This window comes from Phocoena phocoena, chromosome 7, assembly GCF_963924675.1.
Source record: "Phocoena phocoena chromosome 7, mPhoPho1.1, whole genome shotgun sequence".
Classification (NCBI taxonomy): Eukaryota; Metazoa; Chordata; class Mammalia; order Artiodactyla; family Phocoenidae; genus Phocoena; species Phocoena phocoena.
In genome coordinates this window covers 68,659,676-68,731,764 of record NC_089225.1, presented here as the reverse complement: position 1 = coordinate 68,731,764, position 72,089 = coordinate 68,659,676, and the positions used below count along the sequence as shown (strand labels likewise).

Below are 72,089 nucleotides of genomic sequence, written 5' to 3'. Positions count from 1 at the left end.
CTTTTGAGTCATTGGTTTTTAAATCTGCCTGAACCCATATGTAAATACATTAGTCTAAAAATACTAATTTTCAAGTGAAATCTCAGTAATAAAGATCACTTGATCACTTGTGGGTATAGTTAGGTGTTCACACTTTATATTGAGGATGTTATTAGCTCATTTCACAGGATTTTGCATACCTGGGATAAGTTCTCAGAGACAGCATAGAGTACCCAAAGGGATTTGAGTTAGGAGACATGTTTCTAGTCTCTCCTTTGCCTCAGACCTGTTGCGTGAATGTGATCACGACACTTCACTTCTTTGGTATTTTGTCCTCATCTATAAAGTAAATTTTTGTACCAAATTGATTTTATTTATATTGTGAAAAAGTGATATTTAATCATGCAATGCATACACTAAATAATAAACATGCAATGCATATACTTCCAAAAGTCATGTTGTATACTGTTTTTCTAATTCTGAAAAAGAGATCCCTTCTGGAGTCAGAAAGATCTCAAGTCTTATGTGATTGCTTATAGAATGAGCAATTTCTAGGTAGAAATTACATAACATTATTTAATATGGTCCATTTTTCCCTGAAGTATACTTTAATGCTCTTAATATAAGCAGAGAAACAAAATTGAATGTAAAAGAATGGTGAGGTTCATTCATTTTAATATCCTTCCTCTCGGATCTAGCATGATGGTGGGCACATAGTAAGGGATTATTCCATAAACATTGGTCTTTCAGTGATAATTTTGCTCTGTGGGAGAACATGTGCTTCACATAAACTTTAAAATACTGCTGATAAATATCTGCATAGCCAGTGACTATTTGAGGGAGTGAAATACATCAGGGTCCAGAGAAAGTTCTGGTTAAGAGTATATGTTTAGAAGTCAGAGTCACAGTCTGGAATCCTAGCTGTTCACTGCATTAGTGAGATGACTTTGAGTTTCCTTGTCTGGAAAAATAAAAGAGAGAGTGTAATAATTTGTTACTCTTAGAATTAAATATGGTAGCATGCTTACAGTGGCTTGGACAGTGCTTATCACACAGTAAACACTCAGTAAATGGTAGCTATTACTATTTAAATTATCCTGTAATTCTGATTTCAATTGTTGCAAATAACAACAAATTAAGACTTGATTTATAATGATTTATTTCCTACTATCTACTTTTGATCTTTTGCTAATAGATTTCTGAATGTTACCTCAAGGAATTTCTAACAATTTCTGCTCTCCCTTTATTAGTTAGTGGAACTAGGATGTGATGCTTAGTCCAAATACCCCTCCTTTTCCCCACTTCCTCCTTTTCCCCTACCAGCATCTATATGCTTGAAATAATATGCAGGGAACTTTGAATGTTGCTGAAGAAAGAAAGAGGGTGTTGTTTTGTTCTGTTTTATGGGACCTAACCTACGATGATGAGGACGTAAAACTCAGAGGGTGGCATGGCACCTATGCTTTACTGGGCATGAATTGGGTGGAGCTGCTAGGGAACTAAAGATGAAGGAAACGTTTTCATGAGAGTATTAGTAAAACTCTGGATAGATCCCAGGTGTCAACACAGCAGACGGTAATATTAAAGACCATTTTCTACCAGTTCTGCACAGAACACAACAGGTCTCTGGCCCCAAGAGTTGAAGGCTTTGAGAGCATCAGGAGATAGGGCCTTTGTGCTATCATTTTCAGGATGAAGCAGTAAGAAATATCAAGAGTAAAGTCACTTCCAGTGATTTCTAAGGACAGAGGGCATAGAATAAAGAGGTCAGAGTTCTAGACAAAGTAGGGTGTGTGTTGGCCCTACGAAAGAGACTGGCCTATGAAGCACTTCCTTAGAGATTTCAAGAGTTATGTGGGACTTTGCAGGGTGCTGGAGGTCACATGTTCTAAGGCGCAGACAAAATTAGAAATTTGGGGGTTATTGATGATACGACTTGGTATCCAGAGGCTTCTGCAGTCAAACAAGATTCCAGTCACAAGAATAATTATGGAAAAGTTTATTTAGATATAAATTAAGATAAATATTTAACTAGTATGGAGCCAAGAGTAGATTTCAAAGTGTCTGAATTTATGAAAATTGTAAGTGAACTACGGGATTACACAGCTGATTTAAGGTACCTTGGGCTTTTACATGAGTCACCTGGCAATAAGGAGGTATGTGATATTTCCTAGCAAAGTTATTTTCAGATGGGAAAAAATGAATATAGCTACTTCCACATGGGAGGTCCTGCTACTGATCTATGTAACCCTAAGGATTAATCTATTCATGGTTTAGATAGTTCTACCTAAGAAAGGTAACATGTAAATTCTTGTAAGTCAGCATTCACAGATACCCTCCCTCTAATGTGTTCAGAGGAAATTCTCAAATGGCTTTAAAACCCTTAATCCTTTCTCAAAACCCATGCAAAGCATTCAATATCCTGATTTCTTAAGTCTACTTAAAATAAACTTCTAGACATGTATTGTTACTGTATTTATGTGTAACTAATCTGAGAGTGGATACTAGAGATTGTCTTTCTTTCATCTTCCTTTCTGAACACTAGCCTTTCCCCACACCTCCACTCTCTTGTATCACTTATACGTATATTTCAAAATGCTTCTTTCTTTTTACTCAAGATACCACTCAAACATATGTACTCCTGAAATGTAAACTCACATTATCTCCTGCCAAGTTCAGATTCCAAATTAAGTTGCCTGAGGCCCTTAATGATTTGGTTTCCTCTAGCCAGTATTTGACAAGAATTCCTATCTGCTTTCAATGTATCCTTTTAATAGATTTAAACTTATTTTTTAGCCTGCCCTGAGTTTTATTTGTGGCTGTAGGCAAATAGGTGAAACTTGGCAAAGAATCATGCTCTACAATGATCTTCACCATAGGGACAGCTGCCTCTCCCTACTGGTCCAATTCTTTCCTTTTAAAAAATTTCAAAAGAAGAAATATAATTATGACCATTAGCCTATTTGAGCTGTACCTTCAACCAGTTTCATTGCAATGTCATTTTTATACTTTGAAAAAACAGTGGTTCATTAAAGAACAGATTTTTCCAAGATACGCATTACGAACAGTAAAATGCATTATAAATTCATGAAAGAAATTTCATCTCTTCCAGAATTAGTTCATTAAATGATTCTTTTAATCAGACTGGTTCTTGACACAAAAGACAGAAACTTTTCTCTCAAATTCATCTGGCAAAGATACAATCTTTTAAACACATGAAATATCAGCAGATTTAATTAACTTCAAGCACTATATGAAAATGATTTTTAATGCTCTTACTATGAAGGCTCTTTTAGAAATGTTAGTATCTATTTCATTTTATAGCTTTTAGAGTAATTTCTGTTAGGAATGTATATAGTTCAGTGTGAGAGTGGCAACTGAAGGTTCATCGATTATTAGGGCAAACAGAGGTTAAGTTGGCATATGAGCCAGTCTCTGCTTCCATAAAGATTAGCTTGTGGCTCCTGAACTAATAGTTATAAATCATAGCATTTTTTTAAACTGCTATGTTTAATGGCTTAATATTATGCTATTTATCTTCATAATGCTTTCAGGCAGATAGCATAGATCCTTTAGTGGTAGATTTATACCTCTAGTTAAAATAATCTAAGGAAGGCCTTTTTAATGCATTTTAATTTAACCTCACATACAGTAAATATTTTCTTTAAATAATAGCTCTTTAGCAAAGGAAAATATATTTCTTTGTTTTAATTTTGAATATATGAAATGGTATATTTATCAACAAGGAAGTGTTTAAAATTAGATAATTTTTAAAATACCTTTATGAAATTCTGGGAAATCTTTCTTCAGGTTTTATTTAGACTCTAGCTCTGAGAACTAACTCAACCCAACTGTATTAGTCTGTTAGGGCTACCCTAAAAAATCACAGACTGGGAGCCTTGAGAAAGAGAAATTAATTTTCTCACAGTTCTGGATGTTGGAAGTTCAATACCTTGGTGTTGACATGTTTGGTTTCTCTTGAGACTCCCTTATTGGCTTGCAGATGTCCACCTTCTCATTATGTCCACATATGACCTTTTCTCTGCATGTGAGCATCCGTGGTGTCTCTTTCTCTTTTCATAAGGACACCAGTCCTATCAGATTAGGGAGCCACACTTAGGACCTCATTTAACCTTAATAACTTCCTTAAAGGCCCCATCTCCAAATACAGTCACATTGGAGGTTATATCTTCAACAAAATAAGTTTGGAGGGGGGGGGGAAATTTTCTCCATAATGGCAAGAATTTCTAAGAAATTTTTCAAAGAAAATGGAGTTGAAATCGGTAAGAGTTATTGGAAACTTTTTAATTAATCCCAAGTAATAACTGGGTTTATTCCCTAAGTAAAAAACTAAGCATCCTGTTGACATAAAACGAATAGACTGCCAGTTATTTCTACAGCAAAAAAAAAAAAAGGGTTTATTCAGGATCAGCAGAGGACTGCAATTCAGGGTCTACAATCCTGGCAAGCCATATGCAAGTCACCCACAATAAATGGAGAGGAGACCTCTTTTATAGAGGGGAAAAGGAATTTGGGAAGGCTATAGTAAACAGAGTCCATGGCTTTTCACTGGCTGAGTTATGGCAGTCTCTCATTGGCTGAACTCTTGCAAGGAAAAAAGAGGAAGTCTTTCTTCTTCCTGTTGGGTTTTGCTATAGTTGTAGGGTGTGAGAACTTCTGCTTCTGTCCTCCTGACTCTATTTTAATTGAGGTTTCTCTTTATTGATTTCTACATTTCCCATTTTTGAGCACGATCTTTCTCTAAAATCGTTGTGGTCAAGAGTCAGTTTTTCCAGTTTCAGTGGCTTTTTGTCAGGAAGAACATTTCCTGGGTATAGTGTCCCTTGTTAAAGGGAAAATGCACAAATTGGAAACCTACTGAGGTCATATTCAAGTAAAAATGAGCGGTAGGAAGGAGAGCTCTCAGGTAATTTTTATTTAAGGTCCATATGCTATCAGGATCACAGTCATCTGAAGTGTTATGTCATAATCAAAGGTTTGGCAGATGAACTTGCAAAAGGCCTGGTCTGGATATCTTGGGAAAGCTATCTCATCAGATGTTGTTTCCTTCAATTCTTGGAAATCTTTACTTTCAGGTCACCAGATGATATGCCTGTAAGTCAGGGTTTGGTGCTTTCTTTAGGTGTGTCATGTGAATCCAAGAGTCTGTTCCTTAGAATTTGGCAGGACAAAGGTTGGTTAGCAGCACCTGATAGGGGTCTTTCCAGTGAGGTTGAAGAGAGCCTTCTGTAGGTATCTTTTCCAATAGATGTAATCTCCAGTTTGCGAGGTGTTATGCTTAAGGTCTTCATCTCCTGAAACACACTGTGAAAAGACTGCGCTACCAAAACATGATTATTTTTAATAGAAGCAGTTAGACCTCTGTAACATTGGAGTAGCTCTCCTTTTATAAGTTGTGGGTCAAAAGAGGCAGGAGCCAAATGCATTGGGTGTCCTGTGATTATCTCAAAGTGTGAAAGTCCTATGAGTTCCAAAAGAGTGGATCTAATCTTTAGAAAGACCAACAGCAATGCTTTTGGCCAAGGTATTTGGAGGGCCTCACAAACTTTGCCAATTGAGTCTTAATACTGCTATTAGTGCATTCAACTAAACCAGAAGATCGAGTGTGGTAAGTGCAGTGAAAGCGTAAAACCGGCCAAATAACACAGACTTGTTGAAGTACCTGAGCAGTAAAATGAGTTCTTGGATCATTATGAAATTTGAGAGTAGTCCCCCAGGTAGGGATAATCTTTTCCAAAAGGACTTTGCTACAGTAGTCTGTCTGCAAGGAAAGGCTTCAGTCCAGTGTAAAAACATGCAGACCCTGACTAAAACTTATTTATATTCATGAGACAGAGGACATTTTATGAAATCCATTTGACAGACCTCAAAGGATCCATTAGGAAGTTAAAAATGTTCAGGAGCAATACAAACAGGCTTCCCTGGGTTGTATTTTGGACAAGTGGGGCAAATGACATAAGCACTTTTTGTAGCCTTGTTAATGTTTCCCCACCCATATTGATTCATGAATGCTATCATTTTGTCAGTAAACCAATGGTTTAATGCATGTACAACAGTGAGGAGTGAGAATCTGAGAGTCTGCAGTAGGACTGGGTTGTTTTTTGGTCCAAACCAGAGCCTTCTCTTTTTGTCAAACCAACAATTATTGAATTTCCAATCTGGTTCCTCCTTTTCTGAGGCCAATTGTTGGGCTTCTCTAGCCAGTTTTCATAACTTATCATTTGGGGAAATATCCCTTTTGACCATGACAGAGGTTTGGCTGCTGTTGGTTCCTTTAAGGAAATGATTTCCCCTAGCTTCCAGACAGTCAAGTTTAGAATTCCCTGGAATCTTAGTAATAGCTAAAGTGGCAATAATTGCATTTAGTAATTCCTGAACATAAGGGTCATTTTTTGTTTTATTTTTTCTGGAAGTAAAGAAGTCACACTGCTTCCACAACATTCCAAAATCATGAGCTACTCTGAAAGCATATCTACTATCAGTATAAATATTGACAGTTTTGCCCTTGGCTAAAGTACAAGCCCATGTACGAACATATAATTCAGCCTGTTAGGCTGAAGTAGACATAGGTGAAATGCTGCCTCAACAGTATCAAAATGTGTTGCAGTAGCATAGCCAGCACAATATTTGCCATTGTCACCTTTTAAATAAGAACCAACAGTGAACCATGAGAAGTCAGTGTTTCCCAAAGGAATTTCCAGCAGATCATCCTGAAGAGTCAGGAGGTGAACTGTCCGCATTAAGCAGTTGTGAGGAACTTTGTCAGTGAGAGAGAGGAGAAGAGTAGCAAGGTTAAGATTACTACAACTTGAAAGAGTTATATGAGGAGTGGTTTTAAAAAAGGACTTCATAGGAGGTGAGGTGGCTGATTGAGAAATGTTAAGTGTGATGGGAATTCAGGAAAGCCTCTATAGCATGAGGTACAAAAATGGTTAGGGAGAAATCCCACAACAATTTTCTCAGTAATCTTAACCAAAAAGGCAGTGGCAGTAATAGCTCAAAGGCAAGAGGTGTATCCCAATGTCCCTGGGTCCAGTTGCTGGCTATAATATCCTATGGGTCAATGGTGGTCCCCATGTTTTTGGGTGACTACCCCAAGGACATTTGCTTCCTTTTCATATACAAAAAGAAAAAAAGGGAGTCTGATAATTGAGATGCCCAAGAGCAGGTGGGTTCATCAGACTCTCCTTTAAGGCCTTAGAGACTGTATTGTCCAGTTTTGCCCACAAAATTGGGTCAGGGCTGTTGTTGTTGAATGAAACATACAGAGGTTTTGTCATAACAGAGAAATTTGGAATCCAATTACGGCAATAACCAACTAGCCTGAAAAAACCTTGCAGTTGGTGCTTGGTTTTGTGCAAGTTCCCCATAAAAATGGAAAGGAGACCTCTTTTACAGAGAAGGAAAGGAAGTTGGGAGGACTATAGTAAACAGAGTCTATGGCTTTCCATTGGCTGAGTTGTGATAGACTCTTGTTGGCTGAGCTCTTGCCAAGAAAGAAGATGAAGTCTTCTTCCTGTTGGGCTCTACTATCATTGTAGGGCATGAGAGCTCCCCTTTCTGGCCTCCTGGCTCTATTTGAATTGAGATGTCTGTTTATTAATTTTTACAATTGATATCTTCTATATGCCAATAACTTCCCAATTTAAATTGTTATGTAAGAGCTTCTTACATATCACCCCTTCAGTAAGAACTTTTAGCCAAACATTTTATAAACCATTCATAATGATAAACCCTTTCATGGCTGGATATCAAACTGGTGTCAGAAACACTGTTAGTTTCCTGTTATAGACACTATTAGATGACACAATGGCTTATAAAAATGTTTCTCTGTTAGTAAGTATACTTTTCAAATGTATACTCTTCCTCAGATTCTTCAGAAGGATTTCTCTTTCTTTTGTGATTCAATATTTTTCAAGTATGCCCCTTTTTAAAAAAACTTATTTTATTTTGGTTGCTGATCGTGGCCTGAAGATAGACCTGCTCGCCGACAGACATCTTGAGAATTTCCCTTGGTTATGCTCACTGTTCTCTAGGCTTTCATCAAAACCCCTTTTCATGTCAGAAGTTTAAAGGCAAGCAGATAAGCATAATTTTAGCCAAAGTCCCAACATTTACAAAGCATTTATCTAGATTTTTCTAGAGTGGAATTGTCTCATATCCTATATCCTATCATCTGGAACTCTCACACTTTGACCAATAGAATGCATTAAAACCTCTTCACCAGGGCCCTTGCTACTTCTTCCTTCCCCATAGGGCTTGACTTATGGGATTAACCCTTAACCATAGAGATTATTGAGACAGCACCAGTGTCTACTCCTAACCAAATCAATTAATCAATCAACAAAAACAATGTATTTCTTGTTTTCTGGGAAATAAAATTCCTGATGAATGGGGGGTGGAAATGTACAAAAAGAATAGACACACATCTCTGGCCTTGTTTTGTTTTAAAACCAAAAACACCTACATTTACTAATTTCTTGGTGAGTACAGCTCACAATCCTCTGAGCTTCAGATAAGAGGTTAAATTTGGGATGGAGTGTGTGTCAATTTTTTGTCTGTTGGGTAGGCACTGGCTGTTTCTGAGTCCACCTCTACATTAATTGGAATGCCTCCACGGTCCTGGGAAAATCTGTCTTAAATGTCCATGTTTCTATGTGTTTTTCTTCAACCTCTGGGTATTCAGTGTGTAGCTGGTATAAAGATAGTAGATGGAATACGGTGCATAGGTTGCCATTTAGATCCTATTTTTAGCCAAGATTCACATGTGTAGACATTATTTATTCTATTATGATGAAGGAAAGATTGTGTTTTCAACATCCTACAGATCTAGCTGCTAATAATTATGACCTCTCAGAGCAAAGTAGATTTTAAATGAGTTCATTATGGCATGCTGCTGCCTACATTAATGTGTGAGCAGTGAGTTTAAAACGTGGTCATCTATTTATAACTTTACTATGTAAAGTTACTTTTACATTTAGGAATGAAATACTATTGACTAATATTGAGGAATTCAAACACCTCTTTGGCTAAGAATATGCTAATTGACCTCTTAGGCAACTACACTTATACAACTTTCCATACTTGCACCCTAATAAAACATGGTAGAAAAGAGAACTTTCTTCCCATAAATGAAATTTTTGCATAAATAAAATATTTGCTATGCTGATGTCCCTATTTAGATATTGTACTTCCCATTCCTCCTGCTGTGTGAAAATTAATGATAACCAATATTAAAATTGTATCATAATAATAATTCACATTGAGTGCTTACTAATGTGTCAGAAAATGTTAGCTCACTACATACTAACACATAAACCCTAAATAGGATATACTACAATTATTCACATTTTATGTAGATATCAAAATTAGAGGGATAAAATGATTTGCCTAGGTTATTTAGATACATAGTGACAGTTTATATCAACACTCAACGAAATACTGACTCAATCAGTGACTAACTCTATAAAAATAGTCTTTCTCACTTCTCCCAAGATGAAAATGTAAGCAAAGCAACTCTGGGTTGCCTTCTCTGGTATTTTATATCTATTGAGACATAAATCACAGTTTTTGCGTCAGCCCTGGTGCTGTCAACATACAAATTTTAGCTTGAATAGAGATTATTTTAAGGTCAGGCCAATAACAATTACTTCAGGGAGTTTTTCTACCAGAATTGTTGAAGAGAAGAATAATTTCCATTATTTTGCTGAAAATTTTACTGCCCCAAACCTACTTTTGTCCTTTTGGTATATGAATAACAAAGTCTTAAGTAATATAGTTCTATAACATTCTCTTGCTTTCCTCATATGGGGGGGAGATAAAATTTAATTAACTGATAAAAATATGATATAACAATTATGGTAGGGCAGCCATCAGATAGATAGCAATTACCTTAAAAGGTTTAAAATGTAACAGCTGACAATAATCACATATACAATGTCAGGGAAAACAGAATGAATGTTTGAATCTCTTTAAACTTCAAAATTCTGAGAGATAAATACTGTATCTTTTTGATATTCATGCTTTTCTCCATGTCTTTAAAAAAGATTTTTTTGCACTTGGTCCTTCCCCCATTTGGAATATTCTCTCTTTCTCATCCTCTCTGACAGATGATTAGATCACAATAATATCTCCTTTATTGGTCCAGAGAACAATCCTGACAATATTAAAGTTATCTCCTAAATCAAAACAAATAAGTTTGAAAAGCTGATCCAATGGAGGGGAAGGAAACAAAACAGACTTTAGTGTTGTAAACATTTTCCCAGGGATTTCAAGGCTATTATCCATCATTATTTGGTAAACAGAGTCAATTAAAGGCATTCACATGTAAAACATTCCTTTACAAAGGGCTCACAGTGACTGCTGCAGTCAAGGGAGAAAACTGGGGAGAAGGCGACAAAAAGGGAAGAAAGAAAAAGGCTTCAGACTTTTAACCAAGAGTAATTGTAAACATTTTACGTGTGCTGGAATAATTTATTTGTGCTTTCTTGAAAATGTAATTGCTACATAATTTTTAGGAAAAAGCAAGTTCTATATTTCCATAAAATGTTGTTTTAATTACAAACTATATAGAGCATGGAGGAAGAGAATAGAATAAAAATGTTAAAGAAAAAAAATAAAGAAAAAAATGTTAAAGAAAAAACTGCATTTATAAACCTTTTTCTTCTTGGTTGAGCTATTCTTTAGCTATCACTGGAGTATAATTATTTCAATCAACTATACAGTGACTAAATTACTTAATTTCTTTTACTAAAATTTCCTTGGTAGCATTTCTGAGATGGGAGGATTTGTATGCGAATTACAATAAAATTCAAGATCCATTCTGGATTATCACAAGGGCAAAAAAAAAAAAAAAAAAAAGCCAGCTACAGAAGGGAGTTTTTAAATTTTCATTTGTACAGAACAGAGACTCCAGGGAAAGGTTATATTGGATTCATTCATATATTTCATTTATAGGTGTTTGGGCTTCCATATCATCCTACCTTTTTAAAAGAAAGATATATAGCATGTAATATAATTTTATGAATATCACGTTAGGCATCTTTGAGTTTTATTTGTATCAACAGATTGCCTATTTCTTAATAATGTTTTAAATAAACTTTAAAATATACTGTCATGCTTCTTAAAAGTGTTGCCTTACTCATTTATTAAGGCATTGGGAGGAGGAAAAAAAAAGAAAAAAACTCACTAAAGCTAAAAAATGAAATCCAAAAATGTTTTCTAAATATTTAAATAGATATCAAAATAGCATTATTTTGCAAACTGTAATATTTGTTGCATGTAGATCTGAAACAAATTAGTGAGGAAAATTTTCTTTAGTTTAGCTTTCAATACTTAATGGATTTACATTAATATATGTCTTAGATAAAATAACAATGATATTTCCCCTCAGAACAGTAGAATTAAAGAACAAAAAAGGACCTTAAGAATCTAGTCCAATACCCTTATTTTACAGATTTAAAAACAAAACAAAACAAAACTGAGACTACCAAAGGTAAATGGTTTTGTTCAAATTATATAGAGCTTGTTTAGTGACAGAAGACAACATATAGAGGTGGAAATACTAGTAATCTTACCGCACTATGCACAAGAAGCTTTAGGTTACACTAGAGCCGGCCTTCACTCCTTTTCCGCTGTGATCCCCAGGTTTGGCTAAAATTAGAACGCTGGTTTTATTCACACTCAACCTGAAGCTATTCGAATTTTTTAGAATAGCAACATTTTACCTAAATATATGCTTAACGTTAAAGAAAACTTTAATATCAAGCAGCATATATTTATATCTCACTGTATCTCAGCCCTTACCTCATGCCAAAATATTTCTCATTCTTTTATTTCTAAATTTGTTTTTTTTTCTCTTAGAATATAATAGCACAAATTTCCAGGATTAACAGCAAAAATATACCACTGAAGTTTTGAATATGCACCATTTTAGAATTAAAAGAAGCAGTTCATTTGAAAATGTTCACAACTTGCCAATTTTAATCGCCATGATATTATCACCCACTAATTTGTAAAAATTTTCTTCAACCATCAGAGAGAAAACATTTTTTGGACTAGTTTAAGTGTATTTCTTTATTTGACAAATGGATGAGACAAACCATTTTTAACTAATCATACACTCTTCCTAAATACACATGAATTTTGCTGTGATCAGTCTTTGTAAATCATTAAAACGATTTTAATTATTATAACTATAGACATATTTTGTGATGAATATTTATTTCATTTGTTCATTCATTAAAAAAACTGGTAAACGTTACTACACACCAGGCAATGTCCTGGGGACCCAAAGGTTAGTAAGGCAGTACCCTCAAACGCCCTCAAATAGCACTCACATTTGGTGGGAGAAAGTAAAAAATCAGACTGAACTAAGTCTAGTGTGATAATGTGCTGTAAGAGGGTGCAGTCTTTCTGTGGTGGGAACATTAGGGACTTAAGGAGTTCAGAGAGGGTTTCCTGAGGATGAGAGAGCCAAAGATAAGTCCTGAAAAGACAGTAATTAGATCCTTCATAAAGCATCATTAGCCTTATAGGACAAACAGTTCTATTTTTTTCGAGAATTCTGCTCTTCTTATATCTGACTAAAAGATTTTCCAGTTAAGTAGTTAATGTGTGTATTTAATGATGTGGATTCCATCACTCCTTCCCTGTGTAGGAAATAAAATGGGAAACCCTGTCCTTCTGTCTTCCAGTTTTAGCTCTCTCTCTCTCTCTCTCTCTCTCCCTCTCTTATGTAAGAATACACACACACACACACACACACACACACACACACACGCACACAAAAGGACCAAACCACATCTTTTTCAAAACTTATTAGTTGCTTATTTTAAGTACCAACCACAGTGTTTTAAGCAATGATTACTTTAAGAGACCATAGATATACCCAAACAAACAGACTTATAATGTTAGGTTCCCCAATACGTCCTCTTTTTTTCCTCCTTTTTCTTATCAATTGTACCCACCATTATGCAGAGGTAGAATCCTCCTAAGATTTTCTTCACAATAAAGATATTTAACAGAAAACTTACATTGAATTGTGAATGGAGTATTCTAAACATCTTCATTAGTTAATGAATTTATTTCCAATTTTTTAAGTACATATAATTTTCATAAAATGGTAAGAGCTAACAAATAATTTTCATAAAAGGTAAGAGCTAAATCAAATAGTTACAAATAATTTTCATAAAACAATGAGCTAAATCAAAATATATGCAATTTTACAGAACAAGAAATTATTTTTGAGCTTCAAAATCTTTTTTTGAGATAAGGTATTGTTTTTATTGTTTCTTCGCCACGAACAAACATATCTTTTTCTCTCTTTTCTTTTTCTTACTTTGGCTGGGGATGGTGGTGATGTGGGCCAGAATTCAGTTTTAACCATAAGAATGAAGGGATAAAGCCCAGCTACTTACAGCCCCACATTCACACTATTTTATATTAAAAGGCAACATTATATCTTAAAACACAAAGAGTACTATTTAATTAAGAAATAATAAATTATTAATCTAATTAGTGTTATATATATGTCTGTATTAATTTTAATTGTTTTGGACAACAAAATAAGCTTACCTAAGAACTGCTGCAAGTTTTTTCTTTCTTTCTCCTTCAACTCTTTACGTTTTATATCTTTGCACTATTCTGCCTCCAGCTAAAAACTCCCTGTTTCCAGATAATATATCTGATGCCTTCAGTTTTACTGGGTTTTTTTCATCCAGGGATTAAGAAAATCAAAAACAATTGATAATGCAGATGTAGAAATCTTCATAGGGTATGTGTTTGTGACAAAGCATAAAAGATTTCACCTCCTTAATAATATTGTCCTGGGGATCTAAAGAAGAGACTGGAACACTGGTATTTATTACCTTCTTAGTAAAAAGGCCTGATGTCATGTATGTGTGTATATGTGTGTGTGTGTGTGTGTGTATATATATATATATGTATATGTATATATGTGAAATGGTACCTCCTAACAGAGCAAGGGTTAGCAGTGCTATGTATTGAGCGAAGTAGTGTTCATAAGAAAACAAGCAATTTTGGATTTAGAGTCCATTGTCACTCCCCTTTGAACACGGTAAATCCCAGGCCTTTGATGGCCAATAATCTCCTCTTTTACAGAAAGCTGAGAAGGTTGGCATTGTTAAATATTCACATATAATTTTAACCAAAATTGCAAGTCTTGTCACTGAGACCGATTAAAGCAAACCATGGCATTCTCGTCCGCTGCAGGGGAGAATAGAGACCACTACTTTCTGAGCACTTATCACTTCCCAGATAGCAACAGGTGATTATGTGGGTTATTACATTTAACCCCCATAGGTATATTTAAGATAGAAGTGCAATGCCCATCTGAGAACTACAGAAACCCAGGTAAATGTTGCAGGTTAGGTTTCTGCCTACATTCCCAGTTTGTAAATACTACAGCTGGTATCCAAAACCAGAGCCCATTGACGCAAAAACCTGTGCTCTTTGCCCTGCATCTTGCTTTCTACCGTTTTCCTGTCTTTTTTTTCCCCAATACAAGTCCCCTACTGTTATTTTTAAAAAGTTGTCGTTATCCGTTGCCAAAAGCAGCATACTGTTCAGATAAATGCACTGACTCCTGTCCCAGAAAGCCACATGTGAGTTTTCTAGCCATAGCCCCCATCAAAGTGGCCATGAGGCTGTGTTTATCTTTTATTTACTTTCCTCTTCTTCCCCCTCCTCTCCCTCCTTCTCCTCCTTCTCTTCCTTTTTTTTTTTTTTTTCTTTTCTGAGATTGCTATTTTGATTGCTGTTTGGAAAGACTTTTGATGGAGAAACACTTCTCTCTGCAAAGACAGACATGCATAACACTACAGCCTGAGTTGCAGTTTGATAAACTTGCCCCCAAAATACTTGGGGTTTGTTTTGAAGTGACCAAGACAGATTTCAGGATGTTGTGATTCTTTTCTTTTCCTCCAAAAGAAGAAAAAAAAAGAAAGATCAACTTACTGGGTACCTAGGGGACCATTTCATATGACTAATTTATTTTCTTTTAGGTTATTTTAACTCTTACAAAACATTTATTTTCTGTAGTAATTTTTTTCTCTTTATTTGGAGAAAAATCCTACTTCGGTGGACAGATTTTTCACTTGATTTAAAATGGTGACTTTTTTGGGTAAATTGCCTGTTCTGTTGTTTCTTCAGGGTATTTTGCATTTTCATGAAAATGCACTGTCTTAAGATTCAGTGAGAGGAGGGGCAGTCAGGTTAGGAAAATGTTTTACTGTTGTTGTTAAGGCCTATTATACCATGTCAAGAGTGACAGGGCATTTTTTTTCTTTAACACATCCTGGTCCAGTTAAGGCTGAGATTCAGAAAAAGTGCTTGCACAACAATTTAGCAGGAAAGAAAGCTATTTTAAAAGTCTTTTGGGAACATGTTTGTGAAACAGGAAAAAACATAAAATTGAGTTGATAATAGCACTCCATAAAGGTTAGACTCGCTGAAAGGGACTTGCCATCTTTTTTTCACAGGGAACGTGTTGTTCTTAAGCAGCAGTTCTCACTTAAGCATGGCTTAATTCAGCAAGGAGCTTCTTCCTGTGTAACTTCTTTTGCAATGGAATATCTATTTTTAAATTACAACCCAGATTTAGTCACAGGACTAAGTAATTAAAAATAAGCTGTGTTTGGTATGTGCAAAATTACAGCAGTTGTAGAGTACATCATGGGACTGGGTGCCTGGGAAATGTTTCAAGTCACATATCCAGGTTTCCCCGCATTGATTTCCTAAAGATTCTCAAGTTCCTTCAAGCCTGCACCTTTACCCTTACTCACACAAGCCTTGCTCTTTCATGAACCTATGCCTTCGTGTTTCTAGTTCCTAGTCTCTAGAAAGCTCTACTACTTATCCTCTATCAACACACAGTCTTCCTTTTGAAGGAAAGAATTCCTTAAATTCCACCAGTGTTTTTGAAATGTGCTCCAATTCAATTCCATGTACATCTCTTAGAGTACACTGTCTAATCCTTTCCCATTATAGACAGTGTTTCTGGAAAAAATGGCACCTTTTACTCTTCTATTATATTATGATGAGTGTGAACATTTTATTTCAAGGCCCTTCCTTACTAATTTCCAGAACTATCTAGACAAACACTCTCAGGCATTTTCTTCTTCATAATATCTCATCTGTACTCAGATATTTTCCCACACTTGTTTTCCTCTGTTGTAGACCCTATATTACTGACTGGAAGCCAGATACTCATATTAGAATTGGGGGAATTCATTTAGGTTAATTACACTCAACTGAATTCTAATATCTTCACAGTTTAACCTTTTTAATATCTCTGACTTTTAAATATTGCTTTCCATCCCCATCATTATTAATCTTAGTTCCAGCCTCCATGATTACAGTATTTTCTTGCCTCACTTACTTAGAAGTCACTGCAGTATTCTAATTCATCTCTGTACAACTGCCCTTGTCACCATCTCTGAACTAACCCTCATACTTTGTAAAATGAAAATCTTGACGTACTGTTCTACTACTTAATTCTCCTACAATTATTATTATTTTTTTTTTCTGCAGCTGGGTTAGCAAATATTTTGAATACTTGTCATTCCTTCTTAGGATGATGCCCATGGCAGACATCACTGATGCATCAGTGATGCTCACTGAGCCTAGACTCAACCTCATCACTGCTCAGTGCAGCAATACTGCCTGCCATCAACAGCAAATCAGAGTAGGCATAGAGATGAAAATCTATAGCCTAGAGCATTAAATCAAAACTCTTCAATATGACAGAAAATACCATCTTTAATTTGCATCCCTGTCTTTCAAGAAAGCCTTATCTCATAAGTACTTGCATCTTTTTAGCACCTGACACTTCCAAATTACTGATTTTTTGAAACTCCACATAAGTGTCATATTCTATATGTTTCTCTCTACATGCATGAGCGTGCACACACACACTTCTCCTATCTAAAATGCATCATTCTATCTGATCAGACACTACAAATATTTATTGACTATCTATAATACTTTATTATCTACATTTGTACATCTTTTTCCCCTACAAGATTTTTTACTATCTCTAAGGTAAAAAAATATAGCATTTCTGGATCCCCAGTATTTAACATAGCTTTTGATATATACTATATATTTCAAACAAATAAATTTTATATTCAAATGAATATACTAAAAAATATTAAGGTGGAATTATGTTTATTGGTTGTGAGAAAAAGAAATCTGTAAAGGAACAAATTTTAGTATTATCAACATTCTGTTTGATTCTTTATAAAAATAATGAAAAATAGAGTTAATTTTAAATAAAGTGTACATTTACTTGAGACACACATTCCTGCCCTCTTTCTTCTTTCCTTCCTTCTTTCCTTTCTCTCTATTCTTCTTTCACTTTTCTTTTACCTATTAATAACGTCATAAAAGGGAAATATTTGGGATATAAAATTTTTTTTTCGTTGTGCTAGGTTTTTGTTGCAGCACGTGGGCTTCTCTAGTTGTGGCATGGGGGCTTAGTTGCCCCATAGCATGTGGGATCTTAGTTCCCCGACCAGTAATGGAACCCGCATTTCCTGCATTGGAAGGCAGATTCTTAACCACTGGACCATCAGGGAAGTCCTGGGATATAGGATTTTTAACCAGGGTTTATTTCCAAGAATGAACCAAAGTTCAATAATTTCTCTTCTCTTTCTTGCTAATACTCCTGTGTGCTATTTCTTTGTTGTTATGGTTTGTAATCACACAATTAAAATATGCCTCAAATGAGATAAAAATATCTGCATTTTTGTATACAAATTGTCAGTTTCTACTCCTATCAGAAAATGAAACAATGCTATAGAAATGTAGAGAAAAGAAATTACTGTCAAGAGAAAAGAGATAAACAACTACAAATCCTATTTAATTTAGGGAAATTTTCTTAGATATCATTATACTTTTTGCTCAATTGTGTATAATGGTTATTTTAAGTAAACATATTTATTCTTCAAGGGAAATGTAAAATTTTTTTGTATGAGGTGAAAGCAAATTTCAATGCAAATGTACTTTTCCTTACAAATTAAAACAGTACTAAGCATGTAAAATAGAGTTGATTGGGTGTTGTTGAACATGAGATAATGCATCAAATTGAAGGGACAACTCAGTATACATCCATGTAAACTAGGCAGGTGTTTTGGTCAATGTATTTTGTTTTACAACATGAAAATTATTTGTCCCTTGACAAAGAAGAGAGAAATGAGACTAGATGTTCTCCTAAGTCTAGTGTAAATCTTCCCTTAGATATACACACCTTATTTTGCATTTACTTTTTAAGATATAAATCATATATAGTCCATCAATTTAAAGTGTATAATTCAATGGCTTTAGCATATTCACAGGGTTGTGCAACTATCACCACAATCTAATTTTGGAACATTTCATCACCCTAAAAAGGATCTCCGTACCCATTAGCAATTACTCCCCTTTACCACTCTCCCCCAGCCCAAAGCAACCACTAATACGGTCTCTGTTTTTATAGGTTTACCTGTTCTGGACATTTCATATAAAAGGAATCACATAATATGTGTCTTTTGTGGCTGGGTTCTTTTACTTAGCTTACTGTTGACAAGGTTTATCCATGTTGTAGTATGTATAAGTATTCCTTTCTTTTTATTGACAAAAAATGTATCATTTGGGGAATATATCACATTTTGTTTATCCATTCATCAGTTGATAGACATTTGAGTTGTTTCCACTTTTTGGCTATTAAAAATAATACTGCCATGAACATTCAAGTACAAATGGTTTTTTGGATATATGTTTTCATTTCTCTTAGGTAAATATCTAGAGTAGAATTGCTGAGTTATATGGTAACTCTATGTTTAATATTTTGAAAAACTGTTAAACCACTTTCCAAAGCAGCTGTACCATTTTACATTCCCACCAGCAATGTATAAAGGTTACAATTTCTTCACATCCTTTCCTACTTGTTATTGTCTTTCTTTTTCACTACAGCTATCCTGGTGGGTATGAACTCATAACTTATTGTGGTTTTGAATTGCATTTCCCTATGACTAGTGATGTTGAACATTTTTTTCATATGCTTATTAGTTATTCATATATCTCTGTGGAGAAATGTCTGTTCAGATATTTTGCCCATTTTTAATTGGATTGTCTTTTTATTATCTAATAGTAGTAATAGTTCTTTGTATATTCTGAATACAAGTCCTTTATCGAATACGTAATTTGCAAATATTTTCTCCCATTCTGTGAGTTGCCTCATCATTTTCTTGATGGTATCATGTGTAACACGAAAGTTTCTAATTTTGTTGTAGTCCAATTTATCTTTTTTTTTTGGTCACTTGTGCTTTTGGTATCATGTCAAAAAATATTGCCTAACCCAAGGTCACAAAAATTTATTCACTTGTTTTCATGTAAGAGTTGCATTTACTTTTTGAATTAGCTATAAATATCTTATTGCAGGCACATATTAGCTGTGGATTATCCAAGGGCATATATGGCTAAGGCTATTTCAAATTTAGAAAAAAACAATCACATCATAGATATATTGGGTGGAAAAAGTTAGTTTATGAACTCATATTGGCTGGGCTTGGAATATGCTTTGGAAATGAATAATGATGTCCTGCCTTGGTGAAAAAGAAAATAATTTGGAGATATTTAGATTACAAGGTGTAAGAGAGATTGAAGTTATCTTATTTTACAGGTCAGGAAACTGGGCGCTGGCAGTGTAACTATCTTAGGCTCGGTAAAGCTAGGCAGAATGCAAAATGGAACCTTCTTAGTAATCTTTCCACTACACTAGCATTTCTCAAATTGTTAGTTAGAAACGTGTTGGTTGCAAGAGACAAAACTCCAAATCAATCCTGTTTAGGCATAAAATGTAACCTGATGGTTTTTCCCTGATAACATTAAAAGAAATGTCCCAGGGAGAATTTTGACGGTACAGATTGGATCACATTTTCATGCCTAAATCAACCTAAATCAGAGGATCGTGCTACTCTGACCAGTTTTCAGTCACTCCCTACCTCAGTAGAGCAGCCTCACTTGAACCAGAGGGAATAGATTTTCCAGTGGAAAGAGAGGTTCATTTTTTCAGGGAAAAAAAGAAAGTGTGCCAGACCAACAGTATCAACAGAGTTCCCGTGGTTCCGAAATGCTGAGATATGCTAGTAGGTGGTGTTTAAAAAAATTTTTTTTGAGAAAGATTGAAAACAAATAACAAAAATACCATAACTTTTATGATGGACTATTATGTTAATTCAAATTAAAACTCCAGCAGAATTATATACTTTCTGATTTTATTGTCTGAGGAAGAAAACATGTTTTCGCATAGAACTTGATTCCTGACTTTGTGGAAGGGAAATAGGTATAAAGCTCGTAGTCCAAAGAGCTGGAAAGATGTATTTTGTTTCTATGCTCTTGGGCAAGCAATTCTTTCCATATTAGATCTCCTGGAGGGAGATTGTTCCATCAAGTACAAAGCAATTTTTTTCAGGTTCCCACCTACCTTTTACTAATTAGGCTGATATTTGGCCACTTGCCTCTTTCAAATAAAAAGAAGGTGACCAAAATCACCGGAAATGGCTAATTATGTCCACAATGGGAAAATTATTCCCATGAGTAAGTACTTCAGAGTGTAAAATGAAGTCCTAAATTTAATCACAATATTATCTCTCTTTAATGGTTATTCAACTATTCACCCTGGAATGTTCATTAGATAAGCAAGTAAGCATAGAGTCAATGTTTTTCTTTTTGGTTCCAATACAATGTTAGTAAAGGCTGTTACAGTCAACCTAAAATTAAAGTCAAATTTGAGAGGTTTTATATCTTGTTTTTAATTGGATTAGCACGTTATATTCTTTACAGTGTGACTGATTACAATGTGTACAATTTGCTAGAGTTTTAGTTTATATAAGCTCAGTATTAGGAAATATGCAGTTATTTATTAACTAGATGGACATTATATTTGGAAGATACTTGTTATCATTCACTTAACTCAATATTTTCATAACTGATTTAAATGACAATAGAAACAATCATACTATTTCTACAGAAGATAAAAAGTCAAGATGCTTATGATGATCACCTTGAAATACAGGATTAATTTTCACCTATAATGCTATTGAAATTGTAACAAATAACTTAAAACATGTATGAACTTACTTATATTATTAAAAATTTTAATGTGATATAATAATAATAACTAACATTTACTGTGTTTTAAAATGTTTAGGTACATTATCTCATTTTATTTTCACAATAGCCTTTTGGTTTACAAACTATTTTGCAAATGAGAAAACTATTCTTACTGAAGTTGTTTAACTTCAACTTAAAGTTAAACAGGCTGAGTTGGGTTTTAAAATCAGGAAATCTTACTCATATTAGTAATCAGTACAACTACTGCCTCTACTTGTAACTGACCTCACACATTGTCCCTCAATTATGCTAATTATAAATATCAGTTGGATGTTACTTTATTTCAATAAATTTGGAAAAAGGAAACCTGTATCATTAGCAATGGGACAATATTTACAATATATGTTTTCTTAGCATTTGGAATTTAATGGTTATTATTAAACTAAGGTGTCATTTCAAAAATAAAATACTTTCTGGAGGTTTTTATGAGGGTTTTTATTGCCTTTTTAAATATTAGATGTGTTTTTATACTAAGTCACTCATAGGATTTTGATAAATTAAATGTAATAATCTTTCTTACTCTTTCATTAATTAACTTGTTGGGTATATTGTTGCATCATTTCTTAACATGTCCTGTAATTTTTGGCACTGTATGATTTTTAAATTTTTACCTAAGTCATTTTCTGTTAAATGAAAAAGAGATAAAAACCAATGTAGCTAAATTTCAGAAATTGTTGGTTTCCAGTATTAGGAGCATTAAGGCTATTCCAATGATGATGGTAATAAGTTTAGCTTGGCCTAGATGAACTGATCAGATTCCATTCTGAGAAGTCTGGCAAGGGGGCTTATGAGGAAGTATGTTTGCTTTTCTAATTTCAATTTTCTGCAGTGCAGAAGAGAGAACTAGCCCTTTTTTTTTTTTTTTTTTTTACAAATGGCCTTTCAAAAGTAAGAATGGCTCTTAAAAAGAGGCAGTATATGAAGAGGTGAAATCAAGATGCGATTTTTTTTTTGGCCTAGATACATTTTCCCTGAATTCCCATGTAACAAAAGAAAGAACATCTAGCCAAATGGTCCACTTTCCACTGTCTTAGATTCAAACTCAAACTCCTTTTAATTGGTAGTAGGAGACCTAGAGAAAGTCTTCCTGAGCCAGAAAAAAGTTTCAGGAAAGACTTGGTTTCAAGGATACTTGGGATTTGGGTTACTTTCAACAAAACTGTTCCTATACTAACCATTTTTTTCTTTTTATATAAATTTTGAACCTTTATTCAATATTTAAATTTATCTTATCCTACTCTTTTGTTTTACAAATGAGACACCTGAGAAGGTATGTAACCTGTTCAAGCTCAGTGAAAGTGTACTGACTGAGGCCCAGCACTAGCTTCCTGTCTTAAATGTTGTGAAATCATACTTTTTTAGAACCTCATGAATGACTCTTATGGACTGTGTTTAAAAGTATTGAACGAATCCTCTAAAATCAGTGTAAGATTACCACTATCTAACTTGATAAATATTTTCATTGAGAGCAGAAATCTTAATTTGTGTTCACTTCTGTCTCCGTGCACAACTAAGTGAAAGTAGTTGCTCAAGAAATAGGGTAGATGACTAATTGAATTTCTAGAAGTACTTCTTAATCTAAACTTCATTTTAAAGTGCTTGCAAGTGAGACAATACATGTGCTTTTGATTTTGGTACCTTAGCAGAATGGCAAGTCTGAGTTGTCAAGCCATTTACTAATATAAGTTAAAAAAAAAAAATCAAATGTCACAACATTTCTAAGGAAAGGAATTAAAAGAAGAAATTGTGCCAGAAAAAAATTATAAATGTGTCTTATGAATAAAAATAAAATGCAATGCAATGAATGAATGGCCAGTTAAATAAAACAACTGAATAAGCAAAATAGAAATGTATTCTGCACTTTTTAAACCTTAATTATCCAAATAAATGACTCAGTCCTCTGAGTCAGGATGGTGTAGGACAAAGGGGCCCAGATTTAGGGTCAGAGAATCTGAGTTCTTAGCTTTGTGTCAGCCCTAAGCTTCTATGTGACCTTGGCCAAATCACTAAAATATGTATGCTGGTTCATTCAGTTGAGATTAGCATTGTGACAACTGATTGAAATAATATAGTAATAATGATAATAGCAAGAGCTAATGCTTACTGTGTATTTATTATTAGACAAATTCTTTATATCTATTACCCAATTTAACACACTGACAAGATGAGTTATGATAAAAATTCTAGGCAACATTGATTCAGCCACTATTTGTACACCCACTTTCAGGTCAGGAAATAGATTTAGTGAGTTTAAGTGTTGCAAGAGCTTAAGTTTGAAAATATGGCTCTCTGACTCCAGCATACCTCTTCTAACAAGGATGCAGTAGCAAACAAGAAGCTAAAGATCAAGTTGAGTACCCATTTCCTAGTTAGGTAAACCATGCAGAAAAAAAGTTGAATCAATTTTCTCAAAATCACACAGCAATTTAGGAGCAGCTAGAAAGAAATTCTGCTAGCTAACGTGATTGCCTTGCAGTACAATGAATACATAGACAGTCCCCAACTTACAATGGTTTGACTTTATGATAACGTGAAAGCAATACACATTCAGTAGAAACCCTACTTTGAATTTTGATCTTTTCCCAGGCAAGCAATATGTGGTATGACATTCTCTTGTGATGCTGGGCAGTGGCAGCAGCTGCAGCTCCCAGTCAGCCACAAGATCATGAAGGTAAAAAACTGATACACTTAACCATTCTGTACTCATAAAACCTTCTGTTTTTCACTTTCAGAATAGTATTCAATATGTTACATGAAATATTCAACACTTTATTATAAAATAGTATTTGTGTTAGGTGATTTTGCCCAACTGTAGGCTAATGTAAGTGATCTGAGTATGTTTAAAGTAGGTTAGGTTAAGCTATGGTGTTCAGTAGGTTAGGTATATTAAATGCATTTTTGACTTATGATATTTTCAATTTATGATTTATCAGGAGAAAACCCTATCATAAATTGAAAAAGATCTGTATTCTAGAGTTAGGAGGAATGACTGACCAGTTGGGAAGAAGAAAATTACCACTTAGTTTTGATGGGAAAATTAATTTTTGATCAGGTAAGTATTTGTACCTAGTTTTTTCTCACAGCTGTAAAAAATTGTCACAGATTTAGTGGCTTAAAACAACACACCATTATTATCTCACAGTTCTATAGGTCAGAAGTCCTATGGGCTTGGCTGGTTTCTCTATTCCAAGTCTCACAAGGCCAAAGTCAAGGTGTTGGCAGAGCTGTGTTTTCTTCTGAAGATCCTGGAGAGAATCTGCTTTTGGACTCATTCAGATTGTTGGCAAAATTCAGTTCCTTGAGGATGTACAGTTGAGTCCCCATTTGCTTGCTGGCTGTTAGCTTGAGGGCCACCTTTATCTCCTAGAGGACTATTTCTGGTCCTTGTACATGAGCTCCTGCATGGCACAGCCAGTAATGGTGCATCAACTCCTTATGTTGCCATATCTCTTCTGCTTCCTTTCTTCTGCTGCATCACTCTGACCTTCCTCTTCTACTTTGAAGGGCTGGGTTTAGGCCTACCAGGATAATTCATGATAATCTAGGATAATCTTCCTATTTTAAAGTCCATAACCTTAAAATTGCAGATTCTGGGGATTAGGTATGGAAATCTTTGGAGGCTCATTATTCTGCCTACCACAGTATTCTTCTGTCTATCCCACTGGTTCTCAAATTTAGCTGTATATTCCTGTATCACCTAGGAAATTTGATAAAATGCTTATACCTGGGCCACAGTCAAGATGAATTGAATCTAAATTTCTTGGACTACAATCCAGGCAATGACTTTTTTAAGGTATCAGAAAATTTTAATATGTTTGAGAGGGTTGAGAACATCCCAGAATACAAGCTTTCTTCAACTTGACTAAATTCATTTTGTAAGTAACCTACTCAAAACATACTTTATATACCCTCTTTATGCCCCCACTTTGCTAGGGTTTGGAGTCACAGAGATTAATATGATGGATGTCCTATTCTTCCTGTGCTCACAATCTAGAGGCACAAACGGTACAAAGGAATAATTACAACAGTACATGAAATGTTTTAAAATAGGATATTTGAATAACTTGCTCTGGAAGTTCTCAGATATTAATTATGCCTGAGAACACTGAAGAATATTTTGCTTGATTTATACTTAGTAGTACTTTTAAAATAGTCTGGCTAGTACCTAGGGACAGAGGAATATAAGTGTGTCCAGGTTTCAACATGGCCAAATGATGATGATGTATTTATATTGTGCTTCCCAAAATTTAACAGGCTATGAATTTCCTCAGGTGCTTGCAAAAAGTGCAGATTCCAAAGTTCTGAAGGATCTGATGCAGAGGTTCTCTTGTGGGCCCTAGACATTCTCACGTGTTCAGCAAGTTCTGGTGGTGATTCTGATACAGGTGATCCATTAACCCACACTCTGTGGAATTCTGTTTTATGTTACAACAGTAATTTAGTAACTGTTCATTAAATAATGAAAACCCCAAGCCATATTATAAAAAAGGACTTACAGTTTGATTTTCTTACATCAGTAACAGATCTTCAGGAAAGAGAAGTCTATTTATATTTTAATTTTCTTACTGCTTCATGGATTGAAAGTGTTAGGAACATTCCAGGTCAGGATGGGGGTGGGGAATTAAAACTTTATACTGGAATTTCTTTCTCAAAGACTCTAGTGGAAGTAAAGACAGTAATTTGCAAGAGTCATTCTAGCACAAAGACTTATGTTTTGCCAAAAAATAAGCAGTGAGGAGAGAATAACAGGTAACCAGGTCTTGTACTTGGATACTTGTTTTAGTGGCACAATCTGTTCCACATAGTATAAAATGACAGAAAGAAGTTTCCATTTGTCATAGACATGTAGAATATTGGGATTGAAAAGTGCTTTTTCCTTGTTTTGACTCAGGAGAAATGTAGCTTGTTTAATATGCCATAAAGGAAGGCATGTACCTAGATAGGAAACAGCCTCACTTTGCTCACACAAAGGTTCAGGGTACTTAACGGCAAATTAGATACGTGTGGGAAATGCTTCTGTTAGCCAGCTTTATAGTGACTGGATAAATAAAAGGAGGAGAGAATATGGCTTAAGGCCTCTGAAAATCCAAGATATTTTGGAAATGAAGGAGTGGAAAACAAAAGTTGGGTTTTTTTTCTTAATCTTGGAGTGAACATACACTTTTAATATTAGGGTTAGGTCACTCAACTAAAAATAAGAATTATTATTAAGAAAAATAAATTAATGGAAAGTGTGTATATGTATAATAAAAATCTGAGAAAATAAGAAGCGGGTTTGAAAGGCACTGGATTTATGCTTTTATGTTCTGGTAAATTAGTATTGATTAAGTCACACTAATCTATTATGTTTATGTAGAATAAAACATGTTTTTACACTGAAGTAAGCCAAGAAGATTGGTTAAACTTTGTGGACTTGGAAATGTAGAACTGTTTAAAAAAATGTAGAACTGTCTTGGGCTGCAGATCTACTGAAATTTTAAGAAATGAACCCAGAATGATGCTACATAAAGCCTTGAGTGGCTAGGAAGCTATATTTCAAAAGTTATTTGAGGTCTCAAGTCAAAGTTCTTTCTGTGATGAAATCAATCATTTTAATTTTATTTTGGTGATTCTTTGGTCAAGAAGCTTGTAAAGAAAGTTATTTTGTTTCTAGTAGTAGAACCAAATCTTCCACTTTAATTTTGAGGTGTGATAATGAAATGGTATTTATAGGATCCATGAGGCTAGAAGAAAGAGAAAATGCCAGTAACTACTACTAGTACCACTGTGATTACAGATTCACTTAAGAGTTTAAATTAGAGCTTTCTCAGTTTTGAAGAAGTGCTTTTCCCATGAAACAAACCTAAGCTCACTTGGAAATATCCACTACCAGATTTAGTCATTTAACTTGACCTCCTTTAATTATGTACTTGATCTCTCCTCCAAATTGAATGGGAGCTACTATGTATTTCACCAGGCAACATGCAACTCAGTTGTCAGTAAATGGTTTAACTAGATCTGAGAAATTTACAATGATTTACTTAACAGCTTAGGTCAATTGATATCAAGTGAACTTCAGCAAAGATAAATTTGGAATAAGCTAAACATAGAAGAGAGAACCACTTGCTGAATGAACATATGAGAGGCTGTATACAAAGAACCAATAAGCTAAACCTAGGAGTACAAGTAAACATACTTCTCCTGGTAATAATCATGCCATTATACCTCAATATGAGGCTCAATCTAAACTGACCTTCATACATATCTGCAATGGCATTATCTATATGCCCAGTCATGATCCCTCCATTATTGGCCTAGGGAGCTCTTGGTGAAAGAGGTGATTCTTCCACAACTACCACTCGCCATATGTGTCTGCTGGTAGGGAAATTTAATGAGTCCTTTGTAGAGTAGATGCCTCAAGCGAATTGGATCACCACATGAAATGGACATTGCTAGATCTAATGAAGAGTACAGGTGTCCACCACGTTTTTGAAAGACTGCCACCCAAACTTGCTGCTGCATCCTTGATAAAATCAGAGATCATGAACCTGCCCCCTTGGTTAGGAGTGCTACAAGTTTACACAGTGCAGAATACAATCTTGTCCCTAGTAGCCCATTTTCCAGATCACTAGGGAATAGGGTAAAGAGAGAAAGCTGTAAAAGTGGAATTACTTGCACTGATCAATATTTTGTGAGTTGAATAAAGTCCTCTTAATTATTGGTGCCAGGATGATCTATTGCATGCTAAGAGATATTTGACTAGATACTTTTTGGAATTCTGACTTTGAAACCCATTAGATAAGCAACAAAAATAACTGCTATTGTTACATGAACTGTTTTTCAAATATGTTGGGTATAGGAAAACTTCAAACATGTTTTTTAAGGCACTTTTTCCTTCAATTTTTGAGCCCATGTACACATGGAAGGTAATTTAGTCTTGACTCATGTAAATCATCAAAGCATTGCTTCATAAAAACCTATCTGATTTCCAAATAAAACAATATCAATATTTCTTTACATTCCTGTTCATAAATCTGTGTGTTTTATATGTATTTAATACAGAAAAATGTGGACGACTAATGTTTTAAATTTGGCTTAAGCTTTATGAGTTCCAAAGACAGTACAGTAAACTACTGCTTATTCAATATCCAAACGACCACAGGACTCAAAACCTGAATAAAGGACTTTATTCTGTAGGAAAGTAAACATGCTGATATAAGAACTTTTTTCCCCAATTTTCAGTGTCAGTATAGATTCAAACACTACTTAAAGTCTTCTAATAGAAGAAATGACAGTTCACTAATAGTTATGATTAGTATTCCTGATTGTAAGCTTAAAATCCTAAAGTACTTTATTGTTTCATTTGTTTATTTATTTATTCATTGATTTATACAGCAAATGTAAATTAACTGCCAGAGACAAAGGATACAAAGATCAATCAGATATGGTTTCTGCCTGTGAGACACCACACAAGCTAGGGAAATAGATATAAGTAACTAAGATTAACACATTCCAATAAATATTAGATAAAATTATTCAAAGGAAGTTTAAAATACAGTTTAATTTAAAAGTCCTTTTATCATACTCTAGTTCTTTGAAATTTACTTAAGTAAAAGATTCAGCTGATTGCTAGTGTTTTGACCATCCTGGATAAATGAAAATTGACATTAAGTTTTTCCATATAATGGAAAACAACAAATATTTGTGACAAAACTCAAATATATTGTAAGCAAAACAGATTTTTAAAAATTGGAATAGCTTAATAAAAATATCATTTTTCTAGTGGCATTTTCTTTGAAATTTTAAATTTATTATGGAAATGATTTTGGCTCATTGAAATAATATTAAATCATTATATCAATATTTCAGGTCATGACCCTGGATTTAAGAAATTTTTCAAGACAGTTTTGAGTATAATCCAAGAGAAAATGTGATTTGAGTCTGGAGACAATTGTGAATGTAAGTATTGGAAAATTAGATTTTTCTCATTGTTCCATGCAATAAAAACTAAAATACCAACTCATTAATTTTTGAATTGCAAAAACTTTGATTCATTGTTTTCTCTCTATTACAACATGATTTTTTTACATCTAAAATTAATGGAATTCTTCCTATGTTTTTTTTTTGGGGTTGTAGTTTTTAAAGATCAGCTAATAATAAAAGCCCAGTGTAGCTGATTGAAGAGAAAACATTATTTGGAAGATTGCTACAATAAAAAGAAAAGTTTCTTCTAGGTAAGTCATTGATGAGGGCAAGCAATGGCATAGATTCTGTGTGCTAGTTAATGGCATGCTCTCATTGCATGTGATAATGCAAATGCTAAGTAAAATGAAGAAAAGTTTTTTATAATTCTTATTCTAACATTTGCCCTATAAAAAAAATCATGACATGTTTCCTAACAAAATCAAATCTAAGTTCATAGTCCACTGGCAAATATCTATTGATTAGATTTTTATCTCCTTTGAAAAATATTTTTTACTCATTCAGTTAAATAAATACTATATTTTATGACTAAACCATGGTCATTTATATTTCATAAAAATACTGCCAGAGTATGTTGATCATGGAACTTAGAGGGAGTAAGCATTATACACGTTACTCCTGCAATGTTTGTCTCTTAGAATTAAGAAGTTAGCAGAGAACTGTATCTATCATTAGAAATACTCAACAGAAATACTTTTATTTGGTATTTCCCATCTCCTGTAAACTTATTTTAATAATATAGATGACTTAGGGAATCTTTTATTTTTGATTAAAAAATTGAATGCTGAAGTGAAGAATAATTTCTATTAAATCATAAGGCCATTTTTATGACTTACGGATGTTAACTCTCAAGAAATTGGCCCAAATACAAATTTTTCCCTTAAACTGTTGAAGAGTCATAAAATTAAAAATAATATTAATACTTATCGGAAATAAAGGTAAGCTTTATAGTAAAATATGCTATCAAAATTTGTGCTTTTATGTTCTCGTGAAACTCTTTACTTTGTACTTTTTATCCCAACTTTGGTAAAGGTAAAGAAAGTGAGATGTTTTCTAATTACTTAAAAATATATCTGTAAGAGGCTTTCCTGCTTGTAAGGCTAATTAAGTTAAATTAAAATGTATTTAATTAAGCTCTTTAGTCATGATGCTCTTAACATTTGTAATATGTAAGACTATTAATCCAATCCTTAAAGCAAAACTATTGTGCAGTTTTAACATTTTTTCCATTGAGAGCCATCTATGTTTATTTCATAAATATTGCTAAATTATATTTCTTTTATTTTCTATTGCAGTTTGATTTATATTATATAACATATTTCATCTTGGCTTTAATGATGGAGAAAAAGAGTGTCCTGTATTTTCTGTTTCTCTTGCCTTTTCTTATGGTAAGCATAAATTTCTCTAATGTATCTCCCTATCTATGATTATTTGTTTTAACTTCCAACATACCCATAATTGATAAAGGCTAATAACACAAAAATACATGTAGTTATTGGATGCATAAATTAAGTACATTTTTATATGTAATCAACACAGCAATCATTTGTTTCCCTTCAGTGTACCTTTTTAGGCTTTTAGTCCTGTAGCAGGCACAACAGTATGATAGTGCAGTGTGGGTGGAGGGATGATGAACACAAATGTGCGGACGCCAGAGAAAAGCCATTACCAGAGTTTGAAAGAAAAATGGAATGGCTCTATAGTACAGTCGTACGTAATAGATGAAATATTTTCAATCAGACCTCTGATTCTGAGTTAGATCTGTTAAAAAAGCAATTCCAACCTGTTGATTTTTCTCCCATTCTGCCAACTGATTGACCTGTACTGATTGAAAAGCACTTTGGAATCATGCACTATGTTTTAAATTAATTTCCTTACCTATTCACTCAAATAAGTATTAAGTGCCCATTTTCTGACAGGCACGGATGCTAAGTTTGAGGCAGATGTGTATGTGAGTATGTGCACTCCTGCATGCCTCTGCATGTATATGCAGGGGACGTGGGGCTGGAGGTGGAGGGTAGACTAAGGATGACTAAAAAGCAATTGCTGTACTCGAGGGGTCATAGGTCATAGACATTTAATTTTATTTTTATTTACAGAAATTTTTGTTCCTATTTTTCCCTGTTTCACATTAAAACAGTGACTATACTCTTATTATATGTTGAGAAACTCAGAGACATAATCTCACCTAATTCTGTGCCAGCAAATAATTTTCTTGTAGTGTTTCCAAGTAAACCCCACAAAGATTCAAACAAAGAAACTCAAGAAAAATATAGAAAACCTAAATGGGAAAAAAGCACAACTACTCTCCTGTCATCCTTTGTATTTAAAAACATTCTCAAGTCTAGGAGCAGTCCAAATTCTGCACTTCTTAGATGTTATCTTAAGTAAACAGACTGAAATTCAAGAAACAGGATTCCTGTCTCTTCAGCTCCCACCCTCCATTGAGCATGCCAATGAGCTGCAAAGGCCAAAGTTGGTTCCCTGTAGGTAGTTCTGTAACAGATTACCAATCTGATTATTGTAATTTAAGGAATTGTGACCGTTTCTCTTGAATTCATTCAGACAATGTGCAAACTTGAGTTTTTAAGGAAGAATAAAAATGATATTGATTTTATGCAATTCTATAAACTGAGAACAGGAGGAAAGAATTTTTTCTTGATGTTATAAATTTCCATTTATTACTTGTGCAGCACAAGAGCTGCATAAATCTTTATTAAGAGATTAAAACCAACCAAAGAATAAAAAAGTTAATATTAAATGGTGGTGAGGTGATGGTGAAACTTGAGTGGTGGTGCCACATACTGAGGGACTTTTACTATTTATTTTAAATTTAAATTAAATTCAACTTCCTGCTAGAGAATAGAAAATCAAAAATAAGGAAACAAAATAGGAATAGAAAGATAACTGTTTATGGAAAATAATTAATAGGAATTATGCAAAAGCAAAGAAGAAATAAGGTTGAAGAGAGGTTTATACAGGCTTCATGCTACAAAACAGGAAAAAAAGTCATGTAGAAATTAAAGTATAAGTGAAGCTTAAAATAAAGCTACTAAAGTGGAAGAATATATACCTTGCCTAAAACCTTTATTGATGTGCATACAATAAAAATTCTGTTTACCAACATCATAAATGAACTTGTCATTATTTTGATTATCCAAATGTAATTATAAAAATGGCAACAATTTTAAGCATTTACCATGTGCCAGATACTTCCCCTCTGTTATCTTGATACTATTTTATCCCATTTTACAATAAGAAAGCAGAAGTTTTGGTAGTGGTAGAGGGGGTGGTTAAATATCTTGTCTACACTCCCAGGTCAAAAAATAGAGGTGAATTTTGAATACAGCTGTCTGCATTCCAGATACATGGCCTGGAGCTGGCTCCCACAGTCTTCTGAGAGGGAACTGTGGACTATGCTGCTCACTGGGGCCATTGGCAACTCTTGGTGGTGGTTTGAAATTGGACATAGTAGGGATATTTACACCACGGAAACTGGTAAACACTACAAATCAGGAATTTCCCCCCAGAGCCTGATGACCCTGCAGTACATCACTGCACTTACTGTTTTTCAATGTGACAGACTGCTTCTCACAGACATTCTCACAATTCTGAAGTTTTATTTTCTTTAATCCCTTAGATTCTTGTCATAGCAGAATCAGAAGAGAACCCTGGTGACTTAATTCAGTTGGGTGTTACTAGAAATAAAATCATGACGGCTCAATATGAATGTTACCAAAAAATTATGCAAGACCCTGTTCAACAAACAGAAGGTAAACATGACTAATTTTAAATGCATTTAACATATTTTTGAAAGAAAACTACCTCATTACATTATTACGGGTCCCTTAGGTCCATTCTTAAAAATGGGTTAATTGCTAGTTTTTCTGGTATATGTGCAGTTTTAATTATTTACTTATGAAGAACATTTCACGATGCAATTATCTTGCCTGTTTTAAAAAATTCTAATAAAAATGTGACAGGGATATTTTTAGTAACATTTTTTATGGTATAAAGATATTTAAAATATCAAATAAGTATGTGTCTTGGATTAAATCAGTGACAGTTGATCTTCAGTTTATGTGATTTGTACGTCTTTTTTTGCAAAAGCTCCTTGATAATAGCTTAATAAAATGACAACTAATTTTTTTTTTTGCACATAACATACTTTGTGTGATACATTTGGTAGCAAAGCTAATGAAATCCAAGAGCTTCTGTTTCCATTAAGATATTTTTAAGGTATTTTTGAAACATTTATTGAGGGCCTACTAATTGCCGTATATATGCTTCAATTCTGAGAAGGACAAGTAGAGTTGCCAAATTTAGCAAAAGCAAAAACAAGTCCTGTATTTTACCTGGCAACCCTAAAGGCAGAGTTATGTTCAAAACGTAAAATGCAACACTCATAGTGAAACAAAGCAAAATGTGAAGATTTTAGATATTTTTAAATCTTTAAACCATCAGTGGAAACAAAGAATTTAACTTTGGGGGAAAATATTTGATAGTATAAAATACAATGTTTGTTATATACATGAAATGTTAAAAGTAGGTTATTATTAGTATTTGTAACTGTCAAAATGAACTTGCTTGTGAGAAAGAGAAAAAAAGCAATTTTTCCACATTGGTCAACTCTTGAAACCTTAATCTAACTGAACAATACAATTTGTTCATCTTCGGAGAAGTAGTTAGATATATCTGCCCAAATATTTTTATTACAATATATATCCAGTTAAAACATGTCTTTAAAATATGCCAGACAATGACAAACTATCTGATATTAGCTCAATAGGGATTGAATTATCAAGTAATTAAAATTTGTATACAAATTCTTTGTTAACTGATCTGGCTTCTCACTTTATTCCATTAAAATCTAAGTGTTGGGCTTCTCTGGTGGCGCAGTGGTTGAGAGTCCGCCTGCCGATGCAGGGGACACAGGTTCGTGCCCCGGTCCAGGAAGATCCCACAGGCCGCGGAGCGGCTAGGTCTGTGAGCCATGCTCGCTGGGCCTGCGCGTCTGGAGCCTGTGCTCCGCAACAGGAGAGGCCACAACAGTGAGAGGCCCGCGTACCGCAAAAAACCCCCCAAAAAACTAAGTGTTATTGGTTTAAAATTATTGAATTAACACCTTCCAAATCATCTAGATATGTGTGAAAGCTAGCTTCAAATCTAATTGTTTAACAATAGGAATACATTTATGAGGGTTTTATAATAAAATAATTTTGTGATAAAATAAGTTCAAGATCACTGCATAATAATCTTCCTCTTGGAGAGTCATAATACACTTTGTAATTTTAAATACTCTAGAAAATCTTGTTATAAAGAAATGTTTATTTTAACTTTGTGTTCTCCAAATCTATTTGATTACATAATTTTTTAATGGAATACCTACTCATGTCTCACTCAAATGCCATACAACACAGTTGGAAAAATTCTAGACCTGGCAATCTATCATGCAGCCAGTGTTGCGGAATCTTTTGGAGCAGTATAAGGACTTGTTTGTGAGGCTTTCTAAAATGGTATCAGGAAATTTTTCTCTGATAGGCCACAAAATGCACTTTATTTAGTAATATGTGGATGCAAGCTATTTATATGAGTTTGAAAATCTCAGGAGGGAAAACAGACTATCTGAGGCTTTTTTTTTTTTAACTAGAATTATTTAGATTTTCAGGCCACTAGAACTTTTTCTACTTCCGTGAAGCCTAGATTGATTCTGAGATTGCTGTACAAATCTGTTAATAATAATAAACATCTCATGCAACATTCAAGTTTCTATCTATGTGTGCTTACCTAACAAGGCAGAAAATTACTCTCTTTGATTACAGACTTATAACTTTGGAACATTTTGGTCATTTTATTTCTCTATGTCTTTAAAAAACTTTACACTTTTTCATGTAAGAGGTTCTTTGTCTTAATGTTGGTAAGAAAAGAATGAGAGATTAAACGCTCTACTTCATTTGAAAAGAAAAGGAAGGAAAGTAAGAGCTAGAATTTGGTGGAGGGACCTAAATAAGTATGTGTCAGGGTTAATGTCGTGAAACAGGAAATATTGGAATGTTCGTCTGTTCACTTCAGAAAATACTACAACTTGCCCTAAGAATACAGTTTCTAAAATAAAACATATTTTCAATTTCCCATAGCTTTTGAATTTCAAGCATAGGGACACTAATTAACCACTACTTTATGGTTAAGAAAACCAGCAAAGACCATGTGATTTATTAAATAAATAGCTACATTTGAGAATTAGAATTAAAGCTAAACCTCATAATTTTTTAGAAATTTCTAAATTTAATTTAACAGTTATTCTAATCATTACTTTGTGAATAATCCAAGTAATTGTTATAAAGATTTTATATGATGTCTTCATTTTCAGTAGACAGTCTTTATTCCATGTCAGTGTGAGTCTACCATTATTTATGTCTTTCTATATAACTAGAGAGAGTTAGTAAGCCCTAATTTCTACTCTCCCCTTAAGGCATTTATTGCAACAGAACCTGGGATGGATGGCTGTGCTGGAATGATGTTGCTGCCGGAACAGAATCAATGCAGCACTGCCCAGATTACTTTCAGGACTTTGATCCTTCAGGTAAAAGCAGAAATTCATATACAAATATCCTTGACATCTATTTAATAAACCCTAGGTTAACTAAATTACTGTTTCCTTTTTAATTTTAAAGAAAAAGTTACAAAAATCTGTGATCAAGATGGAAACTGGTTTAGACATCCAGCAAGCAACAGAACATGGACAAATTATACCCAATGTAATGTTAACACCCATGAGAAAGTGAAGGTAAGTAATAATTATAAATTCAGATTTAATTTACACTATTTTAAAAGTTAGTTGCTGATACAATATTGGAGAAAATTTAGCTAGTGTTCATTCCATTGTAAAGCCTTTTCATCATAAAAACAATGAACAAAAATATCTTCGTAGAAATAATTATTGATTTGGTCATTACACCGAGGAAGCAATCCTGCTAGGTAATTCAGTGTCTCAGTATTGAAGTTCAGAATTTTCCAAATTAAACATACTTTAAAAATGTAAGAAAAAAGAAAATTTTCAACTGTGGTGGAATTCCTAGAATTACGGTCAGGAATTGTGCTCAAGTAAACAAAATAAGCCCAGCGGGGTTTACACCGTTCCCTCAGCAGAAGGCTTTCATTCTGACTGGCTATTAGGTCACCCTCACTGGCATTCCCACTTTTAACATCATACATTAAAGTCAAGGTTAGTCACAGTTTGTCTCAACAATAAAGCTTCGATACAAAGTGCCTGCATATATTTGCACGTGTGTGTATATTGAAGCAGTTTGTCACAGTGATTAAAGCTGAGTTCTGATTTCTGACTTCCTGTTTCTGCTCCTTACCAGCTGTGACCTTGGGCAAGCTGTAACCTCTCTCTGCCTCAGTCCCCTCCTGTGTAAAGTGAGGATACTAAACCCATCCACAAGGTTTTCATAAGAATTGACTTAATACAAGGAAAATATTTAGAAAACTAACAAGCCTATAGTAAGCATTTGATAACTGCCAGCTATCGTAATTATAAATCATGTATTCTTTGCTTACTCAAAGAAGGGTTTGAAGAGAATTATAAAAATACACAATAAAATGGTAAGTTACAATAGAATAAAGACAAAAATCAGAGAAAAAGTCAAAGCCAAGATAAAAAGTTTATTTGTACAGATCAGAGGCGCCTGTAAATTACTGTTCTGAGACTTGTTTTGGAGGCTCAAATTTGTCAAACGAAAAAAAAAAACGCAGTTAGGAAAGAAAGCCTTATCTGGCATTTAAGTCTAAAGAAACAAACAAAAATCATTGATTTAAGGTGCACAAACTGATAGAGTGAAAATTGTCAATGCCCTCCAAAATGATAAATGTTGGTTTTCATATATTATACAACGTAAATCAAGAAATTTATTTCTTCATATGTTTAATATGTGACTCCTAATTTCTTAAATAAAAAGAGCAATTTATAAATTTTGATATCACCTGATAAATTTTCATAGATATTCTTCATTCCAGATGTATTCTAATACTCATTGGCTTGAAAACTAAATGGTAAGGCTATCAGATCACATGTTTTTAAAAATATAAGTTATTTTATTGATTTTGAGCTTATACACATGTAGAATTATAGTATTGATATGAGCCTTAATTTTTTTTTTATCCATACAAATTACAGACTGCACTGAATTTGTTTTATCTGACTATAATTGGACATGGATTATCTATTGCATCACTGCTTATCTCACTTGGTATATTCTTTTATTTCAAGTAAGTACATGTAAAATTTTTTTTTAACTTACTGATTATCTTTGGTGAATGCAGTATCATGTGCATGTTTATTCATGTGCTGATAAAATTTATGAAATATAGATGATTTATAATGTTTAAAATAAATTGAATGTTTAAAATAATTAGAAGTATGTTGACTTTATCTTGACTTTATAAAATGTAGAGAATCAGGAGATTGATAAAATATCTGAAGCCTAACTTTACAAAATGAGTATGCATATAAGAATGAAGTCATGCAGTAAAAAGGGAGCCATAATGAATATGTAAACCTATCCTTATTTGCTTTGGAAACTGCCAAATATTATAGGCCTTCCTAATTAAATTTTCAACTTCTTGGTCAATTTTAGTATCAGTATACATGGTACATTATAAGAACTGGAATTTTGTGCAAAAAATAGCAATGACATTTCATATATATTATTAAAAATAATAATTTCAATATATTATGGTTAGGTTAATTTTTCTGGTTTGGGGGCGTCATTTTTAAAATAGTTTTTAAATTATATTTTGAAATTTACTTGAAGTTTATTCTTTTTTAGGGTGGAGGGAGAGTCAGCTCCAATTTCTTTTTTTTTAATTGAAATATAGTTGATTTACCGTGTTTTAGGTATAAAGCAAAGTGATTCAGTTATGTGTGTATATATATATATATATATATATACACATATATATATATTCTTTTTCAGATTCTTGTCCATTATAGGTTATTATGAAATATTGAATACAGTTCCCTGTGCTATACAGTAGGACCTTGCTGTTTGTCTATTTCATATATATAATAGTGTTATCTGTTAATCCCAAATTCCCAATTTATCTGCCTTCCTCCAATTTCTTGATTCAACCTATCAACTGTGATTTTTTTTAATTGACAGGAAACTAAATTCTAAAACTGCATAATTATCTTATGCATTAACATGGTCTTCATGATTTTGATCACCACCAGTAATTAAAGAATTCAGTGTAAAGAGAAAGTAGCTATATTTTATTGTATCTTCATCACCAGTGTCACTGCCATTGTCTCTCTCTTCCTCTCCTTCCTCCTCTTCTTCTTCCCTCTTCCCTCCTCCTCCCTCTCCCCCGCCCCTCCTCCTTCTCCTTCTTCAACAATTATCTTGGAACATTAGCAGCTTCAGAACCAACTAAAGTAGTAGCTGCACATCAAAATAATCCAAATCCAGAAATTATTAGACACCTAGATGTTAGGCTCATTTGTAACTGGAGCACCAGCTTTTAGCCCACAGTTCATCAAATATTCAAAGTACATGAAATAATATATGAACCAACCAATGATTATTTTTCATGGGATCAAAATCATGTGATCTAGAGATTGCATCATAATTGCTGTTTTTGGAAACTTGCACTTTCTTAAGAATCTTCAATACCAGTTACTTTGGGGAATTTTTAAAAACCTTTTTGTTTTATATTGGATACAGTCACTTAACAATGTTGTGATAATTTCAGATGCACAGCAAAGCAACTCAGCCATGCATATACATGTATCCATTCTCCCCCAAACTCCCCTCCCGTTCAGGCTGCCACATAACATTGAGCAGAGTTCCCTGTGCTATACAGTAGGTCCTTGTTGGTTATCCATTTTAAATATAGCAATCTGTACATGTAGGTCCCATACTCCCTAACTATTACTTTGGGGAATTTAAATGGCACTTTTGATTTATAACATTATCGAGGCACCATTAGAAACCGACTAAAAATATTCCACTCTGAATAAAGCTAATTCAACATTTGAGTACATTTTAAAATGTGACTTTTTTTTTTACTAAATTGTGTTAAAACATGCATCAAAATAAGTTGAAGAGACTTTTTATCCTAAAATATGGAAAATACTTCTTAAAGAATAAAATTTACTATACTATATTTTGTAACAAATTGCCAAAATGTTCTTGCTCAAAACAAACTGTCAATTCTCAGTCACTGCCTTTATAATTAGTTATGTAATATCAGTTGCTTATATACAGTTTAATAAAACTTCGTGTCTTTACTCTTCAATATACTCTTAGGTTATGTAAGATTTTTGAAATGAATATTTTGGAGTACGAAAAACTTCATTATGACTGTCTAATAGATCGAAAACTGGAAAATAAACCATTTCCCAAAGTGACAATTTTTAAATAAAGTCCTCGGGTCTACAGTGATAAATTATTTATGCTAATTGACAGTGAAATAATGTTACTGATGATAACAAGCTTATTGGTAAAATATGGCACTAAAACTCAGTTAATATTTTATTTAGTACATTTAAAAACACAAAATAAAATTAAAATTTCAAAATCTCACTTAGTATAAATTTAAGAAAGATATAGTTCTTTTTTCTTCTTTATTGCTGAAAACAAAATCTTTACAATTTAAAAATGAACGTATCTAAATTTGAAAAAATGACTCTCTTGGATCTTAGAACTAAATGATACAAGTAATTCCCTAAAATCTATGCAGTACTCTAGAACTCAGATTCTGAGTTCATTAAAATTACATTTTACCACACATACAAACACAGAGAAGATTAATTTAAATGTAACTAATATCAGCTAAGATTCTTTTTCTAACATGGAGACTTTTATGACCATGACTAAGTATAAAGTAGATCAGCCTCTACCCTAAAGGCATACAATAGAAATCATAAGAGTTATTTAAGACCATCTTAAAAAGCTTCTTGGAGAAAAGGTTATGTTTTAATATTTCTAACCTCAGTAAAAAGAATGCAACCATTAATTAAAAACAAACTAGTCTTGAGAACTGCACTTAAATTTGCAATATTTTTAAAAATTGAGAACAATTTAATTTTTTAAAATAAATTTTTAAATAAAGAAATATATACACCTATAATTCTAATACACTATTGGGCAATTTCATTTATTTTTCCAGTTTTATTTCATACTCATTTGTATTTACTCAGTTTTATTTGTAATGTACAAATTATTTTAACTATTTTTACAACTCAGCATTATATAATTCTTTCCCTGTCACTAAGTTTTTAAAACAACCATTTAATTGGCTAATTGGCTATTTAATTGGCTAACTAATATTGCATTTAGTTAGTTGACAAAAGCTTACTAAATCATTCTTCTATTTTTGAAAATTAACATTGCTTCCAGCTTTTCCTATTAATAAAATACACTGCAATAGACATTTTCAGCCATAACTCTCCCCATATTTTACACTATATTTTTAGGCTACATTCCCAGACTTGTGATTTCTTGGTGAAAGGGTATTTATCTTTTTATGGCTCTGGAGATATATCATCTCAGAAGTATTTCAAAATCAACATGTTCAAAACAAATTCATACTATCTACCTTCTCTTAACCCAAAGTAGTTTTTCTTCCAGAGTGACCCATCTTTACAAATAACACCACCAGCAATCTAGTTGCATAAGCCATAGACTTAGGAGCAATCTTTGATACCATCTCAGTTTTCCTATCATTCTCTCCTCATACTATGTGGATAAAACCTCCTAACAGCCCTCCAATCTATCCATTTTGTTTCATCTCTCCTGCCACCACCACCAACCTAGTCTTATCTAGCCTCAGTAAGTCCACTTTCACCATCTTCATTCAATGCTAAACATCGCAGCCAGAATATTTTCAAAGATTTATATTAAATATAGATCTGATTTTGTCATCCCTTACTTTAAAAATTTTAGACTTCCTATTATAATTTATATAAAATCAAAGTCATTAATGTATCCTATAATTGAATATTCTGTATAGTCTCTTCCCTGCTCCTCTAGTCTAGTTAAATGTAGTCATCTTTCAGATCTAAACCTTAGCATCATTTCCTCAGTGAAATCTCTGTGATTTTTTTATTGTAGTATTTCTGAAACTGCAACTAGTTTGTGCTGAATGTGGAATAAATTTTTAATTACCATTTAGGAGCCCACCATCTCTTCAGATTTAATACTAATACAGCTGAGACCCTTCAGATTAAATGATCTATTTTTATTTTGCATGTAATAAGCCAAAATATTTAGACACATTAAATTTCTGAAGAACACAAAGTTAAATATAGCAATTATATTGCATGCCAAAATCAGTATTTAAAAAGACGACAAAGGGTGTCCTAGAATTCCAAGTCCTATGGCCCCAATCAAGTTTGAAATTTAAGGATATAAATAAAGTTCTAAACTAACTCCATAAAACCAAATGTAAAATTAACAGTTTCTTTATGAAAAAGCCATGATTTAACCGAGCAAATGCTTGCTGTGTACTAATGAGGCAATAGTGGGACTGCCAAGGGAAAACAATATTGCAAGCCAGACTATACATAAATGCAAAGTATCCAGTTTCAAAGCTCTAATTAGACCAGTCATTTACTCTGTCTACTATGGACTGACTTTGTAAGAGGAAAAGAGGATGTCATAGAACTGACTTATCAGGACAATGAAGAAATTAAAGAAAATAATATCTGCTGATCAGGGAGTGAAGGTACCAAAAATGTTAAGCCAAACAACAAAATAAACAGGGAACAGCAGATGACTTCAATAATCTGAAAGACTAAAATGGGAATAGAGTTTGTATAATAACACAGAGAGAAAAAATAGTTGGCTCAGTTAAAAACAATAAAAAACGCTAACAGGCAAACAAAATAGACTGAACCATCTGTTGACCAACTGACCTTTCTGTCACCCAAGATTTTCAGATATTAGGTGTCAACCTAGCAGGAATTTTGAAATAGGTGATTTCTATACTGGGTTCATAGCTGCACCTAATAATCTGTAATGCTACTTTCAAGCCCAAGTCTATAATTTAGGAAAGAAGATTAGAATGAAAGAGTTAATTTTTTTAAAACAAAATATATAATTTCAATATCAGCAAAGTTAGCATTTGTGAAAGTATTTTGCAGGCTGAAAGCAATCTACACAGGTAAACTACGTTTATTATTGATTAGGAATTGAAAGAAAATCTGGTTCAATATTTTTATATCTGCATTTACATATATTATATTTTAAAGAGCAAATGCTATTCAACCAGTACAAGTAATTTTAAACTGAAGGGTTAAAATTTTAAACTTCAGAATTAATTTATTTTCTCTGTAGAAAAACACTTTTCAAAAAACTGAAATTGTGTATATACATGCTAAGTACTTTAGCTTTAAAGATATAATCTGCAGACCCATTTCTCATTTTAAAAAGAGACGCTAAAAATTTCATGTTGCCCCAAACATCGTCTTCATGTTCAACATATTGATAGACCTTTTTTTTTCAGAAAAACAGGTTTTATTTTTTTTAAATCAAGAATACTATATGCAATATATATATAAAATGTATATATATATATTAATTACTAAAAATTTCAATGCTTTAGAAAAAAGATTTCTGACATGCTACATAGGCAAAACCTCATTAAAACAAATAAATATCTTGCCAATATATGGAAATTGGTTCTTGGCCTCTACATAAAAGAAAAATTAAGGTTTTTACCTAGTTGCATTGTTTATTTTTAGAGTTTATTCTGAAACTACAATTAACTATTCATTTTCTATAGTGAACTATAAAAAAGCTTTAATGGTGAGTTAGCATGATAGATATACACTTGATTTCAGGCACAAGTTAATTTTAATGGATAGTGTAATACAGTAATTAAAAACATGGGATATATGCAAATCTTGCCATCACCACTTACTAATAGTATGGACTTATCCTGATTTCTGTTTTTCAGTTAGCCTGTTTCTTTATAATGAGTCCTAACGTTTAAAATACTGGGCAGAGAAGACACACACAGTACCTGGCATGCAGCAAACTTTCAATATACAGTAAAAGGTACTAATTTTGTCTTTAGACAATATCAATCATGTAGGCACATAGACTACACTTACTTAGTCATCTAACATTATCCCTATATAAATAGTAATACAGGGCTTCCCTGGTGGCGCAGTGGTTGAGAGTCCGCCTGCCAATGCAGGGGACACGGGTTCGTGCCCCGGTCCGGGAAGATCCCACATGCCGCGGAGCGGCTGGGCCGGTGAGCCATGGCCGCTGGGCCTGCGCATCCGGAGCCTGTGCTCCACAACGGGAGAGGCCACAACAGTGAGAGGCCCGCGAACCGTAAAAAAAAAAAAAAAATAGTAATACAAAATAAGCAATAACAACAACAAAAGCCCCCAAAATTGCTGTGGAGCTACAAAGAGCTATGGGAAGACAGAGGAAAGAAAGACTCATTTTGACTCATAGAATTGGAAGATTCTTGAGGTGATAATCTCACTGAAATGAGTGTTGAATAAAGAGGGTAGAATTTCAACAGATAGAAACTGTAAGCCATGAAAACTGAAGAGATTATCTAGTTCAACACCTAATTTTACTTATATTCTAAGTAGTTAACTAAGTTATCTAGGGTTCCTCTCCATCTATGTACTTTCTGTTTGGCTTAGTAATTTTATTTGACTTTAGTTATCTTTTAAAAATGGAGAATTTGACCAGAAAGAAGCAAAGCTTCAAATTAATTTTTCTTTTTTATTATACATTCTCAGGCTTTACGAGAAACCTGGGTCAAGTTAGGCCCAGGTATACTATTCTAAACACTTTTTTATGTGTTAGACAGCCTTCACTACAGGTGAGTAGTTAAGAGTATGTTCTCTAAACAGGCACATCTCTTAGATTCCACCTTCGTCAGCTACTTGCTGCATAGTATCGAGCAGCTTCTTTCATTCTCTAATCCTCAATTTCACATCTTTAAAATGCAGATTCTATTAGTATCTATATCATAGCTGAGATGATATATATGCATTGTTAAGTGGAGAGTCTCGTTTGGAAAACACTATTATTGGCATAGTTGTCACTCTTGCTCTTTCTTACTAGCCCATTAAAAGATTTTATATAAATATTTAGCCCTGACTGGCATATTTTAACAGTGGGCTCTTTTAAAACATAATTAACAGTGGGCTCTTTTAAAACATAATTAAAGAACACAGTTTCTAGTTTTATGTGTACCACATTTTTAAAGAAATTGTTATAACGTTCACATTATAAGAAAAATAAGTATACAATGAATGAAAAATTTTATAAACCAAAGTAGTAGTATAATTATATCAGGAAAAAATTGAGGTTAAGTAAATTAGTCAAAGATAATAAAACTTTTTTAATGCCCACAAGATACCACATAGCTTACTCAGTACTTGAATTTGTAGTCTTTGATTTTAAGGCACTTTTAATATATACTCCCAGAACTATCTACTAAAATAGGAAAAGCCACTATCAACCCAAAACAACTATCCGCTAAAACAGGAAATAATGGAAAGAACAGCACAAATTTAGCTCCATGAGAGCAGGAATCATCACTGCTTTGTTTCTTTACACATTCCAGGGCTTAGCACATAACCTTGTGCATAGTAGGCACTTAATACATTTTTAAGGAATGAAGACATGAACTGACTTGGAAACTTATTTCTAGGACAGACTTTCCCATGACTTATCTGTGACCTTGGACAAGTCCCTTGAGTTTGTCTGGCCTTGGCTGTCTCCATCAACAAAGAAAGACATTAGAGTAAGACTCTTTACAATTCTAACCAGTAGAAGCAACTGTGTAAAATAACATAGGATACCCTGCAGCTAGATCCGAAGAAGACCAAGGCCATCTCAGAAAATGCTTAACTGAATGGTTAATGAAGCACGTTCGTATAGTCAGGAGCAATAGAAATCTTAGCTTTCTTCCAACTAACCTGGAATCAATTCCTAGGAGAGCTGATGTTTCACATAAAATCATTGTGTGTACAAAAATCTATCAATATCTCCTTTCTGCTTCTGAACCCAGTTTCTCATACTGCAGTCATTCTTGCTTAGTCTAGGGTAGAGGCAACTATTTTTTTTCATATGTTAATTGAGTGAGGGTCACTGATCCATCCTAATAAAAACCAAGAGCATACAAAAAGTTGATTTAGGGTACTGTTTGTTATTTTTTATTTAGAGAGAGAAAAGAAAAGTCTACTACTCATCCATGCTTTAAATTAGAAGAAGAGAACACGAAACACTACTTACCAGATCTACTTCAGTTTTATATTAGAGCCAATTAAGGAAAGAGAGTGGGAGATAAAAAGAAAGGGAACAGAAAGGGAGGGGAAGAGAGAGAGACAGAAATTTGGGATTTGCCAAGCCCTAAGAGGCAATGACTCTTACTCATAATGATTCTTGGAAAAACAAAGCAGAACCCTTTAGATAAAAAAAATAAATAAGCTTTACCAGAATTAATTATAAATTATATTTTAATTACTGCTTAAAATCTGAGAGCATAGCAAATCTTGCTCTTACTTTCAACCCAGACAAAAGGCTCCATATTCTTGCACATAAAAGAGCACACGTAACTTGCATGGGGAAGAAGGTAGTTCTTTTTTTTTAAACCATCTTAATTTTGCTGACATTTCAGACAGTGATTCTAAATAATTTTAAAGCCAAGTTGCATATTTACAACTATATAGAAGATGATATTTCTCGGTAGTCCTGAATAAAATTCAGCAAAAAATCTATTTCTCAACTTAATAAAATGATCCTTTAATGCTTATATTTCTGCTTTTCAGGACAAGTGACACAAATTCTCACCTTTCTTTTTTTAAAATCATATTTGAAAATATTCAATCAATATTGTGAACCTTTCTCTCATTTCCAGTTTCTTCATATATCTCTTGAATTAGAACAAGTATGGCTTTCTTCTTTAAGCTATAACTATTCTCCTGAAAACTGTTCATGAGTCAATCTTTAAATTGGTTTCAAATAAAGCTAACTATTTAAAGAAATCCTACATTGAAACAGAGAATAGAGAGTCTTATCTACAAATCATGTTCTGATGTCCCTGTATTTGCAAATCAGAGCTATCACTTAAATAAGTTGTTTAAAACCTGGCAAATCTGCACTGTCAGAAGTCTGACAATGGCTGAGTTCAGAAATAGTCATGTAGCGATCCTTGAATAACATACCTCTGAGTGCCTACCCAGGACCACCTTTGCTTTCTCCACTCTTGTAAGAGTGTATTCATTGTAAGTCTGTTGTGCACTACAGTTCTGAGATACATTCTATTCTATTGTATGTATTCTAGACTTCGTTCAGCTTAACACTGGATATTGTTAGTTATAGTTTTTCATATAATGTTTTATTAGGGCATACTCACTGAGTCTACTTCCAAATTAATGAATTTAATCAATGTACTGAAACATCCTTTCCTCTCAAATGAACGTGATGAGAGCTGAAAGCATACCTATTCAGGAATGTGAGTCTTGGTTGGAAAGCTTTTTAAATATGTCCACTGTAATTATATAATAAAAGCATTGCATTTCCACATTAGAGTATCAGATTTAAATCAGGACAAACTGGTACAAGAAGTAATGGGTTTACTCTAAGAAAATCCAGTTCCTCTATAATGTAATTGCTAGTACCGGTTTATGGAGAAGAGTCCCAAGTATGGAAATATAACTGAATTAAAGAATTTGGACTTATTTTAAAGAGTAAATTTATTATTTAAACTATAACTAAATGTTAAAGATTACATATTTATGTTGATTTTTCTAATAAATATGCAACTTCTTTATAAGTGTATTTATAACGTATATTTAAGTAAGTACTATTTAAGCATAACTGAATTTTCATGGGAACAAAATGACAAATTATTTTAAGAATGCTAATGATCCGCTGCTTGGTGTAAAAACTATACAGTTATTAGAATGGATTAAAATTTTGTAATTTGAAATAGATAACACAAATAATATAACATCTTTCTTCCCCAAATCATAATATGTTTTGCAACCTGGTTTCCTACTCTTGCAGACATTGTATATTTTCCTAGACCATACCCACTGATATGACTATATATGAGGAGAAAGCAAAGCAAAGTAAACCCTCCCAACTGTAGCATCTTTTTAGTAGTTAGGAAAAACGAAACCCAAGAATAACTGGATATTACATTGCTAACATTTGCTGATGGAACATTAAGATGTAACATAAGAGTAAGAGCTGCAGAATCAAAAAGTCATTTAGTCAGTTATGTTCTTTGAATTTAATTTTCCTCATTAGGTATGGAAAAAAAAAACAGTGTAGAGTTTTGCCTTATGCTTTATTCACATTGTCTGTCCTTCTTGCCCCTCAAAAACCTTAAGCTTTAACTTTTAAAAAAAATGTTCGACACAGGATGCTGTCTCTGCTTGAAATGCTTTCCTTCCCTATCTTCTCCTGTTTCAGTTCTATCTGGAGTATTCCCCTCACTCTTGCCACAGTCTTTGCCTATCTCCTAATTCTATTTTAACTTCTAAAAAGCATATAACACTATGTAGAATTACTTTATGTAATATATGTGTCTATTTACCCTCCACTGTCTCATGAGTAACATGAGATCAGGATCTTGCTCTGTGTTGTTCACAACTGTTTCCCCAGTATCTAGAAACAGTGAACAATATATTATTATGCATCAAAAATAGTTATAAGTGACTAAATGAATATTAAAGGAGACAAAAGCCTTATTATTGATACTTTATTAAAAACTTAAACATTCAAATTCAAAAGATCACTTAATAGGATTGTGACCTGGAGCAGCTTACCTCAATTTTATTAAAGGATAATGATATTTCAAGGGGTTGTTAAATGAGATAATGAATGTGGAGTACTTATCTCTGCACCTGGGATATTGTAAAGCCTCAATATCATGGTGTATGCTATTATTATGAATTTTATCTCTAAAAGGGTTGTTTTTCGGTGAATCACAGGCATTCAGAAAGCCAGACTATTCTTCTCTAGTTTTCTGCCCATTAGGAGACCAAGAAGCACACTTGCACTGGGGCAATTCACACATGAGAGCAAACCATTTGGCCACATAAAATGAGCAGGTCTCTTCCTTATGCAGCCTGTATTTATATGTAATATTAAATGAGCAACTTTGAAAGGCATGGGCAGTGGAGGAGAGAGCATGATAGAGGAAGGGCAACCATTTCCTCTCTAGCAGGACTTGACTGAGCACCTTGGTTGAAACACTCTTGGACTCTTTCTAATCTGGCTGAATGGATCACCAGCAGCCTCCAAAAGAGAGCTAATGCTAGAGGTTATGTCTACTTTGTGTCACATAACCAGGTGATTCCATCAACTCAAAGTTCCATTGCCAGTAGACAAAAGATAGCCATACTGCTTATTCTTTTAATACATTTATTGCTTTCTGCCTGTTGTTTTTGGCAGTGTTCCTATTGGCACAGGCTTTCCTTTCGGATACATGATTTGTGTTTTCTTGTGGAAAAAGCTGAGCATTTGGAAATTAAATTAGATAAACTAGCATAAGGAAGTAGTACACTGTAGAGTGGGCTATTCTTTTATTGCTTGTATTTCCTCCTTCCATGACTAGTTTTGCTCAGGATTAGTACTGAGGAAAGTAATTTGGAAATTTCGACCTCATGTCAAAACCAAATGGGAATCAAAGGCAAGTATTTTGTCTATACTGTGGCAGAATTTTGAATATGGAGCAGCATAATACCTGGCATCAGCATGATAAGGAAAGTGGAAATTTGCAGACAACTCCTTGGGAAGATAATTTAGGTTGCTTGATCTATTGCCCTTCATCACATGGAAATTATCTTTCTGATGCTGAATTCTTGTGTTTTGTAACAAAAAGATGACAATGTATCATTGCATTACTTAAAACATGGGCAGTTTTATATTACTGACATGAACCTTGATACTATTTTATTATTTGTGAGAGAAAACCGTTAGAGAATTTCATTAAAATTAGCCGCATGAAAACTATGTTAAAAATAATAGTTAACTTGGAATGTTCACTATAGGTTAGATATTACGCTTAGCATTAGACATGATTTAACTCATTTAACCTTCCAGCCAATCCTATGAAGTACTATTGTTATCCCTATATTACAGAAAAGGAAACTGAAACTGAGGATTAGAGTTTTTAAATAACTTGTCCAAAATCACACTTTCAGTAGGTGGCACAAAAAGAGAATTGAAAGGCATGGTTACATTACACATGGAATGTAATGATTTTGCTGCCACACTTATGCCAACTGCCTCTATTACTCTGCTTGTCAAAATTGCATATTGAAATAGTGTTCTAAATTATATGTAGAGAATATGAAATGGAAACAATCCAGACCCACAAACCACATTTTCTAATCTATGGTTATGCTAGGATAACATTTAAAGAAAGCAGACAGAGATTTTTGTAAAACATTCTATAAGCCTATAAAACAATTTTTTAAAATATTTTGAATAAATAATCACATTAAAGAATTTAGGATAGGTTAAATTGGTTGCAGATTAACATTAGAAAAAATAGCAAAATATTTTAGTATTTCATTTAAGCAAACCAGTGTGTTTACCAAGTACATATTTTGGTTTTCATTTTCAAGTTGATTTTATTTGGCTTAATGTACTTATACGTATTAATGAATATGTTTAAAAGAAAACAATACTCATCACTAGAAAAATATGAACCATTTTTACCACTAGACATTGAGAAAAAACATGTCAGATGGCATTTGTCTACATTTAAGTTACACAGAACCTGGAGGAAAAAAAATCGAAGAAACCAAAACTATAGTCTAGTATTGTAGAGAGTAGGACTTATTTTACACAACACAAACTGAAATGATTTGGCAATGGTTCAGTATGTTACAACGATATAGACAGCTAAACAGGATATCAGGGTTCCTAGTGCAGAAGTATATGGTTTGAGTCATATATGGTAGATTATCTATGTTGACCATACTACTTGGATAATTTTGTATAACACTCAAAATAAGCTTCATGTGTCTATTGAAATGATTTATTGTGTCCTCTTAAGTATTTGTTTGGTTTTGGTATTCAAAAATTCATTTACCATAGAATTTCACTCTATCATTTCAAAATTTTGCCCATAATATGGCATTGTTTGGGTCTAAAAGAGGGAAATATGGTATATTCTTTTATCACATAGTAAGAGAATAAGAAACCATTGTTTTGGTGACTGTAGTCACAATAATTACATCTTTAGAAGAGAACAGATACCAGCGGCTCATTTTCTTTTTTTAACATCTTTATTGGAGTATAATTGCTTTACAATGGTGTGTTAGTTTCTGCTATATAAAGTGAATCAGCTATACGTGTACATATATGCTATCTATTTTACATTTGGTAGTGTATATATGTCAATGCTACTCTCTCACTTCGTCCCAGCTTACCCTTCCCCCTCCCCGTGTCCTCAAGTCCATTCTCTACATCCAGCAGCTCATTTTTAAGTCTTTAACTTTCAAGCCAGATTGAGGTGGGAGCACAGTCATTAGAAAAGAGGGAATTCTCAGAGGAACAGAAATACAGACTATCATAGAGAAGAGAAGGAAGTTTAAATGAACACAAGGAAAATTAAACTGGTTTTTCAACTAACTAGTTGGCATTTTATTTTAGGTATTTTCAATCTTTTCACATGTGAATATTATAAATATCAACGGTTATTATATAAATGCTGTTTGTTTTATGTTCCTCAGATCATATCTTTCAGCTCTTACTTCTATAATGAATTGCTATTTTTGAAAGCCTTCTTCAATGTTTGTTTTCCTGCATTACAATTTACTCTACAAATATTTCTGACTTGCTCTGTAAGCAAACCCTCCTAGTCTTTTGGTCATAATTTGAAAAATTGAAATTTTGTTTATGTATATATGTCTTAACCAATGGACCTGGATATAAGTGTGTTCAGCAGAAGAGGGCAAAACAACCCAGTTAAGGAAAACATTTTATTTTTTTTTCCCGTGATGGTAGCTGAGTTATCTAAATTCTGTTACTAAAAAAGGGCATGGGTGCTTTATAATTGCATGGATAAGCAGTTTTTCCCTAAACAATAGTTGGCCCAAGGGTAAGCCCAAGACAGGCATTTTAAAATAAGACCATGTTGACAAATTTTATGTGTTCATAATTTTCAACACAGAAGAGTGATAAATTACAAGAAATAAACTACACATAATATGTATAAATGATTTGAAAAGAGTATTTTTTATTAGACCTCTCATATTCATTAATTCTCTTCACTCTCAGTAAACACAAGCACTCATGTCACTGCTGTGGCATTTTATCAAAAATAGAGCCATCTTTGCCTCAATGTTGACTTCAGTTGAAGAGCAGAACTCATGATACTCCTTAATTCAAAAACTTTCAAAGATTTTTCTTCTCTATAGAGTATCATTTTTATACTGTTCCTTGATCCCTGCCTGCTTCTCACTACTGTCATGCACTGCAAAGTTAAATCACGTTAAAGACTCTCTAATATGAAAATACTAGCAACTCTCAGCTGTTTCTATTTTGATGGACTCCATCTGGACTTCACAATTGTTGGTATATGACTGTCTCACACACAATGATTGATCTGAGGGCTGTCTTGTTCATGAAGCCTTTCAAAGAAGTTTCCCTGATAGCATCTACTTCTGTAAAAGGCATGTATTGAAATTCCATAAATTTTGATTTGGATTGGATTCACTTTCATATCCTTTAAAATACAGGATCATATACAGGATCACAGACCTTTAGTTGCAAGAAATTTCAGAGACAATATAGCCCAAACTTTGCATTTTAAATATAGAAAACCTTGGCATCCCAGCCTAACTATAATATCCTGGGCACATAGTCTATTTAGAATAAGGTGATATAGTGATAAAACTAGGTTAAAATCTCAAAGTTTCCAAAGTAGAAGTTATTGGTTTGAGTTATATAGGGCAGATTATCTAGGTTGACCATATTAATTGTATAACTGTGTAAAACCCAAAATGAGCTTTTAATTCTTTGTAATGAAATGATTCCTCATGTCTTCCTACATATATGTTTTGTTTTGATATTAAGTATTCAGTTTCAAATGGATTCCTTTATATTATTTTAAAACTTTACCCATAATAAGCCATTGACTAATGCTTCCTAGAAGAGGTAGTACTTGAGTTGGTCTTTGATCATGGGTAAGGCAGTCATATACAGTCTTGTAGAGCAGATGTGGATTCAATCTGAAGACCAGCATTACTTGTCACGAATGACATCTGCTCCTGAAATCTATTTCTATATGAACTCCATTTAAGCAGTTTTAAAATTTTGTTTTACACATGAGGACCTTCAGTAAAAGGAGGTAATATTTTTATATCTTATGCATGGCTGGGCCAATTGGAAAAAAATTCAGTGAAGCTGAGCAAACCTCATTGGTTGCTAAATCTATATTTTTATCAACTTATTTCTTCTAAATACAATGTTATTTTTCTCATGATTGGCCTACATAATTACCACTACCACATAGGAGCTATATAAATAGAACAACCATAAATAACCATAAACAGGCTATATAAATAGAACAGCCTATGTGGTATAATGAAAAGATCATTATCTATGTGAGAATCTGATGACAAATCCAAAGTTTTCAAATTAATTAGCTGCATGATTTTTTGATCAATTATCTATTTTCACTGAATTTCAGTTTCTACATCTTCAGAATGAATTAGAATATTAATCATGATGAGAGATTAAGGGAAGAAATTTATGCAGAGGCCTTGTACAGACAAATTTCCCTTCCTTATATATGTTTACCTGTATGGAAGCAACTCATGTGTCTCTATGCTTTAAGGAATTATAGATTTTCCCCAATTAAAATTTTATCATGAGTGAATCTTGGGGAGAAAAAATAATTCTTCCAAATTTGGAGCAGCTGCTATGAATTGTGAATGTATCTTATTTGAATGATTATTAATACAAAATGTGGAAACATTTTATGATGTCAGCACACTTTGGTTTCTCTTGCCTTTCAGGAGCCTAAGTTGCCAAAGAATTACCTTGCACAAAAATTTGTTCTTCTCTTTCGTTTGTAACTCTATTGTAATAATCATTCATCTCACTGCAGTGGCCAACAACCAGCCCTTAGTGGCCACAAATCCTGTAAGTAAAATGAAGTTTAGGTTCAAGGGGTTAGTGGGGAAGAAATACGAGAGGTGGGGGGCAGGGGTAGATACATGTATATGTGTGTAATTAAGTACTAATATATGTACATTTTATGTCTGACATATAAAGAGTATGTATATGTAGCTATATTCCAATTTAGAAAGGTAAATATATCTCAATATTCCCCAAGTTATAAATATTGAATAACAAAAGGAAGAATAATTTCTTTGTTTCAGTTACCTACATATGTTAAATGTCTTCACCTCATTTATGGTTAGAGTCTTACTGCTGGTGGGACATAACATTTCCTCAATCAAATTTTTAAAAAATCAAGCAAAGCAACTAACTGTGCAGTTAGAGAAAGGCAGCACATGAAAATGGAAAACTTAATTTAAATTATATGTTTGGTATCAGGCTGACTTTAAAGAGTTAATAAAACTAGGGAAAATGACTTATGCCTATATAATATTGAACTTTATCAACATAAAATTTTTCAAGTGCTCTACCAAATCCTAACTGTCTCAGCAAACATTTGTAAATTGTTCCCTTACAATCCCTTTGGAAGCACAGGTTTTAGGATAAATATAAAAAGATACACAAAAATAAGCACAGAGACTATCACAATACAAAAGCTATATTTTAAAAATATAACCTGACATTTACAATACAATTTTATATATTTTATGCAAGTTATCTGCATATGTAAGCTATATTTAAATTAAAATATCTGCATAAATAGCAAGCATATATTTGAGACTTTTTAATTGCCTGCTTTTATATTTGTAGTATCTATACTACAGTTTTGGATGTAGATTTGGGAAGGGTGTGTATATATGATATATAAAATAGATTTATATAAAAGATTAAGGTTAAGATTATAAAAGATTAAGTTCTGGTTACTGAAATCAGGGAAGGGAAGGAATTTTCACTTAATTGTTCAATAAACGATACTCTCATATGTGTTTTATGTGTGTTTTTAGGGTAATTTCCAAAATTCTAAAATTCCCTGCGTTGTTTGCACATGTGCATCCGGATGCTTAATCTTGTATATGTTCCACTCTAAAGTCACTGGGTGAGGAAACACTGGGATATAATTAGCAATATAAAAAATTGGCGAATATCCTGCCATTTTAGAGTGCATTTCTCTAGAGCAAGGAAAGTCGGAGTTTTGTCATGAAGCTTCAGAGAAAGAGACTCTAAATCTTACATCTATATACTAGGGCATTCTGTTTATCACATAAATTGCAAAATGTAGTATAGTTACTTTTAATGTATTCTTGGAAAATTTATTGTCTGTTTATATTGCCAATGCCATCATAAAAATATTTTTCTAAAGCATGCTTTAAGTTCTTTTTATCATAATAATTTATAGATTAAATTTTTAATGAAATCAGGAGTTGGAAGCCCAATTAGATATATGTATCTAAAAACTATACAGATAAAATTTTGAAGCTGAAGCCTATCATTTCTATATAACATAGTTAAATAACTCAGCTTTATTTTTGAGAGAACTTTTTAATATAATGTTTGACATCAATGTACAATATTTAAAATTTAATATCATGCATTCTGCAGATGTATTTAATAAAAGAATAGTTTTATAAATATTCTCAGTCAGAAGGCATTACGTATGGTCGAGAAAACAAAATTTTGTTCAGGATGTAGCTTTGATTGATGTTGTATGAATTAGCAAATCATTTAACTTCTCCAGTACTCAGTTTTTTTATCTATAAAGTATGTGGCTAGTGATAAATCATGCCTCACAGAATTATCTCAGGGATTACATAAAACAATACATATTAAAATATTTTTAAGCTAACTTATATGCCAATGTTATTACTACTATTCTATGATAATACAATATTTATTTTCTAGTGCATTTAATTTCCAGTTTTCCTTTTAGTGAAAAAGATATTTATTTCAAAAACAGTGATAATTGCCAGTAAATATTTGAGTTCCAGTCTGGAAACTGGAGCTGATGGGAGTTAATTGGAGAGCTTTAAATTTATTCCCCTTGTTAAGGGGTAAATATCTCTTTTACTCCTTTGTATTTTCTTTACCCAATATTTAAACCTCTCTCTTCCTGTCTCTTTGAGAAAGTGAGACCTCAGGAAAAGAGGAAGGAAAACCATAACTTTTTTTTTTTTTACCTACGTGAAACCCTCAAACCCCGTATTTAAATAAAACAAAGAATGGGCTCATTAGATTATTATTTAATAAGTATCTGCGCTGGTAGCACACGATATGCAAGACTTCCTAAGTATTTGGCACTTTTCATGAACTGCTTTTAAAATTATTAAGATAATTATTAAGATTTTTCCAGCAGAATGCAACAATCGAGGAGTTCATGATGACATGGTTAAAATAGATGTAAATTCATTCATGTGCAAAACTTTGATACTTGTAATTACACAATAACTAAAACAATATTAAGAAAATACACATCCACTAAATGTAGTAAATTTGGCATTCACACATTTCCTGGGAGGTGTATCATTTTAAATCTCTGAAGTCAGTGGCTAAATACTTTAGAGGCACCATTAGATGGGGATGAAGACTGGCTTTTATAAATCTGAATCATTAGTGGGAAAGATTTTGTGTAGAGGAGAGAAAATTCTGTGTTTCTGTATAACTAAGCTAAACTAGAATATTGCTTTACACGTACATTTATAAACAACTAAATATTGATTGCTTTCTGGGAATTCCCTGGGGGTCCAGTGGTTAGGACTCCGTGCTTCCACTGCCAGGGCCCAGGTTCAATCCCTGGTCGGGGACCTAAGATCCCCCAAGCCACATGGCACAGCCAAAACATATATATATATATACACACACATATATACATACATATATCTATATATCTATATCTATCTAATCTATATATCTTTTTTCCTCATAGGTTAGCTGTAAAGTGTTCCAATTCATACATCTTTACCTGATGGGCTGTAACTACTTTTGGATGCTTTGTGAAGGCATTTACCTACACACACTTATTGTGGTGGCTGTGTTTGCGGAGAAGCAGCACTTGATGTGGTATTATTTTCTTGGCTGGGGTAAGTGCCATCATGCATATCTACTGACTCATCTTTTAAGAAAGCTTTTGGAGGATGCAGAGTTCCTTTGTAATAAAAATATTCTTATTATTAATCATTTTTTAAACAATATCAAGTGATTAACCTTTGCTCATTGCTGTAAATTAAAATATTTAAAGTACCACTGACTCACTGTTTTCGGTAACCACAGGTCAATTAATAATACAATTTTTTTCTATTTAATATTCCAGTGTATATTTTGGCCAAATATGTAGTGACTAAAACAATAGAACTAGAATCATAAATTAGGGAGCTATTCTGAATCTCCTTTTTCCTCATGTGCCAAATGAGGGCATTGGGCTTAACCAGCTTTGAAGTTCCATTCTAAAAATGATTGTTTAAAAAAAATTGTTATTTTACTTTAAGAGTAGAAGGAACAGTAACTGAATAAAGACAGCCAAAAAAATCTGCTTTTTCCACACAATCTCCTGACATGATATTATTCACAAAGCAAAAAATAATACACTTCTAGCATATTTTTAAAAAATAACTGGAATAATGCAAAACATAAAATGCTGAAAATGAATTCATTGTACATGAATTCAAAAGGACTAGTTTCCAGAAACATAACTGAAATGATACTTATCTATCTAGCTATCCATCTATCTACCTATTAATCCAGTCAGATAATAGATATATAGAGGTATGTATACACACACTATATATTTTTTTACTGAAATAAATGTTGTTCCTATTGGTTGTTTGATATTATTGATAATAAAAGTGTCATATATATATTTGCCAAGTGAGTCCAATCTTTGCTCAATTATATGTATGTATGTGTTGAGGCTATTAGTACACTCAGGTTACCTTTATAAAATATACCTTCATTTTACATTTGAAAGATCTGATTTAGAATGCTAAGAACATGCAAACTTTCTGATATGTAAGCCATCTCTCTCTTCCTTCTCTTCTTCTTCACATAGTCAGTCTCAACTTATTCCCACATCTGATTGGCCAGTTCCATCTTACGGAAGATATGTGGATGCTGAATTTCTTCTAAGCTTTTGAGCCCAGGCAGCACATTTATGAACTTAGGTCTGGAGTCCACTGATACAAAATGGCTCAGATTAGAAGAAACTGTACACACACACACAGGCCTGAAGACAGACACCTAATACTTCATCACATTTACTGTATGAGTAGACAGATAATATTTACGTCAGAAGCATACAGTGACCAGCTATTTTTGCTCCTAGAGTATCTCTGAGTTTCATATTTCATGACATATTTTAGGAATTCCATCTACAAAGAAAGATGCCTATTTATTTTCTTTTTGTTTGATATTTACAGGATTTCCACTGATTCCTGCTTGTATACATGCTGTTGCCAGAAGCTTATATTACAATGACAAGTAAGATAATCTCTCTTTTTGATTTCAACTGGAAATAATTACAATGAAAATCTTCAACATAATTTCCCTGCTTTTTCCCTTAGCTGCTGGATCAGTTCTGATACCCATCTCCTCTACATTATCCATGGCCCAATTTGTGCTGCTTTATTGGTACGTAATTAAAATGCTCCTTTTTTCATCATTGTTCATAGTTCAACTTTATTTCCTGAAACATCTGGCCTATGGTATCCTTCAGGATCTCAGTAGACATAGACGGCATACTCACAGTGTTTGATTGAAGAGGGTTAAAGGAAGGTGTTATATTTGAAGTGTTGGCAGGAAGAGGAAAGGAACTAATTCATAAGGGATGGTGAGGCACCAGGCACCAACAGTGGGAAGCTGTTATCATGGATAGACTTTAAGAGGGGGTTGGGTGAGTGCTAGTAGGGGTGGCCCAACAAGAGGTCTGGCCTTGGGTACAGGAACACAGCTACTGTCAAAACCAGAGCCTGACAGGGAAAAAGGAGAAAGAAATACTCAAACTTCTCTCTTTTCCCATGCTCTGATCTCTTGGATCCTCCCATTGGCCAAATGCAGCAAATGCCAAGGGTAAAAAAGCCTTGTGATGATGCAGTCCTCAGACCTGCCTCAGAGCCTGCTGGGGCGCAGAGCAGAGAAGGGCAGAGGATGGATCTAGTGAGTGGGGATGGCAAACAGGAAAAACCACACACCTGTGATGGTAATAAGACTAATATCCCCATAAAGAAAAGACTTTAATTTGGAAAAAGAAAGTATTGCTTAAACTGTTGTTTTATCATAATGATCAGCACTTAATCCAAGTGCACGAATTGGACATTTTTAAGTGTGGTTGCAGGAAAACAGAAGTCAAATTCAGTGCTTTTATTACATTGTTTCAATGGGGAAATAATCTAAATTAACATGCTTTCTCTCATAGAGCATTAGAGACCAGATTGCAATTACAGTCTTTAAGACTGTAATTACAGCTGATATTTAATTATATATAAAAAGATGAAGGGGACACGTTTCTCAGCCAAAATTCAAAGCTTCCTAACCCTTCTTTTCAGAACCTTTTTTTTAGAGAAATATTCTATTATTTTACTACATTTTCTAGCTGCAATTTAGTATGTGGTTATGTTAGAACACTGTTCAAGCCATTCTCAAGCGTATCACTGTTATTTTCAAAAGTTTGCCATAATTAAGAGGCAAATTTTAGAAGATGATTGCCTGGGTTTGAATTCTTCTACCTCTTACTTGCTATGTGACCTTATGCAATTAAACTAATCACTCTGGGCCTCAAGTCCCTTATTTGCAAAACAGAGAATGTAATTACAGATACTTTTAATTTTTTTTAACAAGAAATTAAATGAGTTAATACATAAAGAGTGCTTAGCCTGGCATGTATAAATCATGGAACAAGTGTCAAATTTCTGGTTTGTGCTTGGCTACACAAGACAGCCAGTTCAAAAAATCAACACATGGAATTTATTATTATATCTCATGGAAATTTTAATGTACCTTAGTGCAGACTCTATGAAAATTTCAGAGGCAGAAGCATTTCCTTCCCTTGCTGATTGCACATACTCGGAACATGTATAGCACATTGTTTAAGCTGTATCCTGAGAAGTCCTAGCTTTGTATTCTTGGAAAGAACCAGCATTGAAACCTAGCTCTACCATTGTTGGTTGAGTTTCTCAGGGCAAGTTCTGTTTTGTTTTGTTTTGAGCCTCTCTATGCCTTTGTTTTCTCATCTATGACTATGCAGTAATAAGAATAAATACCTCATAGGGTGTTGTAAGGATTGAGATGTATCCTGTTAAGCAATTAACACAGTGCCTAGAATATAATAAACTCTCAAAAAAATGCTTTTAAAAGATTCTTCACTTGTAATTTCTACATGATACCATGATTCTGTTTTGAGGAAAATACAAAGAAATTAAGATTCTATTTTTGGGCCATCCAGAAGCTTACAGAACAAATACAAGGCAAAATTTTATTATAAGAGATCTGGCTCTAGAGAGGGGTATGTGATTCAGAGTGCTAAATCAGAGAGGTTCAGGAAATAAGTAAAAGCACCTAACAAATGAAAAATATAACAGCAATTAACACAATCCTTAGAAGAGCCTGTCCACAACAACTTTGGGAGGGAAGAGTGGATGGTGCAGTTAGGATAAAATATCACATAGGAATATAGCCCATCAAGCTGCTCAGTAAGAAAGGAAGTGAAAATCCACATTATTTGCAGAAAGCTTTTTCCATTTTTCTGGCCTAACAAAAGATTAGGAGCCTATTTTTCTAACAGGGTAATATGATCTGTCCTTGTTTAAGCTCTAGGGCTCCTCACTGGTCCTGGCCAATTCCAAGGTCTTGGGAGGGGCTCTAGCAATTTTTTATATGGTCACATATTTTTGTACAATTTTTATAAATGAAGAGATTTCAACCACAATCAGTTTCTTTCCACTCAGACTTCCTCTGTCCCATATTCCCTCGAGCAGGGTGGTATTGGAGTGTCTACAGCACTTTTGAGATCTTGCTAAGGAGAAGTTGAGAGGGGATACGGTTAAGTTGTGTTTAGTGAGAGATGTTTAGGTCACTTCAGTGAGTAGTTAAGTGATTGCTGGCTAATCTAGTAGAGGAATGGCTTCCAGGAATCCTGCTGCCACTGGGTTGATTCACAGGGCTTCCTGCCATGACCCTAGGTGGTATCATGATGTGAAAATGTCCTGTTGTACCTACGACCATCTATGTGAACTTTATGGGTATTGGAGTAAAAACAAGTTTCTCCTCTTTTCCTTACCTAGTTTTTCTCTAATATAGATGAGATTCAGATGTAATTCATCTGAAATTCACTATTCTTGTTCTATTTGTATTTAAAATAAATGGAAGTATTTGCAGAAAATAAAGTAGGATGACTTTCTAGTTTCTAGGTTCACATTTTAAATCAGACTTGCCATTTGGAGAAGCAGTTTGCATTTAGAAATTTTTATATAATGGGCATTTAAATTGCAACATTTAGAGTGATTTTTATAATTTATGATTTTTGCATATTAGGATTATAAAATATTCTAAATTCTAAATTTATAAGCAGATAAAATGGCATTATTACATTTTATTCAATGGGCTGGTAGTAATTTCCACTTAGACAAAACTTTTAAAACAGTAATGAATGCTTGGGAAGGGAATACAGTAGGATGGGTGGAATAACAGCTGATGTGTTGATTCATCATGTTTCATTCTTACACCTGTTGCAATAGCTTATTCTGCTTTTGTCTTTAGCAGACAGTCCTGTGTCTGTAACCATGTTACTTTTCATAGATGTGTTTCCATCAGGATTATAGTTAGCTGTTTATTTTTGAAGCATATGTTCCATTGAATTCTCTAAAAGGATAGAATATTTTTATGCCCAGTTATTTTCATAACACGTGCCTTAAATCAGCAAATGTATGTTATTTTTTCATTGCTTTCTACATTAAATGAGATGCTACCATTATTTTTCTGATTAAAGTATGTGGATATAAATTGCATAATAGTACACAGTTTGAATTTTTTACATTATTAAACAAAACGCAGATGCTAGAAGTCAGGGTGAGAAAGAGAACAGCATAGGAGAATAAGAGCCCGAAGGGACTTTTCTGGGGCTATTGTCCCTAATTCTATGGAAGGCGTAAGGAATAGGCATAGAGGATATAGACAAAAGTAACAGATACTGACATGGATAAAGATAAGAAAGAGAGAACGTAGTATTCAGGAAGAGAGAGAGAAATGTATTTCAATAGAACTCTGTTCATTTCTTGAACACTATATATATATATTTTCACATCTTTATTGGAGTATAATTGCTTTACAATGCTATATTAGTTTCTGCTGTACAACAAAGTGAATCAGCTATATATATACATATATCCCCACATCCCCTCCCTCTTGAGCCTCCCTCCCACCCTCCCTATCCTACCCCTCTAGGTCGTCACAAAGCATCCAGTTGATCTCCCTGTGCTATGCAGTAGCTTCTCACTAGCCATCCATTTTACATTTGGTAGTGTATATATGTCAATGCTACTCTCTCACTTCGTCCCTGTTTCCCCTTGCCCCTGTGTCCTCAAGTCCATTCTCTACATCTGCGTCTTTATTCCCTCCCTGCCACTAAGTTCACCAGTGCTGTTTTTTTAGATTCCATATATATGCATTAGCATAAGGTATTTGTTTTTCTCTTCCTGACTTACTTCACTCTGTATGACAGACTCTAAGTCCATCTACCTCACTACAAATAACTCAATTGCATTTCTTTTTATGGCTGAGTAATATTCCATTGCATATGTGTGTCACATCTTCTTTATCCATTCATCTATCCATAGACATTTAGGTTGCTTCCATGTCCTGCTATTGTAAATAGTGCGGCAACGGACATTGTGGTACATGTGTCTTTTTGAATTATGGTTTTCTCAGGGTATATGCCCAGTAGTGGGATTGCTGGGTCATATGGTAATTCTATTTTTAGTTTATTAAGGAAGCTCCATACTGTTCTCCATAGTGGCTGTATCAATCTACGTTCCTGCAAACAGTGCAGGAGTGTTCCTTTTTCTCCACACCCTCTCCAGGATTTACTGTTTCTAGATTTTTTGATGATGGCCATTCTGACCGGTGTGAGGGGATACCTCATTGTGGTTTTGATTTGCATTTCTCTAATGATTAGTGATGTGGAGCATCTTTTCATGTGTTTGTTGGCAATCTGTATGTCTTCTTTGGTGAAAGCTTTATTTAGGTCTTCCACCCATTTTTGGATTGGGTTGTTTGTTTTTTTGATATTGAGCTCTATGAGCTGCTTGTATATTTTGGAGATTAATGCTTTGTCAGTTGCTTCATTTGCAAATATTTTCTCCCATTCTGAGGGTTATCTTTTCATCTTGTTTATGGTTTCCCCTGCTGTGCAAAAGATTTTAAGTTTCATTTGGTCCCATTTGTTTATTTTTGTTTTTATTTCCATTTCTCTAGGAGGTGGGTCAAAAAGGATCGTGCTGTGATTTATGTCATAGAGTGTTCTGCCTATGTTTTCCTCTAAGAGTTTGATAGTGTCTGGCCTTACATTTAGGTCTTTTGTTTGTTTGTTTGTTTGTTTTTTTGCGGTACGCATGCCTCTCACTGTTGTGGCCTCTCCCGTTGCGGAGCACAGGCTCTGGACGCGCAGGCTCAGCGGCCATGGCTCACCGGCCCAGTCGCTCCACGGCATGTGGGATCTTCCCGGACTGGGGCACAAACCCGTGTCCCCTGCATCGGCAGGCGGACTCTCAACCACTGCACCACCAGGGAAGCCCACATTTAGGTCTTTAATCTATTTTGAGCTTATTTTTGTGTATGGTGTTAGGAAGTGTTCTAATTTCATTCTTTTACATGTAGCTGTCCAGTTTTCCCAGCACCATTTATTGAAGAGGCTATCTTTACTCCACCGTATATTCTTGCCTTCTTTGTCAAAGATAAGGTGACCATATGTGCATTGGTTCATCTCTGGACTTTCTATCCCTGAACACTATATTTTTAAAGTTTCATGTCTCCCTTTCAAAGAGAATGCTTTGTTTTGGGGAAAGTTGTAAACTCATAGTAAGTTTATAATTACAGAAAGTAATTGACAGAAGGCCTTGTTGGGTGCCAAATTTTTTTAACTCTAGGATGATCTAGGTTAAATATCAACTGGTTCCAATATGTGATTCGGCCTCCTCATAAGGATAAAGAGGATTATATTACTATCATGGGGAGTTGTGAGGATTGTTGTTACACACATACACATACAAATAATGCAGGAAGGATAAACCAAAAAGATGAAAATGGTTATTATGGTATAATACACATTTGGTAAGTACCTAGTATGAACACTAATACAGAGTAGACACTTAAAATAATTAGCCTTTGCTACAAACAATTATTTCCTTTCTTTGAGCTGAAAATGTTCAGAAGCTTTGGTTTTTTTAATCATAGCAAAATTTTAAAATTTTGCATAAGAAAATGAACTAAGCAAAACAATCAGATATTACTTAGCTGAAGGTGGTCCACAATAATTCCACCATAAATTTATTTTTTAAAATCTAAGCCTATTAAGATTGATGTACTTTTTAAATTAACAAATCACAATTCCATATCCAAAGGAAACAAGAACACTATGTTAAAGAGATATCTGCACCCCATGTTCATAGCAGCATCATCCACAATAGCTAAGACATGGAAACAACTTAAGAAGTTATGGTATTTATACACACACACACACACCACACAATGGAATACTATTTAGCCATAAAAAATAAGGAAATCCTGCCACTTGAGACAACTTGGATGAGCATTATGCTAAGTGAAATAAGTCAGACAGGGAAAGACAAATATTGTATGATCTCACTTATATGTGGAATCTAAACAAATAAACAAACAAACTCATAGAAAGAAGAGAACATATTTGTGGTTACCAGAGGCAGGGCGTGGAGGAAGGTGGTTAAAAGACAGAAACTTCCACGTTTAAGATAAATGAGCGTGAGGGATGTGATGTACAACATGATGATTATAGTTAACACTGCTCTATGATATACATGAAAGTTGCTGAGAGTAAATTCTAAGAGTTCTCATCATAAGGTAAAATATATATATACAATCTTTGGTATTTCTATGAGATGATCGATGTTAGCTAAATTTATTGTGATGATCATTTCACAATATATGTAAGTTAAATCATGCTATGCAACCTAAACTTATATAGTGTCACTTATATCTCAGTAAAACTGGGAAAAATATGAAAAAATTCAGTAGCAGAAATACAAATTAATATTTAGGCAAATATTCTCATCAATAGAACATATTCTTGTGTACTGAAAATATTCTAAGATTCATAAAATCAAAGATCCTTCAATAATGATTCTTAATATTAAATATGAAATAATTTCCATATGCCATTTTATTTTCTTTTAGGTGAATCTTTTTTTCCTATTAAATATTGTACGTGTTCTTATCACCAAGTTAAAAGTTACTCACCAAGCAGAATCCAATCTCTACATGAAAGCTGTGAGAGCTACGCTTATCCTGGTGCCATTACTTGGCATTGAATTTGTACTGTTTCCATGGCGACCTGAAGGAAGGATTGCAGAGGAGGTGTATGATTACATCATGCACATCCTCATGCACTATCAGGTATGGTGTTCTTGCATCAGGAAGGTGCCTTGTGAGATTTGGTTTTAAATTTACATATAGCTTTGGTTTTATTTTTAACTATATGTGCATCAAGTTGGTTACAAATAATGTATCTTTTCCATTTGGAATCAGATAATTCTATTTTTCTTTTACAGGGTCTTTTGGTATCTACAATTTTCTGCTTCTTTAATGGAGAGGTATGATGATTGATTTTATTCCTCTTATCATTTTGTATTTGCAATACTTTTTTACTTTAAAAAATGAGACAGAATTATAAATTCCCTAAGAACAAGTATTTCAAATTCCATTTCTGTCAGGAAAAAGAACCATGGAATCTCTTTTACTAGATGTAACTCTCCTTCCCAAAAGCTCAGGTCATATTGGAGTTCAAGGCTGGGGCAAATTCAGCCTCACTTTAAAATATTCCATCAATGACTTTTATTCATCTAGTCTTTCGACCTACCTCTTGAACTAATCCTACTAATTCTGGACTTTGTCTTAGGTACAATGTTAGGCAATCGTTATCCTCATAGAACATACACTCTAACAGGAAATAAAATTGGGTCATTTTTATTTTCCCCCTTTCTCTGGTTTTTTTTTTTTCTCCTGGGAAGAGCTGCAGTGGGTTAGGAAACAGAAGAGCCCTCTGATTTGTAACATGGAAATGTGCTTTTGGATATTTCAAGATTTTTATCCAATATATTTTTTTCTAATTGGGAAGTTTCAGGCATCTTAGAAACTGGTACCATATTTCTTATGCATATCAATAGGGCTATAACTCAGTGGTTTGAGCTATATTGATTTAGTTCTTTATATGATTTTAATCTACTTGACAAAATTTAACCTGTTGGAGGATTTTGGCAAAATTCAATAAAGTTTAGAAATTCAGACAGCAACTAATGAAACATATATTTGGTAATGGTGAAGCTTATCACAAAGCTTCAGATGGGCAACACATGGAACCAGTCGTCATAACTTTATAAGAACCATTTCTATACAACTAATCAATGTTGGAAATCACGTACATGTCATGAAAAACTATAAAATATTGTTTTCCCTTTTTACGTAATACTTTAATTCTTTCTCTTAGCATACAATAAAATTTCATATTTGATTTCTTAATCAATTTTAAAATATAGATATTTATTTTATATATATATTTATTTATAATGGCATATAGACCTATCAAACATAGTAGACTATATTTCATATCTTTGAGTGGTGTCTCCATGATTCTTCTGCTGTATTGAGGACAAGAGTCACTGACTTTTTCTGAAGTCAGTGAGAAGTAGGGACAGAGAATGCAATTAGGAAGAATAGATACATCATCTGTTTTGATAATAAAATTCAATTAGCATTTATTATATAACTCTATAAATTATTGTATAAACTGAATTAGACAATCCAATTTCTGCCTACATAGGACTTTACAGTTAAATATAGATGAGAAAGCTACAGACAATATGCCATAAAGCATGTATGAAATAAGTAAGATACAGGTTTGCATCTGCAGAAACAGATTTGATTTTTATAAAGGGTATTTTTTAAATGTACAAATTATAACCACTAGTAAAATATTTTGTGATGGAAGGCAGTGTAGAATAAAGGCGCTGACACAGTAATGCATTTAAACCCAAAGATACCTTTTTGTTCCTGCCTGTAACATCTTGGGAAATATTCTGAACTTCCAAAAGTCTCAGGGTGTACTTTTATTAAAGGGAAATAAAAGCAAGTTCTTTACACAAATCTCACAGGGATTAACATAAACTAGGAATATAAAGTTTTTAGCACCATGCCCCACCCACAGTAGATACTCAGTACATTATAGATTCCTTTTTAGATTTGTCAAATCGCTCACTTACAAAAATATATGTACAAATGGGAACATTAATCATATCGGAATCAAATCTCAAATTGGCACTTATATTTAGAAAAAGTGCCGAGGGAATATCTAAATGAATGCCTAACACTCTTATTGCACTCTACCTGTGTAAGCAAAAGAGACACAGGCCTTGATCTTTTGCCATGTTCTAAAATTGAGAAAACTTTGGCACTGGAAAATTACAATAAAAAATCTTTGAGCCAACTTGTTACCAAATCCTTCAGCATCTCACAACATCTCCAATATCTGTCCCCTTGTCTTCATCTCTAGATACAATCCCTGTTTGTGTATGATTCATTTCTCATCTTAAGAAATACTATAATGCTTCCTTTTTTTGTCTCTTTGCCTCTAGTTTTTCCCAGTCTCATAACATGAAGACACAGCTGCCAAATCCATTTTGTGTGGTTCCAACTATGTCATGTACTTCTTGAAATCATTTGCTCAGGCTTAGTTTCCTTCTTGCTTTCCACGTCAGGTCAAATAGCTTGCCTTTATCTTAACATCTCTATTTATTTTTTATTCTCACATTTTATTTTTATTTCTTAGCCAAAATATTCCTAGTTGCATTTCTCACTAGTTAAATAACCGTGGCTTGACAAGTACTCAGGTCACTTTCATTTCATCTCTAGTCCTCTCAATCAAAAAAATGTGCACTGTTAGCATAACATTAGGGACTCTAGACATCAGAAGGGCCCTCCCTAGTCTCACGGGTATCTTTAACAACACCTGAGAGTAGATAGTTTTACAACGTGAACAAAAAGATTTGTTGAGAATAACTAAACTCACATCCTGTAATGAGAAGTAGGTAGAATTTTTATATACAGCTCTATTAAACACCTTTTAATTGATTTAGGTTAAACAGTGTAGAGTTGGTTTCTTATCAGGTACTAATGGTCATATAAACCCATATTCTTTATATTATGCAAAATTATATATTGCAATGTTATATTCTAAAAAGTTGGCCTTACTATTTATATAACACTTATGCGTAAATTAATGAAAACATTTTCATATCTTTAATAACATCAGGCAGGCTCTCTTGCCATCCAATGGCAATTTCCCTTTTTATCTTTCCCCATTACATTCTTCTCATTGTAAGTTTACTGAGAGTGGCCACTTTAATGTTCTGTTAAACAGGTGTGATGTTGTGTTAGAGAAAGCAGATGAAAAGAAATAACATCCTTATAGAGAGTACCATAAACAAACAGATGTCTACAAGGCCTATGGGTCTTTAATTACCTTTATATTTAGCTTCAGTAAATAAGTCAGGAAATTGGCTTTCCATGGTTTTTCTGACGATTTAGCTGCAAGGAAGAAATAGGGTGATGATCTTAATCAAAGTAGATATTTCAAGAGCAAACAGTCATATATTTCAAAGCCATTTTGGCTTTTAGAATTGAATTTAAGCTTTCCTTGTTAAGACTATAAGTACTACTCTCATAGCTAAAATATTTCTTCACGTCAACTTCTTCCCAACATTTACGTAGAATCTTTTGTACAAAGCTACATTCCACCTCCTTTCAAACAGAAACTATATAGCACATGGATTCAATCAGTCCAGCTTTTAGTAACAAAGTGAGAAGTTAATTAAGCATAAAAATCAGGATCAAAAACAACTCCCATTAGAAATACCTAGATAATTGGCCAAATGTCATTTTTATTTTAAATCTCTGAATATTTATTTAAAAGTCATACTCTAAAAGCCATTCCATTTGTCATTTGCTTATATTCTGGAAGATATTACATACGCAGATGGTATTTTTTAATTACCTTAATTTAAATATGTTATTTGGAGAACTTAGAAATACAGCACTAAACCATGAGAGGAATAAAGTATAATTTTTATAAGATAAATGTATCCATTTTCCTATAAATGCTGTTATTTCAAAGAAAATTTATATGAATAAAAATTATTTCCTTCAGATATAGTTGCCATATGTAAAGAAGTAAGCTTGAAATTCCTGAAGTTCTGAATTTCATATTAATAAAACAATGTATTACATGCCTAACTACATAATTTTTGAATTATAGAGTAGGGAGACGCCTCCTGGAATTTCTTTTTTTTTTTTGCGGTACGCGGGCCTCTCCCTGCTGTGGCCTCTCCCGCTGCGGAGCACAGGCTCTGGACGCGCAGGCTCAGCGGCCATGGCTAACGGGCCTAGCCGCTCCGTGGCATGTGGGATCTTCCCGGAACGGGGCACGAATCCGTGTCCCCTGCATCGGCAGGCGGACTCTCAACCACTGCGCCACCAGGGAAGCCCCTCCTGGAATTTCTAATAACTCATTCTGAATTCTTACTAAAGAAACTGATTGACCTTTTATTTGTTTGTTTTGTTTTTCTACATGTTAAAATATGAAATGAGACAGTAAAACTTTGTGTTCATTTTAAGCGACAGATTAGAGGAGACTAACAGGACCTTAAAGTATCCCACAGAGCTGCAGACATCCTGGGAATACCTATTCGCTATAGACTGTTTGTAATTTGGAGAAGAGATAAGAAAATGAAAAGACTTAAATAAGCAGCCCTATTTTAAAGTTTAATATTGATATGTACACATGAATGTAACGAGTAAAAAGTTGAGGAATTTATGTAATTCGTAGAAAGTTAAACAATATTGTATTAGTATGTTTGTAGGACATGAACTACTAGAAAGTTGTTTTTGGATGCTCAGATTCCCTTTGGGGAAACAATCAAAGGGTCAAAGAGCAGTAGAGATTTGGGGAAGACAATTCAAAGCTATACATGCTTTGCAAAGACACAGATCAGGTCACAGCATGTGGCTAATACATTCTTAACCTAGAAGCAGACAGGAAATGTACAGGTGATCGAGTTGGAGATGCATTTGATATTCTCATTTATGCTCACTGACTCAATATGAAGAAAATCATCTGTGTCTTATGTTCAGTTAAAACCAAAATCATTGTATATGACCTACCTAGTTCTCATCTCTATCCCCAAGCAGAAAAGATAGAAGAGTCATTAAACTTCAAATTTGTCCAGACAGGGGGGTATCTAAATACAAAAAAGTGGAGTGGTGACATTCCTAAACTTTTTTTCCCCACAATACTCATCCCATTATATGTTCAGTGCTGTAATTATCTGTTCAACACTTTCTTCCCTCTGGGGGTAAGCTCCATGAGGACAAAAACCCTGATCTTTTTTTTCCAGAATGTAGCTCAATACCTGGCATATGCTAATCACAGTAAAATGTTGTTGATGCTGCTGTTGATGATGATGGTGATAATTATTTATATTCCCTGTATCCCTGTTTTAAAATCTTTTTTCTCTCTTCTTTTATATTTCACTAATTATGTCATTCTTTTAATAAAAATATTGATACAAAACTAAATGTTGCACATGCCAACTTGTGAGGGTGTAGATTAACTATCTGACAGCAAGACATTCATGTGCATTTTTAGAGCTTCAAAGAGAAGGCATAGAAAGAGAAATATGAAGTTTTCTGTAGTCTGTACTAAAGTATAGAGTAATTGCAAAGATTTCCTAATATAAAGATAGTTTACTCAATTTCATTTTTTAATTAAGAAAATAAAGTAATATTATTCACTCAATATCAATGCTTTTTTTAAAAAAGCTTTTGTACATAACTTATTTTATTGTATTATTAAATACATTATCTTCATTTCATTTATGAATTGCTCTTACCCTTTCTGTTTCTTTTTGTTTTATAGGTTCAAGCAATTCTGAGAAGAAACTGGAATCAATATAAAATCCAATTTGGAAACAGCTTTTCCCACTCAGATGCTCTCCGTAGTGCATCTTACACAGTGTCAACAATCAGTGATGGTGCAGGTTACAGTCCTGACTGTCCAACTGAACACTTAAATGGAAAAAGCATCCACGATATTGAAAACATTGTCATAAAACCGGAAAAGTTATACGACTGATAATAGAGTGTGTATTGCTGAACTATTTTGTTCCACTCCTAACTCAAGGACTTGGATCCATGACTTTACAACCAGAAGACTTCAGTATTAAATGAATTATTTGAAGGTGACAAAGAAAACCCTCACATGAATTCAGTAGTGTATTGATAAATGTTTCACACTAGCTCCATGGGGGAAAACAGTCCTGATTTGTAATTTTTGCCAGTTTTTATGGTGTAAGTACTCCCACCATGGCTGACTTCAAGTTACCAACTTGACATCAGTGAATGTGGACTTGGGTAAAAATGAGCACAGTCAGTTGTAGGTTGGTGTGAGCCAGCTCTAGCACACCACTGCATGAATCCACAAATAAACAGACCATAAAAGTTCATAGACACAATGGGCACAATTCCACTCCTGTTGCCTAAAGAGACCTAGCTAAGGCCTATAGACTTGGAAAGAAAATGAGCTTTTCATTTGTTTTTAAAATCTTTATCCCATATTCCTTGGTGAAGTTGATTTTTTGCCCAGAAAGTATTCTAGCCCTTTTTGTTTTTATTTTTTCAAATGGACCAGATAAAGAATTAATTATTCCTGTTTGCTTACCCTGTTCTCCCCCCAAAAAATAAATGAGCAGAATTGCTGTTGGCTACTCATTTGCTGATTCATCACAGTTATACCCCTTGTCATATCCATTTTTGAGGCTGATGAATAGTTTGTATGATACACAATCCTACTTTGGTAACATTAGGGAGAAATCTTGGTTGATACTACAAAACATGTAGTTGACTACTTTCCCATCTTACTACACAAGTGGGAAGGAATTCGTGTCCATATACCTGTAAATAGAAACTTTGCCCCTTCCATTTCTACTATGTGGACAAATTAGCAATTATTTTACATGAAGGAAATCAATGAAGGATTTCTTATTTTCTTAAAAGTTTGTAAAAAAATTGTGAAAAGTAAGCTTGTAAATACTCTGTTATTCTATTTTATAGTCTCAAATATATACAATCTAGGTAATTTTTTAAAAAACAAATACTTAATGTAACAATGTGTGCATGTTAATATCTGATACTGTGTCTGGGCTGATTTTATAATAAAATAGAATCTGGAATTCTTTATTTGGTAACTATTTTAAAGACAACCAGATGCCAGCATCAGAAGTTTGAGAACTAAGTTTGAGAAATATCTATGATAAGATATAAAATATTTATTTAAAAAATCCTCAAGGCCATTGTTTTATTGAATATATTAGCTTTGGTGATTCATACCTTAATAATAGATATGTTTGACATATTTCCTTTTTTATTTTGATGATGAACTTTCATTCTAATCCAGAAAATTTAAATGACTCCTATAATAAATGCCAATCTGCTATTCTTATGGTTTTTATCCCATTAAAAACATTACTTTTCTGACTTACTATA

General features: G+C 33.6%; 1 protein-coding gene across 1 annotated transcript; it reads left to right on the top strand.

Annotated features, from left to right (window-relative positions):
• Positions 1 to 30,470: 30,470 nt before the first annotated feature.
• CALCRL (calcitonin receptor like receptor) lies at positions 30,471 to 70,680 on the top strand. Its single transcript, XM_065880453.1, has 12 exons — positions 30,471 to 30,524; positions 32,777 to 32,909; positions 35,609 to 35,719; positions 35,811 to 35,923; positions 37,316 to 37,407; positions 53,162 to 53,288; positions 56,188 to 56,341; positions 57,674 to 57,734; positions 57,818 to 57,884; positions 64,674 to 64,892; positions 65,048 to 65,089; positions 70,465 to 70,680. Exons 1-12 carry the CDS (start codon positions 30,471 to 30,473, stop codon positions 70,678 to 70,680), a joined length of 1,389 nt encoding a protein of 462 aa, XP_065736525.1.
• Positions 70,681 to 72,089: the final 1,409 nt, after the last annotated feature.

Bases quoted from the DNA above. Each gene is read 5' to 3' on its own strand.
- CALCRL (XM_065880453.1), top strand. From the start codon at position 30,471: ATGATGGAGAAAAAGAGTGTCCTGTATTTTCTGTTTCTCTTGCCTTTT. The intron at 30,525-32,776 runs GTAAGCATAAAT...TTAATCCCTTAG, and splicing joins TTCTCTTGCCTTTTCTTATG to ATTCTTGTCATAGCAGAATC. The intron at 53,289-56,187 runs GTAAGTAAAATG...TTTTCCTCATAG, and splicing joins CCTTAGTGGCCACAAATCCT to GTTAGCTGTAAAGTGTTCCA.